Raw genomic sequence first — 69,552 nt, forward strand, 5'->3', positions numbered from 1 at the left:
TCACAATGTCACATTTCACCACACATTTTTTTGCAGAATTATAAATGTGACAATTCTTCAAAGAATACTATGTCCTTCAAATCTTTGAATCACCATGTTTCCATGAGATCTACACACATTTCTCCAGCATATGTCGCCAAAGTGGTGATTCGTATGTTTAAAAACACTGAACCCTTTTTTGAATCAATTGCTTCAACTGGTTCAAAGCTTTAAAAAGCCTCAATTCTCCCAGCACTAGACACTAAAATCAACAAACTAATAAACACTAATATTATTATTCTAGATGAAGCAACTGTCAGTACATAAAGCATTAAAATTTTTACCTGCTGCTTTTTCTGTTTCTTTTTAATCATTTGAATATATTTTTCAACTATTCTGGATTAAACTTGTACATGAATATGTTCTCAACAGTACCAAAGTCAGTAGTGTTTAAAATACAGTTGTTTTTTTTTATTTATTTTTTATTCATCAATAACTTAGAGAAGTTTTTGTTTTACTGGAATACTGCTTTTGAAGTTAAGGTACATTTTAGAGCAGAAGTGGCACTCTATTTGTAGCGGAGTACTTTGTTGTAGCTACGTAGTTAGAGTACTAAAGTTGTGTTTCTACAACCCCTGGAAGTGAAGGCAGAGTGAAATGTCATAATTTAGGCTTTAGTAATAGTAGCGGAGTGAGACATCATCTCAGTACTGTAACAACATATCTCCGCTACTGTTTAGACCCGCCCCCGTAAACGGAAATGTCAAAGCGCGCGGGAATTAACTTATAAGCAGCAGCTTGCGCTTAGTTGGTCGCTTTGCTTCCTTGTGGAAAATAAAGAGCGATATAAACTGATATCTGACTGCTCACAAAATGGCGACTCCTCCAAAGAGGCTGTGTCGTGTTCCCGCCAGTCCTCTGCTGAGCAGCAGCAGCAGCAGCTTCTCCCGCCGCTGGAAGAAGATATCCATTGAGGGAAACATCGGTGAGTTGTGTTCGATACCAAAGACTCTCCGGTTCTTTACCGGTGTGATTAACTTGTGAGAAATGCGGGGACATCGAGTCTCTGAGAGCCGGCACTCAAGCAACCGCGTCGTTAACCCGGTTCAGACCGTTTAAACCCGTCCCGCCTTTACAGAGCGGACTGGCGCCAAATTAAAGCGGAGACGTAAACAAAGGCGATCAGAAAAGTTTTTATGGGTTAGAAGGAAGTAATCAGTACAAGTAAAAGTACATCTCTATACTACAGCCTGTGTAGGTGCTGTCAAAGTGATCTAATCTGTAAGAATACTTTATATTGTGTTTATTGATGTTCCTGGCATTTAACAATAATCCAGAATTTCCCTCGAACTATACACCTACACATACTTCAAATATTTAAGTATTTGTATTTAAGTAAAAGTACTTTATGTTAATCGCCAGGTTCTTCCTAAAGTAACAGAGACTGAATTATTTGAGTGCACAGTCTACTACTTGCTGATGCAAAGAGTTTATACTTAAAGACAGCGAAAATAATAAAATCACCTATGTTAAACTGCAGTACTAATACTCACACTGTAGTGTTAAGGTGTACTTTGATAGTTTTTTGTTTCTTAGTTTTCTCTTAGAAAAAAACGGACCTGCCTGTGTGTAAATAAGAATATGTTACTACAAACACCAAAACAAGCTTTCATCTTGAGTGCAAGGTCACGTGGTTTACCACTTTTTTTTACCATTTTCTTGGTGCTTATGTGTAGTTTACTTGAGCGTGTGTTTCAGCCGCAGGAAAGTCCACATTTGTGCGTCTCCTACAGAGGACATCGGAGGACTGGGAGGTGATTCCTGAACCCATCGGGAAATGGTGCAATGTTCAGAACAAAAGCGATGATGTTTACCAGGTAAACACACCTTTGCATGACATTGAAACGTTAAACAATAAGGTCACTTTATGTTCTTTCAGAACAAAGTGCTAATATTTACCCGTTTGGGCAACTGTATTTACCTGCAGGAGCTGAGTTCATCTCAGAAAAGCGGAGGAAACCTCCTGCAGATGTTATATGATAAACCCTGCCGCTGGTCCTACACCTTCCAGGTAAATTCACCGACTCCAACTTCTGAGGTGGGGAAGAGCAGCAGATTTCGTCACAGCTCAACATTTACCTGTTTCTCTACCTGTGTGTCTCTTCTATCAGAGTTACGCATGTCTCAGCAGAGTTCGTTCTCAGCTTCAGTCTCCACCCATTAAACTTCAACAGGCTGAAAACCCTGTTCAGTTCTATGAACGCTCGGTGTACTCAGACAGGTAACAACTGACCCGAGACACTTGTGGACTGTATATATGTTGGATTACTTCAGTAACTCTGTGTAGATGTGTGCATTACTGCAGTACCTCTATACTGTGTGTGCAGGTATGTGTTTGCCTCCAACCTGTTTGAATGTGGGAACCTGTCAGAGACAGAGTGGAATGTGTACCAGGACTGGCACACCTGGTTACTGAACCAGTTTGAAACTGAGATTGCCCTTGATGCCATCATCTACCTGAGGGCCCCCCCACAAGTAAGACTGCTAGTACTACACTTGTCTATCCTCTACCTTAACGCGTAGTAGTAGTAGTAGTAGTAGTAGTAGTAGTAGTAGTACAAAAGTTTTTGAGTATTTTTAGTATTGCCTTCAGTGTCCTGTCTGTTTGGCTATATCTTTCAGCGGTGTATGCAGCGGCTGCTCCACCGTGGGAGGGAGGAGGAGCAGGGGATCCCTCTGGAGTATCTGGAGCAGCTTCACTTCAAACACGAATCGTGGCTCTACCACAGGAACCTCAGGTAACCACTGACCAGACTCAATTCACAGGGTGGATCCGATTGAAGGAAAGAGATGTTACATTCACCTGTGTCTCTGTGTTCAGGTTGGACTTTGATTACCTTAACAATTTACCTGTTCTGATCCTCGACGTCGACGATGACTTTAAGAATGACCGAATCAAACAGGGAGCCATCGTAGACAAGGTTCCTACTTTATCATAATTGCTGTGTTCTAATGTGTTGTATGTATCCACTGGGTCTGACCTGAGTCCGGTTCCTCCTGCAGGTTCAGGAGTTTCTCTCCACGCTCTGAATCTACCAATCACAGCTCAGGATGCAGCAGCTGGCCTCTCCTGACAAACCCTTTTTTTTTTTTTTCTCACATTTTTAAAGTCATGTCTATTTACTTGTACATTCATTTTTTTATATTTTTGTAGATACATGTTACAGTGAGTTAATCAAGTGTGTGTTTACCTAAAATACTTTAATATTTAAAAAATTATAAACTAAACCTTTTTTCTCTTTCATCAGTTTATAGTTGTTTTTTTGGTTTGTTTTTTGTTTTGGGCTTTCTTTGTTTTTGTTTTTTAATTTGGGGGGGGGATGTTCCTATGTTACCATGTTACCAAACTTGGCATGTTGCAGCTAAAACCAGAAAAGACATGTGCTTGAAACTGAATTAACCAGGTGCTTAGTCCACAATAAAGTGACAATAAGGACATTTGTCTCACCCTGCTCTTACAGTAAAACAAAACCAGCAAAATGACTTGACTGATCCATTTCTCTATATTAGTTTTCACTTTTGTCCCTCTCAGGATCCTTTGCGATTGATTATTTGGATTTGTCAGTGTTTGGGCTGTTGACAGGTTTTGATCAGGAGCTTAACTTTTAGAGTATTACTGACCATTTTTGTCACTAACTACCTGGCCTCGGTGCTGCCACCTGATTGGCTGGTTAGATAATAGTGACTAAAAGGGGTGCCTAATAAAGTGACCCTTGTGTGTTCACGCTTGTTTATTTAAGTTATACATTTATTCTTACATTTTGTGTTTAATGTGTGTTTCTCTCATCTGGGTCTGGACCTGCTCAGATGTTTGTTGAATGAAACTCTGTTGGACAAATTCCAGGAAGAGAAAATCAGCATGAAAATAAACTGAGACACAAGATGCTGTTAGATGGCCTGGAAAAGCCTGGAGAGATTCTAGCCCTGACCTGGAAGTATTGAGATAAGCTGTGGGAGGATAAAACTGATTCTGAGTTTGTTGTGTGTCTGTCGTTCAATTTCAGAATGAATCTCATGAGCGTGTTGTTAGTAGCAACACGCTAGCTCATAAAGCTTGAGCTTGGATCTGTGCAGAGATAAATGGAATGGAAATCACTGGACTGTGATCTGGCAACAAACAGCTTCACGCTGTTCGTAGTGCTTGTTCAGCTGCAGTTCAGAGTTTATATTTATATTGACCACAGACTGTCTAGATGACTATTAATAACAGCTAATAAGTACTTCAGTCAGTGGTCAGTGATTAAACTGAATTTTCAGAATAAAATGATCAGAAACATTAAATAAATTAAAATACAAGTTGTACACTTTCCAAAAGGACACTCTTTCTGCTAGGAGGTCATTTTGGGGTGAAGTCCCTTGCCAGATGTTACAAAGCCTTTAATGTAGGATCACAATACATAACATTACAAATAATGATAATATACCAATATATTCATAGAAACACTACAGTGGTTTTTACCAAACAAGGTTAAAAATAATGTCTCCAAGGCAGCAGGAGGGAACAGCTTCCCTCACAGGATTGGGGATCAAACAGGTTTTTTTTAGAATGAGATTTAAACATGATGGGTTTATTGTAATTAAGGAGGAATTGTTTTCTAATGTTATAATGTGTCACTCATCGAGTGAACAGAAACAGAGGGGGCCAGTGAGGTAGTGTCTCACTCACTGAGGACAACATAGTGGTGGGCGGTCTCTCACTTTAAAGTTACAGATTATCTTTCACTCATCTGTTTTTAGCTGCAACAGCTCTCTCTCCATCCAGCTGCAGACTGTAAGTACAGAGAAAATCTTCTTAAATTCACTGTAATCCTTTAAGAACTCTCACCAGTCTCCATGCAGATATTTATTGTTTTCAGAGTTTAGTGTGAAGTAACTGCTGCAGCACTAATTTTGGATTTAGAGAAATTAAGGGGAAACTCTGGGATTCATGGAGAAAACAAAATCTAGAACCTGCAGGGACATAACTGAGGTTTGGAGTCCTGGAGAAAGTTTATAAAGGATTGGAAGAGGTTTGGAATTAGTGTGGAGAAAGTTTGGATTTTAAATGGGTCTGGATAAAGTCTAAAGGTTTATAGGTTTGGTGAGTTCTGGAGAAAGTTTATGAAAGTTTGTGATGGTTCTTCTCTTTTACAGTTGGACCTTTGACCCAGTTATTTAAGGTTAGTTGCTTTTTTGTTTGTTTGTTTGTTTTCACACAAATTGTTAATAGAATGTATTGTTTTTGTGTTCTCAGGCTTATTAACCTCTTCTTGTTATAATATTACAATTGTTATTATTAGTGATATTTATATGTAAATGAAATGAAGCCATTTGTTCTGTGATAGTAAAACACAAACTGATTCTGAATCTGAATTAACAAGAAATAGAAAGATGGGGTTCTCCGACCTGCTGGAAGAGGTCAGTACTGAATTCCTATTGCTATCTGATTACTCTTGTGTAATTCCATACTGTTTAGTGTATTCTAATGCCTGTGATTTTATCAGTCATATTAGTGTTAATTTGAATGTGTAACTGATTACTGTGGCCTATTGTCTCATTATATTGTCATGTTATTTGATTGAAGTCATAATTTAAATTAATCTGATTATTGTGTCATGTGGTGCAGTGCCAGTCCAAGCCCGGAAGCCCAGAAAGGGAATCTAGTATAAAAACTGTGCCAAATCAACATGCGGACAATGATCCGCTGTGGTGACCCTGAACTCAGGGGATAAGCCAAAAGGACAAAAAAATTAAATTAATTGTATTATGTGGTCACAATAATCAGATTATTGTGTTTAGTCACCTTATTGTGCTGAATAATCTGATTAATGTATATTGTAATTATATTACATTGGCTATTAATTGACACCTGTGGTGGTAGACTGTGTTGGTAACTTTCGGTTTCTGTTACCATGGTTAGGTGGGTGGGTTTGGCAGGTACCAGTGGCTCCATGTGACCCTGATCAGCTTGCCTGGTTTGTTGATGGCGAGTCAGAACCTACTCAACAACTTTGTGTCTGGTGTCCCAGGCCACCACTGCAGCCTGCCAGCCAATCACAGCATCCACCACCTTCCTTACCAGTCTGAGCTCCAGGTAAACTGTTGGCTTGGCTTGTTGGTTTAATGACTGGATGTGATTAGTTCGTTAGTTTAATAGATGAATGTGAATGACTGGTTAGTTTAAGGGATGGATTGGTTGTTTCAGGTGGACGAGAAGCAGTTATTGAAAGTCTTCATCCCTATGGACTCTTCAGGCAATGGAATAGATCACTGCAGAAGGTAGCCTGACCTTCTTCAGTTTATTTCCTTTCTGGGTTGAATAAATAACTTCTGACATCACTTCCTGTTCCACCTCTTTAGGTATGTGGAGCCTCAGTGGCAGCTTCTAGCAGCTAACAGCTCAGCTAATGTTACCTACGTTCAGACTGAAGGATGTTTAAATGGTTGGACATTCGACCGCTCAGAGTTTCTTGCCACCACTGTGTCTGAGGTAACAACCAGAAAACACATTACATTAATGAGGCTCATTCACAAGCCTAATTAATGGGAGGCATCCTGTCCCTTGCTCAGTGGGACCTGGTCTGCTCTCGGCGGTCTCTGAAACAGATGATCCAGACCATCTATATGGGGGGAGTTTTAACAGGTGCCATCCTCTATGGTGGACTGTCTGACAGGTGAGACTCATCGGTCTGTACCTGGTGGTACCTGTGCTGTAAAATCCAAATAGAAGCTGTATCTCTCTATCTCTCTCTCTCAGGTTTGGGAGGCGGTCTGTCCTTATTTGGTCGTACCTGCAGCTGGGAGTGCTTGGCTGTAGCTCTGCTCTCTCTCCATCATACTCAGCCTACTGTGTTTTTAGGTTTCTAAGCGGGATGGCGGTGTCCGGGGTCATCCTCAACGGAGTCTCTTTGAGTACTTGTCCATCTGTCTACTTGTACCCTTTTATACCTTTATACCTGTCCACATGTCTGTCTCACTAAATACTTGTCCCCTGTTTATCTGTGTGTCTGCCCACCTATGCACTGTATACCTGTCCACGTGTTTACCTGTTTGTCTGTAGAGGTTGAGTGGATACCAACCAAAGCAAGGACGATAGTGGGCACACTGAGTTCCTTCTTCTTCACCCTCGGTCAGATGATCCTGGCAGGGCTTGCCTATTGGCTGAGAGACTGGAGGAAGCTGCAAGTGGTTGTCTGTGTTCCACAATTCCTGTTCTTCGCCTACAGCTGGTCAGACTTTAGAATAAATGTTTCATCTCTGTCTGCTCTGTGATTGGTCAGTTGGTTCTTATCTGCTCTGTGATTGGTCAGGTGGTACTCAGAGTCAGCCCGTTGGTTGATTCTGAATCGTCGGTCTGAGGAGGCATTAAAGAGTCTTCACCGAGTCGCTCGAATTAACAGAAAACCAGAGATGATCGACAAGTTGACGTTAGAGGTAACCTGTCTCTCCCCTTACCTGTGTCTTTCTACCTGTCAAATATTTAACAATGCATAATGTGACTAACAGGTGATGCACTCTCACATGACGAAAGAGATCGAGTCGAGTCGTTCATCTTTCACAGCATTTGACCTGCTGAGGACCAGAGGAATGAGACGCATCTCCACTTGTCTGATTGCTGTCTGGTCCGGAAACACACTTTTTCATTTACATTTACCTGTTCTCATTAACCTTCACCTCTATTCATTCCCCTTTTTCTCTACCTGCCCACCTGTCTGCAGGTTCTCCACCAGTTTTGCATATTATGGTTTGGCAATGGATCTGCAGAAGTTTGGGGTAAGTCACAAATTAGCATCTATACTACATGTTATCTGTTATCAAGGTGAGATTATTGTTTGGAGCCCTAAACCCCCCACACCTAAGCGCAGACACACTACCCCACACATTAATGGAAAACAGCTGTATGACAAACCTTTTGATCCAACACACCAACAAACAAACACACACTAAATTAACAATAAAATAACATAAACATAAAAAAATAATTAACTGAAGTGACATACATTAAACCAGAGTACCTGATCAGGTTTTGTGCAAACACTTAAAATGAGCCATGTTCAAACAATAAAAAACAGAGCAATATAATGTAAAAACAGAATACTAAAGTTGTGTTCTATGTTTAACTCAAAGTCAGTCCCAGTTACACAAATAATGTTACTCCACAAGTAGATTATCTTGTTAACAATTCTGCAGCTTCACTACGTACAATACGCGATATTGTTGCCTCTGAAAAGGAAGGCAGTAAACCAGAAGAGTAAATGGTCTGCACTTATATAGCGCTTTTCTACCTATTGGCACTCAAAGCGCTTTACACTGCTTCTTATTCACCCATTCGCACTCACAATCACACACACACATACACAGATGGGGGCCATGGAGGCGATCTCATGGTATAGTTCGCAAACACGCAACTTAAAACAAGCAACCGAAAGTTAGAAAGAAAGTGGCGTTCCAGAAATTTAGAAGAATCTCATTTAGCCTGGAAAAATAGTTTAAAAATGTACAAGAAAGCTCTCCGTGAAGCCAGAAAAGCATATTCTTCATCATTAATAGAAGAAAACAAGAAAAACCTGGTTTCTGTTCAGCACTGTAGCCAGGCTGACTAAGAACCATAGTTCTTTTGAGCCTAGTATTCCCTTAACTCTGAGCAGCAATGACTTCATGACTTTTTTATAAATAAAATTGTAGCTATTAGAGTAAGAATTCACCAGATCTTCCACCCAAATATTACAGATAGCTCTTCACGTACAGCAGTGCTAGAATCATCGATAAGGCCCCAATCCCTCTTAGGCTGCTTTTTACCTCTAAATCTCGCTGAGCTAACTTCAATTAGTACCTCATTCAAACCAACAACCTTTCTGCTAGATCTTATTCAAACTAGACTGCTCAAGGAAGCTTTACCCTTAATAGATACGTTCGTATTAGATATCATCAATCTATCTTTAGAAACAGGCTATGTACCTCGGGCCTATAAGGTAACTCTAATTAAACCACTACTTAAAAAACCCTGTCTTGACCCAGGTGTTTTAGCCAATTACAGACCAATATATAATCTCCCCTTTGTTTTCTAAAATAATTGAAAAAGTAGTTGCAAAACTATTATGTGACCTCGTTTACAGGAATAATTTGTATGAAGACTTTCAGTCAGGATTTAGAATTCATCATTGTACAGAAACAGCACCGGTAAAATTCACCAACAATCTTCTCATGGCCTCAGATAATGGACTAGTCTCTATACTTATTCTGTTAGATCTTAGTGCTGCATTGGATACCATTGATCACAACATTTTATTACAGAGACTGGAACATGAAATTGGGATTGAAGGAACTGCACTAAGTTGGTTTAAATCTTATCTATCTGATAGATTTCAATTTGTTCATGTTAATGATGAATCATCCATGCACACAAAGGTTAGCTATGGTGTTCCACAAGGCTCTGTGTTAGGACCAATACTTTTTACTTTATACACGTCTCCTTTAGGCAACATTATTAGAAAACACTAAATTTCCACTGCTATGCTGATGATACCCAGCTATATTTATCTATGGAACCAGATGAAAATAATCAGTTAATAAAGCTTCAAGCATGCCTACAAGACATAAAGGCCTGGATGTCCCACAATTTTTTACTTCTAAACTCAGACAAAACTGAAGTCATAGTATTTTACTCAAGATGGCATAAGTCTGGCCTCCAGTACTACTGCAAGGAACCTTGGAGTTATTTTTGACCAGGATTTGTCCTTTACATCACATATAAAACCAATCTCTAGAATAGCCTTCCTCCACATATGGAACATTGCCAAAATTAGGAGCATCTTGTCTCCAAGTGATTCCAAAAAACTAGTCCATGCATTTGTTACCTCTAGGTTGGACTACTGTAATTCCCTACTTTTAGGATGCCCCATTAACTCCCTAAAGAGCCAGCAATTAATCCAAAATGCTGCAGCAAGAGTGCTGACTGGAACTAGCAAGATAGATCATATTTCACCTTTACTAGCTTCTCTCCTTTGGCTTCCCATTTAATCTAGAATATAATTAAAAACCCTGCTTTATACATATAAAGCTCTGAATGGTCAGGCTCCATCATAAATAGAAGACCTCATAGCACCAAATCATCCCAGTAGACCACTTCTATCTCAGAATGTAGGCCTACTTGTGGTTCCCAGAATTTCCAAAGGTAGAATGGGAGGTGGAGCCTTTAGCTATCAAGCTCTTCTCCTGTGGAACCAGCTCCCAGTTCAGATTCAGGAAGCAGACACCCTCTCTACCTTTAAGTCTAGGCTTAAAACCTTCCTCTTTAATAAAGCATATAGTTAGTTATAGTTATGCTGCTATAGGCTTAGACTGCTGGGGGACCCACCCCCCGATGTACTGAACTCCTTTCCTCCTCTTGACCCTCTCTCCTCTCCTCTCACCCCGCAATTGTCAACAACTCTGTGTGTTTTCTCCCGTAGTTGTTTTTTTCCTTCTCTGTCCCCCTCTCTCTGTCCCTTTCTGCAGGTGTCCCCAGCTTTGAAGCTGTGTGTCTTCCAGCGTGCAGCTACTGGTCCTACCAACCTGCCAGATGTTTTGTTGTTCCTTTTTGTTGCTATTTTCGTTTTTCTCTTCACTTTCAACTTACCCCAACCAGTCAAGGCAGATGGCCGTCCACCCTGAGCCTGGTTTTGCTGGAGGTTTCTTCTGTTAAAGGGAGTTTTTCCTCTCCACTGTTGCCTATGGCTTGCTCCAGGGGGAATTGTTGGGTTCTCTCTATACATCTTTAAAATATTGACTTTATTTTCTAAAGAGATGACTTTGTTGTGAATTGGTGCTATATAAATAAAGTTGAATTGAATTGAAATAAATGGTCTGTACATAGCACTTTTCTACCTATTGGTACTTTGCACTGCTTCTCATTTACCCATTAACCTCTCCTCATGTTGGTGGTTGTCTTTTCCAGGTGAGTATCTATCTGATGCAGATCATCTTTGGAGCTGTTGATTTTCCAGCCAAACTGTTAGCTCTGGGCATGCTCAGCTACCTGGGAAGGAGGGTAACTCAGGCCACCTGCCTCTTTCTGTCAGCAGTCATCATCTTTGGCAACATTTTTGTCCCAACAGGTAAGAGGTACACAAATAAACACAAAATATACAAACACAGGTACAAACATAAAATGAAATACTACTCAGAAGTACACAAATGTATATGAAATGTTACACATACGGTAGCATGTTCACAATGCACACAAAATAATATCTTGTAAAAACTAGGCCTGTCAAAGAAGTTTTTAATCATGAATAATCACACTGTCTATTGTTAATCGCTTTAAATCACAAAATAATTACAAATGTTTAATATGATCAGACTTTATTACAAAGAAACTTCTTTCAAGTGTGTGTTTTTTCAACACCCATCAAAAAAGGAGTGGACACATGGTATGGATGGTACTGATTAGGTGAAACTAATGAACTGAGGCCTAATGTATTAATTCAGCAGCAAAGCCATACACACCTAATATCAATCCTTTACCCATAACCACTTATACTGTTTAGGGTCTCACAGGGCTGGAGACTATCCCAGGTGGGAGAGAGGTGTGGTCCGCCCTGGACAGGTTTATAGTTTGTCTTAGGGCCAACATAGAGAGACATACACAAACAGACAAACATTCACACCTACAGAAAGGCTGCAGCCGGTCATTTAGACATCTGCAAGACACTTGGTTTTAGTTACATTTTATGTCTGACTTTATATATATTTTATTTGTAACATGAGGCAGCATCTCCCAGTTAATGATCTCTCCTTTTATTCAGCCTTTCATTAACCCTGCTTTCTGTCAGTCTTGTTGCCAGATCATCTCTCTCTGCTTCTCGTGAACCTTCTAGCCAGCCTTTACTAGATTGACCAGTGCTTGACTTTTGCCTGCCTGCCTTTGGTCGGTTTTCCTGTCTGCTGCTGCCTTTCTTGCTTCCCTGAATCCCTGTCTATTTGTCAGCACTGTAAGTCAGAATATTATTATTATCATTATTAGATTTTAGATTGTTGATTTCTGACCTGTTTATTCTCACTATCTGTTTACTCCAGTCTGTTGCCAACCACTGAATAAATTGCTCTGAAAGAGTTTTGCTGTTTTGGACTGAAATTCACCTGTGTTTTGAGTGTCCTAATTCCTACCATAGTTCCTCTCTCCCTTTTAAAAATGCTCTACCTACAAGTAAGCTCCTACATTTGTATTTACCTGATCTCTCCTGCACATATTTGCAGTTACTTTCCTGTTCTCCAGTTCCTAGAGACACAAAACACTCCTCTTGACGTCTTGGTCGTTCAGACAGAAGGCAATACTTTCTTTCCCATGGGTTTTCTCTTCATCTGACCCCCTCCCCCCAAAAAAATTAGTGGTGGTAAAAGGAATTTGCATTAAGACATTTCTATCGCTGTAACAATGACAGCAATTTCAGCCTCTAATATTTTGTTTCTCAGTAATTACATTCTGCATAATGGGAAAGACTTTCTTGAAACACTCCATCTGTACCTACTCACAGAAATGCAGAGTGTCAGGACCACGTTGGCTTGTCTTGGTAAAGGTTTCACTTCAGCATCCTTCACCACTGTATACCTGTTTACTGGAGAGCTCTACCCCACCATCATCAGGTGAGACTGACCAAAAGAAAACTTCCCTGCAGCAAGCTACATCATAGCTATTAGTCAGCTACCCTCTAATATGCTGTATATTGATCACATGGTGTGTTCTTGTGTTTTCAGGCAGACAGGAATGGGCTTTGTCTCCACCATGGCGAGAGTTGGCAGCATGGCAGCCCCTGCAGTCCTCATCCTTGATGAGGTCACTAACACAGACTTAACCTGAGTTTAGTTAGTGAAAGCTGCAGTTCATAAAAATAACAATCTAATAAATATTGTATCAACATTTATCTCTATTTACATAAGAATTTATATTTTAACAAAGTTCTTATTCTCCAAAATCTGAAAAAATATTCTTCAACTCCTTGTCATTACACATTTTTACACGATATAAGTAAGTGTTTAGTTTCACCAATTTAACTTGTGCTTTTGTGTGTTTTGTCAATAATAATTAAATGATGTTTAGTGAAGAATGTGATACAAAAGCTAAGCTCAGGGCTAATTTGCCTGAGTATAAAAAAAAAATCTTTATTAGGTCATATTGTCAGCATAGAGAAATCCTATAATCTTATAATTGTTATATGTTCATCAAAACCTTTGCTGCTGTTTTTTTCTGATAAACCTGCTAACCAGTTCTAACACAGGTGTAGTGGTAAGTACTTATGGACTACTTTTCCCAGGTGTTCCCTGCTCTGCCCAGTTTGGTGTATGGTGGGGCAGCAGTTCTAGCCGGCTGCTTTGCCTGTTTCCTGCCAGAAACCCTTAACGTTGCGCTGCCCGACACCATTGAAGAGGTGGAGGAGAAATGGTGAGCTAATATTTATGGTTAACTTCATAAGAAGCTGCAACAAGCTGCTCTATTGGTTCAGCAGACTAATCAACACCTGTTTTTTCAGGTCTGGTAGAAGCCTGGTCTCCCAACAGAAAGAGGGCATATCTTTAAACAAAGGCATGGTTGCTGTTGATATCATGGTCAATAATGAGGGCCCGGTCTCGCAGGAAGGTGTGACTTTAAAAGCCATGAAGTAAAAAGCTGGGACTGGTCTTGACGCCCTATAAATGGTCAGGCGCTGTCACTTTACACAGTCAGAGAGAGCCAATAGAATTTAGAGAAATGTCAGATTTTATGTCCTTCTTAGCTAATCCACAAATACAACACCCTTGATCCATCCAGCTGCTGTTAACATCATCCTGTGGCCTGGGCTCATTTTGTGTGTTTTAAAAAGCCCAGTATATGTAACTGAATTAATGTATAAAATCTTACAAATATTTATAATGAAAAATGTTTGACAATCATTGATTACAATAGAATTAGTTTGCAAGGCTGTACAGGTCATCAAAAGTAGTTCCTTTCCACTAAATCCTGCTTTTCTAAACAGACAACAACGGTACTAAATCACCTTCTACTAATCAAAGTTACACTTGTTACCCACAATCGTTATAGACCCCTCACTGAGGAAAATCCTCTAAATTTAACATTTACATTTAGTCATTTAGCAGACACTTTTATCCAAAAGCGAACTCCACGTGAGGTACGAGGCAAGCAAAAATCTAAGTCAAGGAGAAAAACATCAAAGCAAATTCCTATCAGAAAAGTGTTTACATTTCATGAGATGCAAGTGCAAGAAAGAACAGAAAGGAAGGTTTTTTTTTGTTTTTGTTTTTTAGATTTAAGTGCATAGGAAGATGTGGAAGAGTTCTGTTTTTGCAGTTTTTGCAATATTGGGAGTGAGTTTGCTGAGCGTGCAGAGTTTGGTAGCTCGTTCCACCATCGTGGGATAATTGCGCTGAATAGTTTTGCTTGATGTCTTCTATGTGGTGCTGGGACACCAGACGTCATTCGTTGGCAGACAGCAGTGGACGGGAAGGATTGTAGACCTGAATGAGGGATTTAAGGTAAACGGGAGCTGTTGAGGTGATCACCCTGTAGGCAAGAGACAGAGCTTTGAACATGATGCGAGTAGCTACAGGAAGCCAGTGTAGAGATCTAAATAGTGGTGTGACATGAGTCCTTTTTGGCTGATTAAAAATTAGGCGTGCTGCCGCATTTTGGATCATCTGCAAGGGTTTGATTGTGGATACTGGTAACCCCAAGCGTTGCAGTAATCAAGACGAGATACGACCAGCGCCTGTAAAATAAGTTGGGTTGTATATTCAGTGAGGTAGGGTCTGATCTTCTTAATGTTGTAGAGGGCAAATCTTCTAGAGACTAAGGAGATGTGGTCCCTAAAGCTCAGTTTATCGTCAATGATGACCACAAGATTTTTGGCCAACTTAGTGGGGACAATCACTGTAGATCCAATGTTGATGCTGATGTGTTGCATCAAAGGTCTGGCTGGGAAGACAAGGACATCCGTCTTGGAGAGGTGGAACTGATAGGTAAGACCGAAGCCAGGCTAGAGCTGATGCAGAGATGCCTAGGTCAGAGAGTGTGGACAAGAGGATCTGATGGTTCACAGTGTCAAAGGCTTATGTAAATACCAGATTGAAAAATTACAGTTTATAGCGTTTGATGATTTATTTATTTTTTTTTAATTCACATGGTTAAGTAAGATCTTTTATTATTGGATAACTGAACCCATATACGTAATTGTAACACTAGTAAAACTAATATTAGATTGTTGGCTTTTTCCAAACGTTCTCAATTTCAGTGTAAGGAGTTCAAACTTCAAGAGATAAATTTGCCTAAACCCTCGAGAACACCAGAACAGAATTACTCATGTTGATTTTTAGAGCAGGTATAATGTCTTTAAAGTACATTTTACTAATAAGTACATAATAAGTAATAGGTTTCTTTATGTTTACATAACATTACCTGGAAATTTTCTTGTTGTTCAATTCAATTCAATTCAATTCAACTTTATTTATATAGCGCCAATTTACAACAAAGTCATCTCAAGGCACTTTACAGAATAAAGTCCAGACTACACAAGTATGTAGAAGCAACCCAACAAATCCCCCTTGAGCAAGCCATAGGCAACAGTGGAGAGGAAAAACTCCCTTTAATGGGAGAAACCTCCAGCAGAACCAGGCTCAGGGTGGGTGGCCATCTGCCTTGACCGGTTGGGGTGAGTGGAAAGTTGAGAAAGAAAAGAAAAGAGCAACGAAAGCAACAAAACAACAACAAAAAGCAACAACAAAACAACAAGAAAAGCAACAACAAAGCATCGTACAGGTTGTAGGACATAGAATTAATGGTATACAGTGGTGACAAGTAAATGTATAGAGAAAAGCTAGTTCAGGTTGAGTGAGCAGTTTAACTATAAGCTTTATCAAAAAGGAAGGTTTTAAGCCTAGTCTTAAAAGTAGAGAGGGTGTCTGCTCCCCGAATTTGGATTGGAAGCTGGTTCCACAGGAGAGGAGCTTGATAGCTAAAGGCTCTGCCTCCCATTCTACTTTTGCAAACTCTGGGAACCACAAGTAGGCCTGTATTTTGGGATCGAAGTGGTCTAATCGGGCGATACAGAACTATGAGATCTTTTAAATATGATGGAGCTTGACCATTAAGAGCTTTGTATGTAAGGAGGAGGGTTTTGAACTCTATCCTAGATTTTATGGGAAGCCAATGAAGAGAAGCTAGTGAAGGTGAAATATGATCTCTCTTTCCTAATCCAGTCAGCACTCTTGCTGCAGCATTTTGGATTAATTGAAGGCTTTTTAGGGAGTTATTAGGACACCCCAGAAGTAGGGAATTACAGTAGTCCAACCTAGAAGTAACAAATGCATGGACCAGTTTTTCGGCATCACTTTGAGACAGGATGCTTCTAATTTTAGCAATGTTCCGTAGGTGGAAGAAGGCTGTTCTAGAGATTTGTCTTATATGTGATGTAAATGCCAAATCCTGGTCAAAAATAACTCCAAGGTTCCTCACCGTAGTACTGGAGGCCAAAGTTATGTCATCTAAAGTAAATATATTGTTAGACAGCATATTTCTCATGTTTTTAGGCCCAAAGAGGATGATTTCAGTTTTGTCTGAATTTAGAAGTAGGAAATTGTAGGACATCCAGGTCTTTATGTCTTTTAGACATGCTTCAAGTTTGACTTATTGGTTAGTATCTTCTGGTTTCACAGATAAATAGAGCTGGGTATCATCTGCATAGCAGTGGAAGTTTATGGAATGTTTCCTAATAATTTTGCCTAAAGGTGACATGTACAGATTAAAAAGTATTGGTCCTAACACAGAGCCCTGTGGAACTCCATAGCTAACTTTGGTGCATAAAGAAGAGTCATCATTAACATGAACAAGTTGGAATCTGTCTGAAAGATAAGATTTAAACCAATGTAATGTGGTTCCTTTAATCCCAAATCCATGTTCTAGTCTCTGTAATAAAATGTTGTGGTCAATGGTGTCAAATGCGGCACTAAGGTCTATTAAGACGAGTACGGACACAAGTCCATTATCTGAAGCGAGGAGAAGATCATTGGAGACTTTTACCAGTGCTGTTTCTGTACTGTGATGAAGTCTAAATCCTGACTGAAAGTCTTCATACAAATTATTCCTGTAAAGGTGATCACATAATCGTTTTGCAACTACTTTTTCAAGGATTTTAGAAATAAACGGGAGATTTGATATTGGTCTATAGTTGGCTAAATCACCTGGATCAAGACAGGGTTTTTTAAGTAATGGTTTGATTACAGCAACTTTATAAGCCTTTGGTACATAGCCAGTTTCTAAAGATAGGTTAATCAAATCTAATATGAATGTGTCTATTAAAGGTAGAACATCTTTAAGCAATTTGGTTGGAACAGGGTCTAAAAGACATGTTGTTAGTTTTGAGGAGGTGATAGTTGAACTTAGCTCAGTGAGATCTATGGGTGAAAAACAGTCTAAGATGGATTGGGGCCTTATTGAGGATTCTAGAGCTGTTGTACATGAAGATCTATCTGTAATATTTGTAGGGAGGATCTGGTGAATCTTTTCCCTAATGGCTGCAATTTTATCAGTAAAGAAAGTCATAAAGTCATTGCTGCTCAAAGTTAAGGGTATACTAGGCTCAACAGAACTATGGCTCTTAGTCAGCCTGGCTACAGTGCTGAATAAAAACCGGGGGTTGTTCTTGTTTTCCTCTATTAGTGCGGAATAATATGCTTGTTCTTTCATATTCCTGCACCAATTTTAGGGTCTCTCCCCAAAGGTTGCAGCATTATTTCGTTGAAGATTCTCACTTATCTAGGTTTGCACTCCTTTCTTCTTGGGTAACAAAACATTTCTAACCAAGAAGAAATAAATCCATTTGACATGATTTAATCTTCAGATTACCTAGAAATGTCTATTTAAAAAGTAAATGCAAATTTTTTGTTTTACAAAACAAAAAGCCAGAAATTCATAGGATTGCTGCTCTTAAACACCGCTTTATTCACAAACACATCAAATTGTCCACTTCCTTATAAACATGAACATGTTCAGACACCCACTGGTCACTCAGTATTAATATACACTATTTCCCAGCCTTTGATTGTAATAACTGGTCAACATAGTAATAGATTTTCCCCACAGTACATTTCCTACCCTTCCCTTTTTTAATTACCCTCTCCTCTGTGGTAGAGCACAATACAGTGAACTTGGTGTGGACTAATCTAAAATTAGAAAACAACAGTTTGATTATATCCAAGTGCAGTATACTGCAGTATAAGGTTAGGTGTCATTAACATTACAGTGTGCAACAGCAAAGCTGTGGTGGCACTAGCAGTGGTGCAGTGAGATCCACTTCTGAAAATGCTTAAGATAGGATGGCGCTTCTGACCAATCAGTAAAAAGCAACAAATTGTGCTCATTAGTAAGTGTATTAGCATTTGTATTTATTTTAAATTAATACGACAACCCTAAGGCCAGTGCAGAGAGTGTTTAAGTGTGAAAAGTGAAGCAGAGGTGTTTTAGAAGAGGGAAAGAAAGGACTGGACAGAGAGGAGTGATTCAGAGTTTCATGTTGGCGCTAGCTTAAGATGTACACTGCAGCTTTAATGTAACTTACCCAGTTACCGGCAGTCACTTCTCTTCAATCCAAAACTCCAGTTTTCAGAGACTAACATTATTTTTCATAATCGTTGTTTGTTCCAGTGTCTTTCATGCAGAGAAGGCTAATATGACTAAATGACTAAATGTAATATTAATAAAGCCATGGTCCATCAGATGGATGTAAACATACATTTGTAATGCAGAAACAAGCACTGTTATCAAATTTTTCAGTTCTTAAAACTGGCTCCCTTGACTGCTCTCACCTGCTCTTCACAGCCTAATTATCTTTTTCAATGTTGTGAAAATCCAGTTTCTACATCATTTACTACATGCTGTACTAAGAATTCAGTATGGTCCAGTTTCAACATGAAGTTTCAACATGAAGCACAAAATAAACATCAACAACACAATGAACAAAAATACTACAACAATAATAATAAAGTAATGAACATAACCATAAACAATTTATATTGTATAAGGCTAATTACCTTCTGTGTAGTGGGAGACATGTTGAAGGTGTGACTTTCAAAGAGCAATATCTAGTAATGTGAGGAGACCTGCAATACGCACTTTAGGCACAGAATTTTTACAACTGTCTGAGAGGTAAAATATCTCTGCAGATGAAGCGTTTTTAGAACTCTATTTAAAGACTGTTTAAATGTGATGCAAACTCCTCTGTTTTCTACCTAAACCATAAAACAGCTTTATTTTATTCAATTCTCTGTTTAGTTTAATTGTATGAAACTTTGTTTTTAACTGCAGAAATATGAAGTAGAAAGTACTAACTGTGCAGATTTGTATTGGATTATACTTGAATACATGTATTGAGTTACTTTCCATAGCTCTTTGGGCATTTACATGATTTCAAAACTAGAGATCCTGCCCTCAATAACTGACAATGATCAAATGGCTTCATCAGGTCTTCAACAGATCATCACTGTAATTGTTTCAGCACAGATCACGTTTTGGGAAGCTTCTGATTTTATTTCATTTACTGAATGTTAATGATTTACGTAGCCAAACTTACAAATACCATCTTAAATATTCTGCTCTAAATATTCTGTTGTAGTGTGAATTTGATTCCACAGCTAAATAAAACTATGCAAGTTCCCTTTACTGTTGTTGTTTTTTTTTTTTTACTCTAGTTAAATCCTCTAATGTTCTAACCCGTATCTTCACATTTGAAACATATGTAACACATTATTTATTGTAATGAACTAATAAAGCAGCTCTTTACTAATCTTAATTGTAATTTACTTAAACGCCCCCTAGTGGCGTTCTGATGCGTCACATACTTTGACCGAAGCAGCCAATCAGAGAGGACGCTGAGGCACGTTCTTAGTGATTGACAACGGCTTCCTCCAATAACAATGCGCTTGCGCAGCTGGCAGCGCTACGGGAGGGAGGGGCGAGGCGCCGCTCAGCAGTACAGCGGAAGAAAATGGCGGCCGTGGCTGCAGATGCTGGAGCTGCGGTGGTTCCGACAACAACAACAACTGCGGCGGCGGACGATGAGAGCCCGCCAGAATCGGGCCCGCCTGGCTCGGAACTACAAGCAGGCACGCTGGAACACGATGGGACGGGGGAGTCCGGGCCCGTTGTGGATCTTGTGGCCCTTCAGTTGGAAGACGGTGGGGACGGGGAGGAGCGCCGCCATGTCAGGTCGGAGCTGGAGCCCGCGGCGGGAACGGCGCTCTGTGAAACCGCCGTTACCGATGAATTGATCGTTAACTTTCCGGTGGACCGAGGGAGTACGGATCGGTTCTCTCCCGGACTACCGGGGGACCCAGAGGGCGGCGGTAACGTGTACTGCAGCATCTTGCCTGACCAGCAGCCCTCCGCCGTCTTCCTTCACTCCTTCCCCGCTCCGCCGCCCGCAACTGAGGCCGGATTATCTCTTGCAGAACCAGCAGAACCCACCACCAACGTGACCACAGACCGGGCCGAAACTGGGGGCCAAGACATGAGCTACACGGCTCTGGTCAAACCGGAGCTGAGGCCCGAGCCACCAGGGGAAGCCATGTTGGATAGTAAGGCGGACCGGCTGTCGGTCCCAGTCAGCATGGACAGTTTAGATAGGCACGACCAGGAGACTGATGAGCTAACGGGACGGAGCCAGCGGGACTCTTCCTCGCCCTGCCGGTCCCCGAAGAGGCGGTTGGTGACAGACAAACCGACCGCAGAGGAATCCTTCCGGCCGGATGCTGTTCCTGAGCCCCTTTTCGGGCCTCCCCCCGTCTCCTCTGTTCAGGATCTGAGTCCCGGGTCCGAGGTCCGGGTTTCCCTGGACCACGTCATAGACGACGCGCTGGTGGTGTCTTTCCGGGTCGGGGAGAAGGTTTTCTCCGGAGTCCTGATGGACGTGTCCAGACGGTAAGACACTTATTCTGTTATTCTGCTGAGCTACAGAATAATTTTGCAGCAGATAAAGCTGGAGCTGATTTAACCACTTTATGTACTGACGGCTGCTTCATCTATAATAACTTTATTATAGGGTTTTTCCTGGCTTAAATAGAGGCTCACCTAATCATGTGTTCGCATACACCCACGTCTACTGTGCCTTCTGCAGGCTCAAGCAAACCGTTTTTACACACAGAGGAAAATTAAAGGTTCCAACTCATATTCACTGTTTTACTGTTGGGGTTTTTAAAAAACTTAGTGTGTTATCTGTGCAGGGGTGGTGTAGGTCAGCATAATACCGTTTTTAGTCCAGATCTAATTAAACTTGCTCATCACAATATAAGGAATCCTAAATTAACAACGATTCATAAAAGAATGTTACATCACACACCAAAATACACCTGGATGATCAGCAAACTAAATAATACAAGTGTGTAAAATAGGGATGTCCTGATGCTGATACCATATTTAGATATCGGATTCCATTTTGCCTTTGCTTAATTGTACTTGTACTTGTAAAACTTGTTTAATACTGTGCCTAATGCCATGATAACTTCTGGAGGTAGGCAGATAAAAATGTCTGAAGCTTATAGTTAACTGATATAGTTAACAGGCTTATGGTTAACAATTATAGATAACTGATAACGACAAAAGTAAAGTTACGGAGATTATCCGGACTTTATCCTGCAAGCCCCCTAGTACAAAGTATGTGTAATGTGTGTGACCCCGTGCATAGAGCAAGCTTCTCTGTTCTGGAGTGTTGGGACAATTTCAAGCGAGTAAATGTAGGCGTTGAAATTTCTGTCAGCCAGCTGTCACAGCATCTGTTTATTTTATTTATTTATATTTTTTAAGATGCGTGGCACCGATGTGCTGTAAACAACTCTGGGTTCTGCATCCTGGTTTTTCTGTCATGCGTGCACACTGACCCATCACTGAAATAAGGTTTCTCCTGTGAAGACGATTTTGACAGTGTTCCGCTTTCTGTTACAAGTGGGAAAATCCAAACAATGTTAAGTTCATATGTGAAATAGGCTGAACTCTTCAATCTTAAGGATCATACTCATGTTTCTCGAGAATATCTTAAAATCCTTTAATACTGCCATTGGTGACTAGAACTTAATTCATGTTGTCCACGCCTTTCCATCCAGGATCTCACCTGAAATCTGTACTTTTTTTTTTTCTCCGCTTGTTCTTTTCAGCAAAAGTTCCTCCTTTTAATAAACACAGATCATCATCATATTTGTTGTGTCATAAAAATATGCAAGGATTTCCATTCTTGTGGGGTTTACCTAACATTGGATTGACTTAGTTAGACTTAGAGCAGCTTGTAGTACAAGCAAAATGGTTTGGTACTTGTATCAGTGTTCTATATTGGCAAGTAATCAAATGTAAGTACATGTACTTGTTCTCAGTCTGGGAAAAAGACATTTTGGAACATCCCTACTTTTTTGAGTTGTGAGTGGCATTGTAATGATGTTCACACTCTGCACCTACAATCTAAAAATGAGATTAGATGCAATTCATCCTCAAAGATGCTTAGTAAACTCAGTAAAAGTAAATACACTGTATAGAGTAGGCTAAGTAGCTGGAGGATATAACATGTTGATTAAACATATATTTACACACTAATAAACTACAGATTTTGGGGATTTTTAAAAAGACTGATTTTAACACACTGTACTGTTCAACACAATCTAGATGCTCCACATATTGGTGATCCTGGTTCAGAACAAAAAGTTGATCTGAATGATCGTGAAACTTATTTGACATCAGCTTATGGTTTTACTACAAATGAGAGCTAGAGGTGCCACAAAGTTTAAATGAAGCTGTCCCCTCCAAATTCTCTACAGATGAAAAGCTCTTGTATTAAATGCCAGGATCAATATTTGAATGTTGAAAATAGGACAACAATAAGAAGTCTTTTTTCAGCAATAAGACTTGCTGAAAAACGTTAAAATGACTGCTCATTAGATGGAAGAGAAACAAACTGCAGCAACCTGATAGTTAATTGATTGATAAATTAATTAGTGGTGAGGTGACATGTGAACATTATCAACTTAATCAACATAATCAATTACGATTTACATAACTCGTCGATGCACCACAGGCAAGGGTCAAAATTAACAGTGTCCTGTTGTCCTGGGGACAGTAAAAACTGCGCTTGTGACACAAAGATTTGGGATCTGGGACAATAAAGATAATTAACTCGGTGTGCACATTTAATTGTTAAAGGTTAACCAAAGCACGGAAATATAAATATTTGTGTTCTGACATCACTGGATATGAATTCTTCAACAAACCATTGAGATTAGCGAATATGAAAATAAACTTTTTGAGCAGCTTCTTCTCTTTAAGTCTCAGCCAAGTGTCCTTGTCCGCAACCGAGAGGGAGCTAAGAGTCCCTATCAGCAGCAGACAGAAGAGGACAGGAATCAGTGATAGGAACTGACTTCATGTTCATTCTTCTTAAAATTCACCCAGTTTCCATTTGATTATGGAGATATCATTGAGTGTTTTTGGTGATTTTGCTGTTGGTGATCTGGATGAATACATTTCTACTCAGTGTTAAGTTTATTGGGCTCAAACTAAGTTCGTCTAATCCTGATAATGTTCAGTTTGATTTCAGACTCAGAGGAGTTGACTCAGTTTTAGAGGCTGTTTTTTTTGTGCTGCTGATTACTGCAGGCAGGAGAGATTTTGTTATGTAGCTAGTTGTAGAGGCAGACTTACTTGTGTCCAGTGGTTCAAGAACTATCCACTCCAGAGGTCGTTAAATGAGAAACAAAACATTTAAGCTGGGGTGACTGTGACACAGGAGTGAGAGCAGTTGTCCACCAATCCCCCAATTTTTGGTTAAATCCCAGGCTCCTCTGATCACATGTCGATGTGAGCAAGACACTGAACCCCAACTTAGTTGCTCCCGGGTAGTGTAGGTCAGCTGAATATGCAGCTCCCCCATCGACGTGTGAATGGGTGAATGAGAAGGGGTGTAAAGTGCTTTGGGTACCAATAGGTAGACAAGCGAGATATAAAGTGTAGACCATTTATCATTTACCTCATAACAAAGTATTTCCTCAGAAATTGCTGGTATGATAACCAAGAATTTCCAAAGAACACGTTCCACAAATTAATCCTACAGAACACTGTAACAAACCATGTATCTCCACAGCTGCAAACTTCAAAGGCAGTTATGTGTTGTCATTCACGATGCTATTGATACACTTATACATACACTTATTAATTTCAATGACCTTTCAAGACACAGTGACTGTAGGAAAAATTAAGTTAAAACAAAGACAGAGAAAACTCCCTTTGGCTCATAACTAGACCTCACTGATATACTCACTGATATAAAGTTTTTAAATATAAAATAAAGGATTGATGAATTTAATTTTTTTTGAGTAAACTAGTTGTAATATAAAAATTAAAAAGTTCTAAATGGGAAAATAATGGAAAGATAATCTATAGATTAATCAAAAGGATCATTTTTAGGTGTAGCCCTATAATTAATTATTAATTAATTATAATTAAGTCCAGGGCCAATTATTAAAAGCCACATTTGTAAAGAGCTGCAGTGAAATAAAACTAAGATCTAATACCTGGGAGAAACTGATGTAACAGCAGAAATTTTAAGGACCAGACTCGACTAAGAACCTGGTCTTAGTTCCTTGGAACCAAGCGATAAAGACATGACAGCCGGGATCTGCTCCTGCACCCCTGGGACTCCTACAGGGTCTGGTGGATAACATAATGGATGGGCCAAACGAACCAAACGATAACTCTGTGAGGACAAATATTTTACTTCTGATGTAAATGATCAGTTTTTGCATTTTATTAATCTGACATTTTATTAATAGTTGTACCAACAACAAGCAGGCCTCTAACTCCGAACCCCTAACCCTAAAAGTTCAGTAGTGAGAACTTCAGATCTGTTAAATTTTTTTCAGTACTAATTATTTTAATTAGTTTGTTATAGTGAAATAATAACTGAAGAAAAAGCTGATACTCATCGCAGATTGGACCAGTCTATGTGGTTCTGGTCCCAGCTCAGCCTTGAGTCTCTTTTCTATACGTTGGTGTTTGAGACTCTAAACTTCTGGTTGTGTGTGTTTTAGATTCGGACCATATGGGATCCCCATCACTGTGTTTCCCAGACGGGATGATCTGACTCCCCAGATGTCTCTGCAGCCGCAGACAACCAGCAACCTGTCTACCAAACGGGAAGAGAATCCCATGGGCTCCCCAGCCCCTGCTCAGACATGGACCTCCAAACCACCGCCGCTGTTCCATGAGGGGGCTCCTTATCCCCCCCCCCTCTTCATCAGGGACACCTACAACCAGACCTTACCTCAGCCCCCTCCACGAAAGATTAAACGGCTAAAACGGCGCTACCGTTGCGAGGAGCCAACATCCATAATGAATGCCATCAAGCTCCGCCCTCGCCAGGTGCTCTGTGACAAATGCAAAGGTGTGGTGACATCAGGGGGGCACCGGGAGGCAAGGAGGGGCCCACTGGACCTAAGGGGTGAGGATGCATCCCGGAGACGCAGGCCACCTGAGGGACCGATGTCCTTGGAGCTGAAACGACTGAGGAATGATGACAAGGGGGCAAGAGCCGAGCGGCGCTCATCATCAGGGATACGGGCAACATCATCACCTTCTTCTTCTCGCCTCAGGACTGTGGCTCCATCATCATCCTCATCTTCATCCTCTTCCAGCCGCTTGCATCTGAAGCTAAATTCTAAGAAGGTTTTGGCCAAAGGTTCTGCTGACCGCTCCAAAGCTCGGCAGGTTCTCAAGAATCTGACCCGGAGCTCTCAGCCCCCCCGGTCCAAAGACCAGAACCAGCGTCAGAGTGAGAACCAGGACTGCAGCAAGACCATGACCCGAGCTGCTGCCCTGCAAAATCACAACCAGAAGGTCCACTTCACACGGCGACTGCAGCACCTGAGTGGTACCGCTAGTCCCCAAACGGCACTGCCCCCCAGGATGCGCCTCAAACCCCAAAGGTACCGTACAGATGAGGCCCCCTGCCCCCCGAATAAACACAGCCCCCGCTCATCACCACCCAAACCGCCTCCAAGCCCCTCCCCTACACATGACTTGGGTCTGACCACAGAGGTCCAACCCCCATCACCTCCCTCCCTTTTTGCTGTCAGTGTTTCCATGCAGAAACAAGAGGTCTGCCCCCCTGATGAGGAGCATCTAGAACCACAGGCAGGAGGGGGCGAGGAGCAAGTGGTAGAGCCTCCTCCCCCTTCCTCCTCCGTTCTGGATTCCTCCACCCCCTCAGAGTGCAGCTCTATAGAGACCTTTGACCTTCCCCCTTCTGGAGACCTGACCTCCTCTCTTCCCCCTCCTGCCCCTCTTGCTACCCCTTCCTTCCGAGCTGAGGAGGAGGAGGAGGAGGAGGGTAGCGACCTAAAGAGGCGCCGTAAGTCCTCCTCATCCCCCTCCTCCTCAGTGTTCTCAAAGTCTGTGTCAAAAGTCCTGCTTCCTGATGGTCGAACCGTGTGTGTCGGCGACATCGTCTGGGCAAAGATCTATGGCTTCCCATGGTGGCCGGCACGCGTGCTTGCTATTACTGTGTCCCGCCGCGGTGACACAGGGCTAGCCGTGCAGCAGGAGGCACGGGTTTCCTGGTTTGGCTCCCCTACCACCTCCTTCCTGCCGCTAGCCCAGCTTTCCCCTTTCCTGGAGACCTTCCAGTCCCGCTTTGACCGTAAAAGGAAGGGGCCGTACAGACGCGCCATTGCTGAGGCTGCTAGTGCCGCCAAGCAGCTGACCCCTGAAGTCCGGGCACTGCTCACGCAGTTTGAGACGTAGCATTTGCTAATGCTAATGCTAATGCTCCCTCCACGCATGCCCGGCCCCCTACACACTGCCCCCTCCCCTACAGGAAATGGGAGGAGCCTCCCCTCAGACTGATAATGTCTGTCAGAGACTGGCACAGACAAACGGACTGTTTGATTCCTGCTTTTCCTGTTAGAGAGGAGAGGGTGGGGCTTCAGGTTGCCTGTCAGTGATGGTGATTGGTGGCGGGGATCTATGAGTCTCCTCCCCCTGTCTTCACTAAAGTTCTCAGTTTCAGCAGTTCTTGAGTTTCAGGTGTCCATCAGTGGCAGCATTTTTGCTAGCATTACATAATCTGTGGGTTGGCCTGATGGTGTTATGGTGACGTTACCAGTCATTGCCAGTGGCCCTGTAGTGTAATATGGGAAGTGTAGAATCCAATGATTCCGGACACCGAACAGCCTGCTGATTGGCTGATATTATCATGATGACATCGTTCAGTCAGTCATTTAGAAAACACTAATTAAGAGCTATGCTAACGAATGCTAAGTTAGGAGCTGATTGATCAATAGAGTTATTGATCAAAATATCTGCATCAGGTTTTTCTTGAAAATTGAAATTGAGTTCAGCGGTGGAAAACGCTGAAGTGCTGACATGTCACTTCCTGTATAAGTTCAGACTGAAAACGTATAGTTAAAAACTGTGAAACACAAATTGTTGTCCAAACTGAGGCTGGGTGTCCCAAACAGTCAGGTGCGTCTGCTGAAATTTTGGAATAGGGTGGCCAATCATTTTTGTCAGTTCCTAAAAATAAAAAACATGAATTATGTCATCATTTTGATTAACCATTAATATTATATTTTATTACGCCAAACCTTTTTTTCCTTTTACTGGCGGAAATAATCTTTATTTTTTTTCCATGATGCAGCTTAGAAATCAGAACTGCAGTACAGTCTTTTCTGTCTTACACAGTTCTTAAAATGATGGATGTTTCAAGGTCAAGCTTTTTGCAGTCTCCCTAATGAAATTGGTGTACAACTAAAATACAACAAATTATTTCAACGTAAAATAGAAAGCAACTATACTAGGCAAATAAATATAAAATCATTTGACATAGTAAACTAACAGAAACTTCACAGTTCACTACTGACTAGTAACTTAACCTGATATAATTGGATTTACAGCAGAGTGCTTATGGTAGTTGGCATCACACTGCAGTGCTATTTTTAGTGGGAAATGCACAGCGTTGGGGTGGCAAGAAGTTTTCCGCACATAGTCTCTATGATATTTATTTGAAGACTTTGAGGTTAAAGTTCATATGCTTTATTGAGACAAAACATATATTTATTTAGGGGCTTATAATTTGAATCTCAGATCTTCTATGGAGAAGGAGTTGCTGAAATTTTACTCTCTCAGTTTTTGAGACCCTGAGCCTCAGTTTGCCATCAGACAGACGGACAGGTAGGACACACTGACTGTTTGAAAGGACAGTTGCTCTCTGGTAATAATGATGATCGTGGATTTTCCCTCTCTGCTGTTTGTATTTTCAGCTGTTAGACTCTTTTTACCGTCTGTTTGCAGATCAGAGATTCTGAGTCCGTCTGAGTCGACCTGTATATGTTTTTTTTCTCATGTTTTAAATCTGTTAATAAACTGTCCAACTTCTCTTTGAATCGTCGTCATCATTTAAAAATTTCTTCTTTTCTGGTGGTTTTACTTTGGGAGTGAAGGTGCCTTGTTCAGTGGCATGCGTTCAGCAGACCTCACACTCAGATTTTCTCACCTGCAAACAGATGTTCAGTTAAATGGGTCCTCAGAGCTGCTTTTACCATAAATATCTGCAACAATTGGATAAAAAAATACAACTATCTTTGTTTAATCATTTTTAACAATTTTAGACAAAAATACTCAAACCAAGAACATTTAGAAGATTATATAAGTAAATCCTTTGATTCAACCCCAAAAAAAGCCTTCATCCAATTTTTATCTGACAGTACACTCATGATTGTTGCTGATTTAAGGTAAAAACACCTCTGACAACCAGAGTGGGAAAATACCAGCAGGTCTTGAATAAATACTGCAAAGTGTTATGAGGTACAGACTAATAACTGAGTAATATAATCAGGTACTTACTCACAAGATGTTGGTGAGATGTGAATTGGATTCAGACTATGTACTAGAAAAAACAAATGGCAGCAGGTCACTGTTTATGCCTATGCAGGGCTCAATTTATTAGGAACACTTGTCTTGAGTAAGTTCTCCTTCAGGACTATGATATTGTTAAAGCGTTATAGAGTGAAGCTGATTGACTTGTAGGATCAGTGTGGAGGTTGTAGCTGAACTGTTACATATTTATCCACAGTTCAAAATGATATATTTATCAGACATGAAACACTAACTTGATGAAATTATGAAGACGCTATATTAGAAGTTGTAAAAAAAAAAGAAACATGTTAGGTGAAGAGTTTAAAAACTGAGGATCCTGCAGGACCTAGGTTTCTAAACAATACAGTAATAGTTAAATCTTGACAGTATGAGCAGCAGTTTACATCAGAATCAGTACCATTTTGTGCAGACTCGGGCTGGTGTGACAATAATTTTAGTAAATGCTTAATTCAACAGTTCAACAGGAACCACCAACCTGAACCAGAGTCAGTTTATTGGACAAGTATATCCATGCATACAAGAAATCTGGCTTCAGTTTTTATTGGCTCTCACCGTTCTTACATGTAGTAACAGTACTAAAGGAAGATTCACATTGATACTAACAAACATAGACAAAGCTGCTCAAGGATCATTACAACATGGTGAATATGTGCAAGCATGTAGGTAGACAAGATGATTGTGTCAACCACATCACTGCTGAGGGTCTTAACAATGTCATAGGACAAGAGTCAGGATGGCCACTACAGCTACATAGCCCCTTACTCAGCTAAATGTAAAAGTGTACAGAGGTGGTGGAAAGATACAAACTCAACACCCAAGTAAAACTGCAGTAATGGCCTAATAATTCCTACACTACAAATACCTCTTGAAATCTTTTACTCAAGTAAAAGTACTAAGCAGGTTATCTACATTTTACTTAAATTACAGAGGTTTAAGTACTCCACAAATCTGTATTTGAATACTGATTATGGCCAATTTAAAAAGTGTTGGTAAAGGTGAAGCCGATTTTACCATCTTTATGTGCAGACCCCTAATTATAGGTAAGCATTTAATAGTTCATCATATTTTTATGAAAAACATAGTTTTAAATTCAAACAGTGTAAGGTTTTAGCATTTATATGTACAGATATGAGTTGTTCAGCTTGTATTTGTATAGATCTTTATCTTTATAGTTGTGGTAGTTAGAGTTCAGTACTATATGAATATGACTTAGAGCACAGTAGTTATGTTATTGTCCTAATGTTAATGCACATAGAGAAAATATGTGATAAACTGGCAATGTATTTGTTAATTTGAGTGATGGCATGTGGGAAGAAACTTTTTTCGTGTTTGGTTACCTGTAGTACTCCTCAAAGAAAAAGAGGTGGAAAGGGTTGTGTTCAGTAATTTTGCCCATTTTCTAACTGGAGTTGTACATGGCCTGGGTAGTGGGCAAGTCAGCACCAATGAACATTTATGCAGAGCTGATTGTCTACTTTTGTCTCTGCTTGTTTTGTTTGGTGGTTAAACTGAGCCATGCAATGATTGTTTTGCAGAAAACAGTCTCGATGGTTGATGATTAGAACTGGATCTACAGAACTTCAGTTCTTGAGGCAAATTAAACTTCTTAAGCTGACGTAGGAAGCACATCCTCTGTTGGGATTTTTGATGGTTATGTTCACATTGGATAACCATTTTAGATTATGGGATATAAAAGATCCCAAAAGCCAGAAGAACTCCACAGCCGAACCAGTGCTTTCATAATTCATGAGGTGGGGCAGAGTTGAGGGTAGGTCTTTCTGAAGTCCACAATCATCTCCACTGTCTTGAGCATTTTCAGCTGTGAGGACAGATGAAGGATGCAGAAACTGCAACCACCTAGCAAAAGGTGGATACTTCACAGCCCATCATAATGCACAATCTCTTGCGTATGTTAATTTGCATGATGTTGCTGCAGGGGGAGAGACAGAGAGAGCAGACAGATGCGGCTGATACAGTCGACTGAAAAACATCTGCAGGAAAGCAACTTATTTAGACTCCTAGAAGGCACTTTCTGTTTGTTTAATTTTTTAGATAAACTTGGATGGATTTTTATTAAAAAGCAAAGCTGTTAATCATCAGTTAATAATCTCCTTTCATTCAGCCTTTCAGCCGGCTGCTTGCACTGACTGCAGACTTTTCTCATGTGCTGTTAGAAAAACTGATTAGAAATCTCAGTATGCATAGCAGAGAAAACAGCATTGTAAAGCATTGTTTATCGACCTGTGGAAACCAGGTTTTCTCCAATCCCCTACCCCAAGTAAAAAAAAACAGCTTTCTGTTCACATGACAGTTAAGAATCGGTTTCTGTAGAAATCTACAAAAGGACCTCTATTTTGGGTTCTCACACTCAATAACTAAACCAACAGGAGGACATCAGCAAGCTGGCCGATTTGAACAAAGTGGGCTAAGGGGGAGGTGACCAGGCTTTAGCCCCATGGATAGAACCATAGTAAGCCTGAGATTGGGCAGAAAGTCAAGGGATCTTCAAGAACAGTTTTCTCACTACAACATTGCAAGCAAATGAGATTGCATTCCTGGAGAAAGTTCTTTTCAGGTTATAGCTTCTGAAAAACCATGTTTTTAGCCACACTTGAATCAGATCACAACTTTTACACCACAGCTTACTGGACTGTGGTAATTGGTCTGTGTCAGTATGTCATGATCTTATCTATTTGTTAACACACCAGCATCAGTTCAGGCAGGTGCCCTACTGAAAGTAACATGTTACGCGGTCCTGACCAGGTACTGGTCTAGTCTGAAAGCCGACACATTCAGATGGCATCAGCGTAAAAGTAAATGTATTTCTAAAAGGGGCTAAAAGTTTATCTGATGATGACTGATCATGTGGCAACCTGTTGATCATGTCACCAATAACACATGTCTCTCTAACTCTCTCTCTCTCTCTCTCTCTCTCTCTCTCTCTCTCTCTCTCTCTCTCTCTCTCTCTCACTGCAGTACAACTCTGAAGAGCTGCTGATGCTGAAGATCCTGGGCTGTTTATGGCTGAGAGGGCAGAGACATATGGACAGAGATAATAATTATTTATGTGAAGAGTTTATATTTATATTGAGAGAAAACCTGCTGATTACTGACCACTTCCATGGAGCCCAGGTGTAGCGTCCTCCAATCAGCAATCAGATTTTTAATAATACTGTGCAGATGTGCATTGGTCTCTGTGGAAAAAGGAGCATTGTGACATCCCTTACTTGTACCAGATCGGAACTTTACACATTTTACTGTGCACATAAATGCACCATAGCACAAACATCTCTGCAGGCAATTTCTGACCACACCTATGGAATAACAGAATCAGATGTGAGATAATCTTCACAGTTTCATCTGCACCAGACTTCATTCAATATAAGCTTACTTTATTTTTAAAAAAATACACCACAAAAATTATATTAATCAAAATTATTTTAAAGACTTCTCAGGGTTTCCAAAGTCCTGGTTCAGGATGAACTTCAGAGACCTGGACTCACATTAAATCTGATACATAATCCAAGAGTCAGATTGAGAGTAATCTATCTAGTAAGAAAACAGATAATAGATTAGGAACCAGGTCCCTCAGAGTCGAGGTCCCAGAGCTCTCAGAATTTTCATTCTCTTAATGCACCTGAGAATCACTACGCAGATCCAAAGTCTGATCTGGTTCCAGCTGGTCTAACTGGTCTGAAGTGTTTTTAAAATTGGGGATAATCTGTTCTCAGAAATTATTTCTCTCAGAAAATATTGAAATATGTGAAAACTGTTATTTTATTATTTTAATAAAATGTAAAGCTGCAGATTATAATGCAATAAAAAGCCGCATGAGTGAATGCTTGGTAAATACTCTGCTTATATTGCACTTTTAGTCAAATTTCTTTTCAGTGTCATTCACACATTCTCTCACACACTGACACACCGATGGCCCCAAATACAATTCAGCATGTACCCAGAAGGAACCAGGAGTCAAACCACTTATCCGGTGGTCCATAGAGTCACGACTAGTATAAAGTTAGGACTATACAGATATGTGGATAAAACCCAGCAAATTCCTCTTGAGCAGCACTAGGCATGATATTAATGCAATATAACTTTCTGAGAACTTTTACTTTTGGTACTTTATATTTTGAAGCTGATTTATACTCAGGTCACAATTCTAATACAATGCTTTCACTGTAATGTGATATTGGTATGTTTATTGAAATTTGAAGCTCTGGTTAAGCATAACACCTGACTTGTTGGACTATGTCATTATAAAAATTGAACACTCTTCCCCTGCCTTCATCCAACCAACTGAACATCCTAGTGGTGTAACTGTTTCATTGTTGTAGCATTGTCTCTTTGCTCAAACAATCCAGGACTGACAGTAGGGACTTTGAATGTTGGGTCTGACAGGGAAGGCTAGAGAGTTGGTTGACATGATGCAGAGAAGGAGGTGGAAACTGTGTGTCCAGGAGACCAGGTGGAAAGGTAGCAAGACTAGAAGCTTAGGAGTAGAAGGAGTGATGTTCAATGTTGTGAGTGGTTATGCCCCACAGGTAGGATGTCAGTTAGAAGAGAGGGAGAAATTCTGGAGTGAGTTAGATGAAGTGATTCAGAGTATCCCCAGAGGTGAGAGAGTGGTGATTGTTGCAGATTTCAATGGACATGTAGGTGAAGGGAACAGAGGTGATGAGAATGTGATGGGCAGGTTTGGTCTTCAGGACAGGAACGTAGAAGGACAGATGGTGGTAGACTTTGTAAAGACGATGAAAATGGCTACAGTGAACACTTTCTTCCAAAAGAGGCAGGAACATAGGGTGACATATAAGAGCGGCGGTAGAAGTACTCAGGTGGACAACGTCCTGTGTCAATGTTATAATCTTAGAGAGAGATCAGTGACTGCAAAGTATTGGTAGGGGAGAGTGTAGCCAGACAACACCAGATGGTGGTGTGTGAAATGATTCTGGTGGTGAGGGAGAGGAAGCGGACAAAGGCAAAGCAGAGGACGAAGTGGTGCAAGTTGAAAAAGGAAGAATTTTGTGTAGTTTTCTGGGAGGAACTGAGACAGACTCTGTGTGGTTTGGAGGTGCTTCCAGATGACTGGACCACTACAGCTAATGTGATCAGGGAGAGAGGTAGGAGGGTACTTGGTTTGTCATTCGGGAAAGAGGAAAGTAGACAAGGGGACTTGGTGGTGGAACGAGGAACTTCAGGAGTGTATACAGAGAAAGAGGTTAGCTAAGAAGAAGTGGGACACTGAGAGGACTGAAGAGAGTAGACAGGAGTACAGGGAAATGCAGCGTAAGGTGAAGGGAGAGGTGGCAAAGGCCAAACAAAAGGGAATATGAGGACTTGTATGCTAGGTTGGACACTAAAGAGCAAGATGTTGATTTGTACAGGTTGGCGAGACAAAGAGATAGAGATGGGAAGGATGTGCGGCAGGTTAGCGTGATTAAAGATAAGAATGGAAATATATTGACAGGTGCCAGGAGTGTGATGGGAAGATGGAAGGAGTATTTTGAAGAGTTAATGAATGAGTGTGGTCTGGTGGTGTCTGGTGTGGAGCAGGAAGTAGCAAAGATTAGTAGGAGTGAACTAAGTAGGACTTTGAAGCAGATGAAGTGTGGAAAGGCAGTTGGTCCTGATGACATACCTGTGAAGGTACAAGGGAGATGTGCAGAGCTGTGGCAACTACAGAGAAATAAAGCTGATGAGCCACACAATGAAGTTGTGGGAAAGAGTAATGGAAGCTAGGCTAAGGGCAGAGGTGAATATTTGTGAGCAGCAATAGCTATAGAAAGAGTGCAACAGATGCGGTATTTGCTTTGAGGATGCTGATGGAGAAGTACAGAGAAGGTCATAGGGAGTTGCATTGTGTCTTTGTAGATTTAGAGAAAGCGTATGACAGGGTGCCGAGAGATGAGCTGTGGTATTGTATGAGGAAGTCTGGAGTGGCAGAGAAGTATGTGACAGTGGTGCAGGACATATATGAGAGCTGTATGACCGTGGTGAGGTGTGCTGTAGGTGTGACAGAGGAGTTGAAGGTGGAGGTGGGTCTGCATCAAGGATCGGCTCTGAGCCCCTTCTTGTCACCCCTTCTCTGGTGATGGACAGGCTGACATATGAGGTTAGACAAGAATCTCCGTGGACTATGATGTTGCAGATGACATTGTGATTTGTAGTGACAGCAGGGAGCAGGTGGAGGAAAATCTAGAGAGATGGAGGTCTGCTCTGGAAATCAGAGGAATGAAGGTTAGCTGCAGCAAGACAGAATACATGTTTGTCAATGAGAGGGACCCAGGTGGAACGGAAAGGTTACAGGGAGCAGAGGTGAAGAAGGTGCAGGACTTTAAGTACTTAGAGTCAATGGTTCAGAGCAATGGAGAGTGTGGAAAAGAGGCGAAGAGGTGAGTGCAGGCAGGTTGGAACGGGTGGAGAAGAGTGTATCAGCAAGAATGAAAGGAAAGGTGTTCAAGACGGTGGTGAGGCGATGAAGGTGAAGACGGTGAGCGATGACAGTGGCACTGAAGAAAAGACAGGAGGCAGAGCTGGAGGCAGCAGAGCTTAAGATGTTGAGGTTCTCTTTGGGAGTGACGAGGATGGATAGGATCAGGAATTCAATTCAATTCAATTCAATTCAATTCAACTTTATTTATATAGGTAGGACCAGTAGCTGCACGCTGGAAGACACACAGCTTCAAAGCCGGGGGACACCTGCAGAAAGGGACAGAGAGAGGGGGACAGAGGTCAAGAGGAGGAAAGGAGCTCAGTGCATTGGGGGGTGGGTCACCCAGCAGTCTAAGCCTATGGCAGCATAACTATAACTAATTATATGCTTTATTAAAGAGGAAGGTTTTAAGCATAGACTTAAAAGTAGAGAGGGTGTCTGCTTCCCAAATCTGAACTGGGAGCTGGTTCCACAAGAGAGGAGCTTGATAGCTAAAGGCTCTACCTCCCATTCTACCTTTGGAAATTCTGGGAACCACAAGTAGGCCTGCATTCTGAGAGCGAAGTGGTCTCCTGGGATGATATGGTGCTATGAGATCTTCTATATATGATGGAGCCTGACCATTCAGAGCTTTATATGTAATAAGCAGGGTTTTAAATTCTATTCTAAATTTAATGGGAGGCCAATGGAGAGAAGCTAGTGAAGGTGAAATATGATCTCTCTTGCTAGTTCCAGTCAGCACTCTTCAAGTCAGATATGTTAAATTCGTTTTCCATTTCAAGTCAATAAATGGAAAATGATATAAGATATTCGTAAGGACCTTTTGACAAGTCAGAAGGTCCTTACGAATATCTTTAATTAAAATATTGACCAGTTAAATTGTAGTTTCAGATGTCTTAAATTACAGTTTTGTTTAGTCATAAATATATTGCAGATATCTCAAATGCAAATCTTGTCTACCTGGTAAATGTTAAAAAAATTATAAAAAAAAAAATAAAATAAATGAAACATTATCCACCCCAGAGGTCGTTTTATGACAATCACTGAACATTTATCGAATTCCACGTTCCACATTTGAGCTGATTACAAAGTAATTTCACAGAAAACGTTGAGATGATAACCAATAAATTCCTCACAACACGTTCCACAAATTAATTCCACAGAACAAGGTAAGAAACCGTGTACCTACACAGCTACACACTCGCTACACTTTCCACGACTACCTTGTAGCTCAAATTTCTGTAAACAAAACATCGTTAACCTGACAACTGACTAGGTAAAGTTCAAAGGAAAACACCTCAAAGGCAGTCAGGTGATGTCGTTAATGACACCATCGGTAGACTTATACATAGACTTATACATACACCTTCCAATCATCCAACCCCCCAAAGCAGAGCGACACAGAAAAAACAAAGCAAAACAAAAAAGTATGTTCATATAATAATTGTAGAGGCGGCTAAGAGGAGGGGCAACTCCATACAAGTTGTGTTAAACACCATGCGTGATAAATACGTTTAGCGCGACCGGACACTTTGTGGCGCTGTTGTAGTTCTACTTTTGTCAAGTTCGATGTTAAACGAGGAAGACAGTGCTCATGCGCTGATCATCTGTGAAAATGGCGGCGCCCATAGACTTAGAGTTGAAAAAGGTAAGATTATATTCTACATTTTCTTTTTCACGACATTTCAGCTCTCCACCGGGTTAGGATCCATCCATGTGGTCGCTGGCTATAACAGGCAGCTGTGGTGCGTAAATAAATACCTGTTCGTTAAAGAGAAAGGTACTATCCATTAGCATAAGGAGGTAATGCCGCTTTTGTCTCACATTGAAGGTTTGAAATTGCTCGCAGATATTAAATAGAACGACTCTGGAATTAATGTATTAGCAAGACTCCGTACTGAGGTACTCGGACTAATTTAATTTGTTCAAACCGCGTTTCGGACGTTGTGGAGACTACATAAACTTCCAATTCAGAATTTGTCAAGTTTTAATACGCAATGAAAGCAGCATTAGCATAAGCTGCTAAAAGTTAGAACAAGGCGCTAACCATTATTTGTTTTCAGTTGCAAAACAAACATGCTTATAACTGTAGTTAGAATGAAAATAATTAACGTATGTCGTTTTATTGTGTGAATAAATTCATTGATTTTTTGTTTTAATAAAATAAGTGTTCGCCGATGGATTTATTGGAGGGTAACTACAAGTAAACTTGCTAAGGTTACGAACCTAGTGAGAGCTGAAGTTTATATGTTTTTTTAATAACTGATTATATGTTTTAGCATTTTATTGTCATTGTTTAAAAACCGAGTCGTTGTTTGACATTGTTATAACAGAAAGATTTGCTACGTTATAGCTTTTTGATAGGACATTCGACATGATCTTTATAGTTCATTGCATGTTTTTGTTTGTCAATATTAAGTTATTAATTGTTTCTATTAGATATTAGAGAAAAATTAGAGACTGGGTATGTATGAGCCAAGGAAGTTTGCCTAATCATCTTTCAGGGAAACAATGTTGTGTTTTTTATAGCTATTGGAGCTAACAGATGGACGTGGGCTACAAGGTATTGGGAGAGAGTAACACAGTTGAGTTGGAAAGTTGAGTTTGTAGCTGTGCAGGTACACAGTTTCTTACCGTCTTCTGTGGAATTAATTGGTTATCATCTCAACATTTTAAGTGGAATTACTTTATCAGCTCAATCGTTGTCATAAAACAACCTCTGGGGTGGATAATTGTTGGACCTCCGGACATGAGTAAGTCTGCCTCTACAGTTAATGTCACTTTATAATGAGACAGCTGTTAATAATAAGTCATAATAAAACATGTGTTACAAAAACAATTGAACTGTCAACACAGTGGTCATAACAAGCTCCTGGGGAGATCTGTCAAATAATGTCCATTTTCCTCCCGGTAAAAAACAGACAGAATACATTTCAGTAGGATTCCACCACCCATTATGGCCTCAATAATAAACAAATCATAGAATTATCACCTTTCTGATAGTTTCATCTTAAAATCTCATAAATTGTAACCTTGTAGAACTCATAGTACAGATTCTGTGTTGGACTGCATTGCACTGCAATACTGTTATGTTGGTGCGACTTTGCCTTGAGAGGTAGAGCAGTTGTCGACCCATTCCAAGATTCTTGGTTCAGTTCCCAGCTCCTACTGCCCCATTGGTGTGTGACTGTGAGTAGAAAAGGGCTATATAAGTGGAGACCAGGGTGCATATTTTTCGCCTGCTGTTATGAAGACAGAACAAAGAATATGATCAATACTGAACTGGACTGTCTATAGGGAGTTGCAGGCTAATTGGAATACTTTTTGTTTGTAGGCATTCTCAGAGCTGCAGGTGAAGATGATCGACACACAGCAGAAAGTCAAGATGGCCGACCTACAGATCGATCAGCTGACCCGTGTTCAGAAACACGCTAAGCTTACACATGCAGAGATCACCATGCTGCCTGACAACACACGACTCTATGAGGGAGTGGGACGAATGTGAGTCTCCATTACAACCAACACCTTAGTTCACTTGCCCAGGTGACATCACAGTGATGTCATAGAGATGTTATATCTCGGTTTGGGTTTATTCAAACCAAACTCCATTAGAGTTGTTTTTTGTTTGTTTTATTCTGAATTTTAATTTATAATCTGTTTTATTTTTAAGTGATGGTTGTGCTTTAGACTAATTATTTTCTGTTCGTGAACCTGTAGAAAGTCTAGGTTCATAGTACTGCTATTAGACATATGACATTATAACCTGAAAAGCAACTTCATTAAAGTAACACTCCAAATAGGTGAGTAAGTATTCTGCAACGCTGCATGATATGAGGGAAATCTGTGATGTGTGATAAGGTTTAATATTGATGATTTAATATAATATTGATTATGTGACTTAATAAAAATTAAAGTGTGCGTGTTACATGCATACAGTCAACTATTAGCATCTACAGAGCAGTTTGTGATAAGCAAACAAACTTGCATATACAAATGGTGGATTAGACACCATGGGAAAAGCTGATATTATGTTTTTTTTTAAACCGATGTACAATGTAAAACAATGCAAATGTTGTAAACTCCAGTAATTTTGGACAGACCGACAGAGTTGTTGCTAGCTGGGTACTCTCGTTTCCCCTCACACTGTAAAGACATACATGTTACGCCTCTAACTTGGCCATAGGTATTGATGTGAGTTTGAATAGTTTTCGGCCTGTGTATGTCTCGCTGTTGCCACTGAGACAGACTGAAAAACCCTTATAATTATGGTTGAATTGAAAAATGAATTGAATGGATACCATTCCAGGGTGGACCCTGCCTCTTTCCCAATGACAGCTGGGATAGACTCTGAACAGGACAGGTGATCGATGGATACATTCATCACAATTCAGGCACTCATTTCTATTGCACCTTTTCATATCACGTTGACAATGAAAATAACATTTGTAGTTCAGTACTAGTTCCTGCTTAATGAATTAGTCACAGAGTAGCTTCGTTTTTGATTTCAGAAAATAAACTGCAGATATCTGAATTATTGATCAGAAAGTCTGTTATTGAACACAAGATTACTGTATTTTTTTTTTATTCTTCTATATTCTTTATTTTTTATTCCTGACAGTTCTCGCTATGAAGCTCATGTGATGTGACTGACGGTCCTTAAACAGCAGCTCTGTGTATTTCAGGTTCATTCTGCAGTCAAAGAAGGAGATCAACAATCAGCTGATGGACAAACAGAAAACGGCGAATGAGAAAATCAAGGAGCTCGAGGTACAAATACACAGAGCACATGGCAGGAGTTCATAGTAAAATTGCAGCCGCTTAAAGTCTAAACTACATCAGATATATGTGGGCGACTGTGGCACAGGAAGGTAGAGCGGTTGTCTACCAATCTCACAGTTGTTGGTTCAATCCCCGGCTCCTCCGGTCACATGTCGAAGTGTCCTTGAGCAAGACACTGAACCCCAACTTAGTTGCTCCCGGTGAGTGTTGGCCAGCTGCATAGCAGCTCCCCCATCGGTGTATGAGTGTGTTTGTGATTGTGAGTGTGAATGGGTAAAAAAGAAGCAGTGTAAAGCGCTTTGAGTGCCAATAGGTAGAAAAGCGCTATATAAGTGCAGACCATTTACCATATTACTGAGACATCTCTACGACTCACATCTTACAAAGGTGATTCAACACCAAAGTAGAATCTGGACAGGAGGGTCTGGGCTGTTGATCACAAACATTTACTGTTGTTTCATTATGCTTCCGTCAGTGAGCAGAGTTGAACAGTTTATTATAATTTACTTCTCATTAAAACTGCTGACCAACAATTTGTAACCTCAACAAAGTCGTTATTAGATTGTGAGGTTTCTGTTAGATTTCGGCATCAGATGTTGAAACTAAGACATTTTACCATTGAATATAAAATGGTTCATTTTGAATTTGATAACAGCAACACATCTCAAAAAAGTTGGAACAGGAAACAAAAGGCTGGACAATTGATTGCTGCAAATAAAAATCAAATGGAGGAGCACTTGACAATTAATTAGATTCATTGGCAATAGGTCAGTAACATGATTGGGTATAAAAGGACCATTTCAGAGAGACAGAGCCTCTTGAATGTAAAGACGGTCAGAGGTTCACAAATCTGCGTCTAAAAATTGGGAAAATTTCAGAAAAATGGACTTTGAAGATTCCCACATCTACAGTATGAAATATCAAAAGCTTCAGAGAATCAGGTGGAATCTGTGCACAAGGGACAAGCCCAAAGGTCAAAACTGGATATGTGTGATCTTCTGGCAGCACTGCATTAGAAACAGGCATGATTACTGGACATCAGTGCATGGGCTCAGGAACACTTCCAGATATCATTTGTGTGTGAACATAGTTAACTGTATAATCCACAAATGTAATTTAAAGCTGTATCATGCAAAGAAGAAGCCATATGTGAACACGATCCAGAAAAGCTCTCTGTGCCAAAGTTCATTTAAAATGGTCTGAGGCAAAATAGAAAACTGTTCTGTGGTCAGATTAATCCAAATTTGAAATTCTTTTTGGAAACCATGGATGCCCTGTAATGCAGACTAAAGAGGAGGAGGGACCATCCAGCTTGTTATCAGCAGACAGTACAAAAGCCTGCGTCTCTGATGGTGTGGGGGTGCATTAGTGCCTATGGCGTGGGCAACTTAGACATCTGGAAAGGCAGCATCAATGCTGAAAAGTACATAGTTTTAGAGCAACATATGCTTCCAGACAAGGTCTTTTTCAGGGAAGGCCTTGCATATGTCAGCAAGACAATGCTAAACCACATACTGAATTTATCAGAAAATCATGGCTTTGCAGAAAAAGGGTACTGAAATGACCTGTCTGCAGTCCAGACCTTTCACCAACAGAAAATATTGGCACAACAGAAAACAAAAAATCCGACAATAAAGGCCCAGGACTGTTGAGCTGCTAGAATCCTGCGTCAGACTAGAATGGGACAACATTCCTCTCCTAAAGCTCCAGCAACTGGTCTCCTCACTTTCCAGACATTTACAGAAAGTTATTAAAAGAAGAGGGGAGGCTACACTTTGGTAAACATCACCCTGTTCCAACTTTTTTGAAATGTGTTAATTCCATCGTTTTATTTTTTTACATTTTTAATTGGGGTTGTATTTCCAGCAGCAATAAATAAATTTAAGTCATTGTAACAGACAATATGATCCCAGCTTTTTATCAGCTATTAAGAATGCCATATTCTGTTTTTAGTACATGTTGTTGTAATTTAACTGCAGTTGATTCTCTCCATATTAAACAACACCAACTTTCCAGTCACAAGTCCAGTACAAGTTAGTCGGCCCTTAGTTTTGGGAAAGTGCATCTCAGTGCTCTCATATTATGTACATCCTTGGCTCACTGCTCCATCTGGCCCATCATATAATAAGTATGAATAATATGGAGAAAAAAAAGGTTAATTTATTGACTGATTTGACTGTTAGACTATTTACTGCATTTATTTTCGTATGTAACACTGCTGAGTATTACACACGTAAATAATTGCATCTAAGTCTTTAAATATACACTAGATTGCCAAAAGTATTCGCTCACCCATCCAAATAAATGAATTCAGGTGCACAAAGCAAGGTCCATAAAGACATGGATGAGTGAGTTTGGTGTGAAAGAACTTGACTGGCCTGCACAGAGTCCTAACCTCAACCCAATAGAACACCTTTGGGATGAATTAGAGCCAAGACTGCGAGCACTGTGTATTATGTATTTCATAAACGCACTCCTAAAGCTCGTGGAAAGCCTTCCCAGATGAGTTGAAGCTGTTATAGCTGCAAAGGGTGGGCCGACATCATATTTAACCCTATGGATTACTTGCCAAAAGCGAATACTTTTGGCAATATAGTGTAGCTCATCTGGGTTACAACGCTCTGCTTTTTATGTTTCTGTTACCATTTTCATTGTTTGTATTGTTAAGAGTCAGAACATGATGTAACATGAGGAATGAAAGTACAAAAACAAAGGTAAAAATACATGAGATTCATACTGGTAAATCAGTTACCCTGGTTCATACTGGGATGGTTTCTGACGTGTGTGTGTGTGTGTACCTAATATACCTGTCACATTATCAAAAATTAGCTAATCGAACGACTGTTCATCATGATTTCCACCTTGTAAAGGTTTGTGTCCAAGTTCTAAATAGAGTGTTTCTGATTTCCAGCAGAAGAAAGTGTACCTTGAACGCAGCGTGAAAGAAGCCGAAGACAATATCAGGGAGATGCTGCTATCGAGGAGGGCTCAGTAATCAATAAAAGTAACTCTGTTATAAAAAGTTTTAATGTGTCTGTTAACAATAATTAAACTTAAATGAAAATAATTTGAGATTCCTGATTTAAAGTGAAACGTTTTTTCAAATTAGAACAGACTGTTTAAAAATACATTCTCTTATCTAGGTTAACTCCAGTTTGGGGAATACATTGTGGCAGAGTCAACAACCTCTGGTCACAGATGCCTTGAATGTAATCAATAAAATAAGTCAACACCCAGGATGTCTTTTAAGGTTTTATTTACTTCCAAGGGAGTACACCAACAAAGTTCCATGCCTCCGTCCAACACAGTTCTAAAGGCTTCATAAGTCACTTTTTATATCCTTCTGTTGCTGGACAGAACATTCTGCACCCCCAACCCTTTTCTCCTTTTATGGTAACCTTTTCCATATTCTGCACTATGATAAACATGTGAATATGGACTGACTGGGTCACTACACTGGGGGATAGTCTGCGGTTAGACAATAACTGAACTTGGAGCATTTCTGCGAACACTTAAGACAAAGCATGTATGAGACAAAGTTCTTAACAAGCATAAAATACCATTACGTAACTAGACAAAACACAAGCATTCAAATTTTATCGTAATTGAGTTAATATCAGTGTCAGCATCAATGTGAATTTTTCACTAAATATGTATTTTTGTTTTTACTTCAGCAAAGTACCAATACCACAGAGTCTAAATATTTTTTCAAGAGAAATACTACATTAGAAGTACAGCAGTGGAAATTTCAGTAAAGACTTTTTAGAACCACAACAGTAGAGAGGTGTTAAATACCTTAAAATTGCATTTGTGTACTGGCTACTTTTTCACAAGGATTTTTCTTTTAAGTACATTTCCAGTTCTGAATCACAAAAAATATTTGTAGTTATAATTTTAACTTAACAGCTGAATAAATCAATATAGATTTTCAGAATTATTCTAAAAATTAGTTTAAATTCATTTAAACCTTTTTGAGACGAGCAGTTAAACTTGAGCAGTTTAACAGAAACAAGAGATGTCATTTAAAAAACATAAGTTTATCTAATTTGTTTCCTCATTGTTGCAGGATCACAAACAACTGGTTGTGATTAAAAACAAACAAACAGGAAATAATTCAAACTTTATTTTCGTTTAAACAAACACTTTTTTCCACATGATAATGTAATGTCACCATTATCTGCTGTTTTGTCATCTGTTGTTGGGGTTCTGCACAAAGTTGATGGAATAGGACCCAGTTTCCTGATCCTGGTTAACCTGGAAATTGTTTGTTGAAAGTCCGAACGGCCTCAGGACCATGTTCCCCAGATCCTTCAGCTTACCTTCAGATCAGAGGTCAAAGGTCAACAAATCAAAAAAAGAATTACGATGACACATTGTGAATTCAGATCCCATACGTACTGATCATCTCCTCCTTCAGCTTCTCGTTTCTCTCCTGAATCTGCTGAGGTAACCTCTAAGTGAGGGACAGATAAATACTCTGTTAAATACATTTCTGTTTCCCATTATTACAACAGTGCAAAGAACAAACTGACACTAAAGTGAATTTCTGCAAAATAAATCTGCAAAATGTTTCATTTCTTTAATGAAACCAAAATCTAATGTGAACTGTGTATCTGATCCATATATTTAACACTGATACACACCTTCTTTTAGTGTCACTTTATTTTACATTAACTAGATATTAAAATGATGCTTATTGGTCGAAACTGAAAAATTATTTGCTGCTTGTTTGCTTCTGTTCTCATAAAGTAGATTCTACTGAACCTGCTGCAATATCAACATTAATATTTCTGTTGCTTGAAATGTTTACAATTTAATAACAGTCTAATGAGATAAGGCTAAAGAACCAGTGTTGAATGGTAACATGGTCTGCAGTCTCTGATTCATTCTGGATCTGTATCAGCAACATGGCCAGACCACTGAACCATGGGAAGGGGGTTGTACCAGCAGTTAGTGAACTCACCATGCAGGCCTGCCTAGCACTGGTCTGGTTTGGATCGTGGTCCAGAACTTTTTTGTAGTCCTCCAGAGCCTCATCCAGCTTCTCTGTCTGCTCATAAAGCTCTGCCCTCCTAAGTAGTGCCCGCAGGTAGTCTGGATCCAACTCTATTGCTACAGCAACCACAGGTATCCATCAGTACATAGCTTTATCACTATGGCAACCAACTATCCGCATGCAGCCATATCACTAAGAAAGCCTCAGGGACCAGTCAGTACATGTTTCTATTGCCATGGCAACTACAGCTAGACATGATGCCATAACTCACCTCGGGTGCAGTCTGAGATTGCCTGATCCTTTAGGTCCTGAAAACAGGAATACACTGTTAGCATATGGCTAATGCTATGTTGGCATCTTGCTAATTAAAGTCAGAATCAGATACAAGTAGAAATACCTTTGATAATCTAATGTTAGCCTGTTAGCACAGTGTTAGCATACTGTTAGCATGTGATTACCAGATGCAGTCTTGCAGCAGCTCTATTTGAGAATAGCACAGCTCGCTCTCTGGTGAAACAAACTGGACATAAACCCAACGCCTCTGTGTAGCTGCGTTCTGCCACTGACCAATCTGCAAGAACATGCCGGTTTACATACTGGTTTTTAAACTGGTCTATGAACTGTATTAAAATGTCAAAAACAGACGTCCATACTGACCTCCAGCTTTAAACAGATTGTTTGCTTTTTCCTTCAGAGTTAAACTCTGTTGCCGTTGACTCTGAAACAGAACAAGAAATTAAACCGGAATCCAGAAACCTGCAGTACTGACACAACGAGCACTAATTTACTGTAGCATGGCTAACACCCAAAGGCATCTTTACACACAGAATGAAAATTGCTCTGGTTTTTAAATACATGTAACAAACAGCAGGAAAATGCTGGAACATTTTTCAGATACTAATGTTTCACCCCTACAGATACAGTTAAATCGATATGTTATACAGTTCAACCTCCTATCCATGTGTTACCTCCTTTTCCTCATCTGTCAGCTCCTTCTCAACTTCCCTCAGGTAGTCATCGTCAAACTCAACTCCTCGACTGTCATCCTCCTTCAGACCTGAATCTGAATCCTCCTCGAGCCTGTCACCCTGCTCCTCCAGATGTAGCTCCCTTTCTGCTGTTTCACTCTCAGTACAGTCTCTTTTGTCTATTAATGTCTCAGTTTTATTGTGAAAGTCCTGTGAACCCCCTCCTGCCTGTTGGGGCACTGGAGGGCCCAGAGTCTCCTGACAGTCGTAGAAGTCCTCCTCCTCCTCCCGTTCTCTGGGTTTTCCTGCTGCTGTACCTCCTCGGCTGCTCATCCTCAAGCTGCAACACAAATCATGTTTGACATGAGACGCTTGAAAGGCAGAGTGGTCTGGTCTCTGTATTACTTAGCCTTACTGATAAAATCTAGTGGATTAACTCTAACACAAGACAGATCAATTCCTTTAAAAATGACAGCACAGGAAAATCAGTTCCTCTTGTTCAGTCAGATCATTCTTAGGTCATTCTAAGGTCAAAAAATGAGATGGTGGTGTTTAGTAAACAAGCATGTCACAGTAAACTGAATCTCTCTGGGATCTGCTGATGTTGTATTTGGATCCGTCTAAATAAAGAAATGATTTTATTAATGTAATAATGAACATTTAAAAAATGTTGCACTTTACTATTTTAATTCATTCAAAGTATTTGTATCATAAAGTCTGACCATTTAGTTTTATCACCTCCGCTTCTGATTTAGATTCAAGTATTTAACACACGCTGAAGGTGAACGTCTTGCTCTCAAAAGATTTAATGTAGAAAGAGAAAAATTATTTTACAAAGAGTGTCAAAGTTTAAAATTTTTAAAATATGTGGCAGCAGCCTGAAAGTGTTTCGTGCAGGTAAATACTTCATGATTAACGTTATAAACTGAATATTCTGACGTCCTCAGTCTAGGGTTTTGTCTGTTTTCCCAATGGAACAACAGTTCGAGAATGTTCCAGTTTTGGTGTAATAAGAGCACATTTATAAAGTGAATTTTGAATGAGGGGGTCGACGAAAACAACAACCAGGCCCTCTTAAAAACGAATTACCTCCTTATTTAGATGTGAAAAGTTTAAGTTGCAGTTTTCATGTTAGTGAACGTGGATGCGGCTAATTGCTAACGCTGCTAACATCTAACATAGTGCGGACCGTCACCGTGAAGTCAACCGCCTGACAATTCATAAATTAGAGTGACGTAATTGAAGTGACAGTTTGATAGGAGATAAAACAATGAAAAGGTTTTTTTTTTAAAAAAGAATTATCTACTCACCTGTAAACACCAGATAGAAAGCCGAAGACACCCCGTGACGACACGTCCGGTAACATGATGCGCTCATTCTTCTGGTGGAATAATTGGCGGTAGACAGGTCAGCTCCAAGTGAATTACCGCCACCTACCGGATTCGACTTCGGATCTGGACTCGACCTGCGTAAGTAAATGAAACCACTGCGTCACCGTGTATTTAAAATGTATTTAGAGGGTAATTTGTTAATCTTAGCAGTTTTCTTCCCTGGTCTCTGCAGATAGGAACGTCAGTGAGGAATGTCAGCATTGACTCCTCCCCCCCAAAGTTATGGAGTTTGTTCTCCACAGAAACAGAACAAGACCTTTATCTAAGCTTTGTAAAATATTACATATCTCATTTTTTGGACAGTATATCACAACATGCTCTCAAATTACATCTTTTGAATTTTCACAGCCTGCAGTTTAATATTATATCATTTTACTGAAAATATCCCACTGTTACAAGTGTAATCTCCTCTTTCCTGCTTCTTATAAAACCTTTTTCCACTTTTCCTTTTAGCTCTGTTCTTTTTGTTTCTGCCTCATTTACAAGCTACTTCTACTTCAGCTACTAGTTATACAAAAGACGGTGCATAATTGGGCCTTTTACACATTTAAATGTCAATTTAGGAACTATGAACACATTTTTTTGTCTGAGTTTTTCGAAGCATCCGTGAAAGATATTTTCGGATAAAACTGAGATGTTGGTCACTGACCCAGCTCAACTCAGACAACAGCTTAAACAATTAACAATAACTTTCAGATTTAAAAAAGTCAACTGGCTAAAGGGCCTTTTCCTATCATCCCCCTTTCCTTTAAAAATAAATCCAAACTTAAAACTCATTTATTTACCTTAACCTTCAATAAGTGGTTGACTTACAGGGGTTGTACCTGTTACCATTTTCTGGGTTGTGATTGACTTAATTAGTAAGCTTAGCATGTACAGTATAGTCCATGTAATACTGCCCACCAAACAAGATTCCTATACTTTACTGAAAGTCATTCAATTTTCTAACCATCTGTTTTTTTCCGTCAAGCACCTCACCCGTTCCTGAATACAGGGTCATCCCAGCATGTCTCCTCGTCCTGGTGCTCAGCTAAAACAAGAAGGTGCAGCCACCTTCTTATTTGGACCACAGATAGTGTGGAGATGTTCTGCTCAGCACTAATCAGCTCCTCTCTAACCTCTCAGACTGCTAAAACATTGTCAGGACCACCACAAACAATTTGCCATTTTTTGTACACCAGTAAAACCTTTTTTTTAAGCTTTAGTCCAATAAAATTATCAGTGTCTAAATTGTGTTGGTGATAATCAATAATCAATAACCAGTGATCTTTAACTGCTGAATCAGGAACAGACACACCTGAGCAGGTTCTGTGTTTAGGTGAAAGTCCAACAGACACCAACAGATCATTAACCACCCCTCCGTGTATGTGAACCTCACTCTTTCATCCAGGACTCACACAGCTGCAGGAGAAATGGACGACGATTGTAAGGTATGCTGATTATTGAGTACTGATCCATTATTGGATCTGAAATTGTGAATTGCAGTCTACTTTTGAGGACAGTTAGACTGTAGGATAGGATTTTAGTTAATTTGTTCCTTTTAATCATGGTCAATAAATTAAACACATCAAAGTAGAATCAGTTTTCTGTTTAAAATCTCACTATGAAGAAAAAAGAACATTCCAATCAAGTCTTTAAAGAAGTTATTAAAAACCAGAAGTCACGGGATGAATACAAAAACATGTTCTAGTCCTAAAATATCTGTGAGTACATGTTAAATTCAAAGTTAGAAATCAGTATAAAAATACATAGCAATTCTATATAAATCCAAAGATATAATAAATGCTTGTATATTATGTCGTATTGTGTAGAATTCTGAGGATGAACTTTTAAAACAGTTATTAATTCAATAATGATCGTACAAAAACGAGATATTTGTCTCATAAATAACACTGGTTATTATGGCCATACAAACCCATTTCGCATGAAGTCACATATTTTAAAAAATCAGTGATTTGGTTTATTATAAAATAATTGACAGGTTATAAACTCATGTGTGATTCATTAAATAATGGTTGTTTAAACTTTTTCAATATAGTCACAGTTGAGGTAAATGAGTACAAATAAGAAATAGTACTACCAATTATCTATCCATCAATTACATTAAACCCCTTATCCTATTAAGGGACATGGTGTCACACTTACGAAGTGCAGTCTATGTTAGTGAACTCAGGAAGACAGACGGAACCAGGTTGTTAGGAAGGTTAGAATGGTTTATTTGGGGGGTAGGTGGCACGGATAGAGACGGGGGAAAGGGGAGTGCTGACGGAGAGCGATGTCCGGGGAAGGAGAGCCTGGTCAGAGGAGCTTGAAACCCGGTGTGGGGAAGACGCGATAGAGCAGCGAGTCGCGGGAGAAAGACGAATGGTGACCGTGGAATTAGGTGCTGTGGAGACGAGGAGTTAAGGGGATTGTTTGGATGCAGCAGGGCGGCCGGAGGTTATGGGGGCAGGGAGACACAGAGCAGGTTAGTAAAACTATACAGATTTGTTTTTAAGAGCCTAGTGCACTCGAGTACCATGGCAGTTACTGGGATGATCTGGCGACTTGTGGTGTGAAGGACACTGGTATAAGAGCTGCTGTCATTAGGGCGGATGATTGCATGCAGGTGTGGCCACTGCCGCTGTCCAGGTGCACTGGTGGGAAACAAGCACAAAACAGAGAGAGAGAGAGAGAGAGAGAGAGAGGAGGATGGGAGAGCAGGTGCTGTGACACATGGTAGGCATTCAATTAAATTCAAATTTATATAGCACAATTCACAACATAGTCATCCCCATCAATTCAATTGAATTGAATTCAACTTTATTTATATAGTGCAAATTCACAACAAAGTCATCTCAAGCCACTTTAGAGAATGAAGTCAAGACTATAAATATGTATAGAGAGAACCCAACAAGTTCCCCCTGGAGCAAGCCCTAGGCAACAGTGGAGGGGAAAAACTCCCTTTGACGGAAGAAACCTCCCGCAGAACCAGGCTCAGGGTGGGCAGCCATCTACCTTGACTGGTTGGGGTAAGTGGAAAGTGAAGAGAGAAAAGAAAATAGCAACAAAAGCAACAACAAAACGTCGGGCAGGTTAGTAGGACCAGTGGCTGCAAACTGGAAAACACACAGCTCCAAAGCCAGGGACACATGCAGAAAGGGACAGAGAGAGGGAGACAGAGAAGGAGAAGGACAACTATGGGAGAAAACACAGAGTTAATGTCATATAGTGATGACAATTGCTTTGAGCCTAGATTTAAAAGTAGAGAGGTTGTCTGCTTCCCGAATGTGAACTGGGAGCTGGTTACACAGGAGAGGAGCTTGATAGCTAAAGGCTCTGCCTCCCATTCTACCTTTTGAAATTCTGGGCACCACAAGTAGGCTTGCCTTCTGAGATCGAAGTGGTCTACTGGGATGATATGATACTATGAGGTCTTCTATATATAATGGAGCCTGACCATTCAGAGCTTTACATGTATAAAGCAGGGTTTTAACTTCTATTCTAGATTTTATGGGAAGCCAATGGAGAGAAGCTAGTGAAGGTGAAATATATTCTCTCTTGCTAGTTCAAGTGAGCACTCTTGCTGCAGCATTTTGGATTAATTGCTGGCTCTTTAGGGAGTTACTGGGGCATCCTGAAAGTAGGGAATGACAGTAGTCCAAACTAGAAGTAACAAATGTATGGACTAGTTTTTTTGGCATCACTTTTAAACAGGATGCTCCTAATTTTGGCAATGTTCTGTGTTCTCTTTTATATGTGAGGTAAAGGACAAATCTTGGTCAAAAAAAATCTTGCAGGATTCCTTGCAGTAGTACTGAAGGTCAAACTTATGCCATCTAGAGTAACAATATGGTTGGACATCATATTTCTGAGATTTTTGGGCCCAAATACTATGTCCTCAGTTTTGTCTGAGTTAAGAAGTAAAAAATCAGTGGAGAGAGAAAAGAAAAGAGATAAACAAAGCACCAACAAATCATCAGGTCGGTTGGTAGGACCAGCAGCTGCACCCTGGAAAACACAAAGCTCCAAAGCCGGGGACACTTGCAGAAAGGGTCAGAAAGGAAGCCAGAGAAGGAGACAGACATCTACGGAAGAAAGAAGACACAAAATTAATGTCATACAGTGTTCACAATTGTGGGGTGAGAGGAGAGGAGAGAGACAAGAGGAGGAAAGAGCTCAGGGCATTGGGGGGCGGGTCCCCCAGCAGTCTAAGCCTATAGCAGCATAACTATAACTAACTACAAGCTCTATCAAAAAAAGGAGGTTTTAAGTCTAGACTTAAAATATCACACTCACTTTCACACCTACAGGCAGTTTAGAGTTACCAATTAACCTAACATGCATGACTTTGGAAAGTGGGAGGACACTGGAGAAACCCCACACAAGCATAGGGACAACATACAAACTCCACACAGAAAAGCTGCAGCTTGCAGGTGGATTTGTACCAGGGACCTTCTAGCTTTGAGGCAGCACTAACCTCTCCACCACCATGCTCCCTACTACTAATTATTTTTAAAAACAATTAAAAACAAATTAAACATTAAGGCAGGGGCAAATGTGGCTTAACTGGTAAAGGGAGTTGTCCACTAAAGGCAGGATCAGATATTGAATCCACAGCTCCTTCTGTCAAATTATCTTTGAGATGCTGTATCACAGCTTGCTCATAGTAAATTACAAGAGTGATAGTGCAGTCCATTTAAAGGAAAAATAAAAGCAAAAATATCAGGTGTGACTAAAGTTAGGATTTGTACAATTTCAAGATATTTTAATCTTTTTTAAGTTTTTTTATCATATTCGATTTAACTTCAGATTTGAGCATTTATATTAAAAGTTAAAAATAACTAAAACCTTTTTATTTTTTGATTGAGAATGCAGAAATACTACAGCATTGTTGTGAAGCATAAACACTGACCACAGCCTGTGATAAAACCAGAAAATAAGATAAAAAGCATAAAAAAAATAAAATGCTGATTAAAACTCAAAACAATTTGCTTATTTTTCCTTGTAAAATTTTACCTGTGTCTTGGGTGGTTATTAATAGTAAACTAGCCTACTACATAGTAAGGCTATAACAGTCATATGGTCTTCAGCTTACTGCTGATAATGTTAATATCACCTAATTTATGGATGTCATTAATGGTCTTTTTGAGTTTTAAGTTGAGGTGAAATGACAGATCTTGTTTTAGAGTTCTTTTTTCTGCTTTGGTCATTAATTCTCCTCATATTATCCTCACAAATCATCTAGTTTATCAGTATTGTGACATTTAGAATCCTTTTAACTTGGTTGTGTTTTATTAATGGCCAGAAAAAAGTGTTAACTGCTTCTTAATGTTAACCATGGCAAAGCAATCTTGGTGCTGCTGTAACATTTTAATATGTAATACCTCAGGAAAATGTTCAGGCAGCTTCTACCAACTGCAGAAAGGTTTTGTTCTTTCAGAGGGGGGGTGTTCAAAGACATGGTGAGGGACTGACACACGCCTTTCTGTCCTGCTGGTGGAGTGATCCTGTTTGATTCACTGCACATAATTATATGTCACAAGTTTTTATCCGTGAGCAATGCACCACACTCATGAGGGCTGAGAGGAAGTGTCGCAAATCCAAGCTCTAAAGCTGCTCTTGCTGAGTATCAGGATATGTTTGGATCTTTTGCTCACAGTGTCACCAGGGCAAAGACTGAATACTACCAAGAGAAGCTCAGCAGTACCTCGGACACCAGAAAGTTGTTCTCCACTTTCAAATCACTCATCTACCCAGCTCCAGCTCCTTCATCCACCTTTCTCACTGCTGACAACTTTGTTGGCTTCTTTACTAATAAGGTGGTAGCCATCAGGTCACAGTTCTCGCCTCCAGATGAAGACATCATGCTAACTTCTTCCAACACTGCATCGCTCTCATCATTTTCAACTCTAACTGAGGATGGTGTATCCACCCTCCTTCTCTCTAACCATCCAACCACCTGCTCTCTGGATCCGATTCCTTCCACTGTCCTTCAAGCAGTTGCACTCGGACTAATGCCAGCTATTACACAAATCATCAACACATCTCTCACAGCAGGAACCTTTCCAACCTCATTCAAGCAGGCCCAGATTACCCCACTGCTTAAGATGTCTTCTATAGATCCCTCCCTTGTGGAGAACTAATGACCCGTCTTTCTTCTTCGATTTCTGGGCAAGACAATGGAACGGGCAGTCTTTCAATCAACTCTAAGACTTTCTTAGGAAGAACAACTTCCTTGATGTCAACCAGTCTGGCTTCAAGACAGGTCACTCCACAGAAACTGCACTCCTAACTGTCGTGGAATCTTTCTGAGCTGCAAAAGCCGCAGGTAAGTCTTCTGTCTTAATCCTACTCGAGCTATCAGCAGCCTTGAAACTGTGAACCATCATATCCTCTTGTCCACATTCTCTGCCTGCGGCATCTCTGGATCAGCTCCAGCCTGGCTTCAGTCTTACCAATTGGGACAAAGCTTCAATGTACCCTTGTGGGGGCATGTTTCTCACTCTCATAGCCTCTCTACTGGTGTGCCGCAGGGTTCCGTTCTTGATCCTTTTCTTTTTTATGTCGATATTAAATCACTGGGTTCTATCATCTGCTCACATGGCCTTTCCTATCACTGCTATGCTGATGACACACAGCTCTTCCTGTCCTTTCCACCTTTGACTCCACTGTCTCATCACACATTTCTGCCTGTCTCTGCGACATCTCTGCCTGGATGAGAGAGAGACATCTTCAGCTCAACCTCTCCAAGACCAACGTCCACTGGTTTCCTGTAGCTGCTCGCATTATGTTAAAAGCTCTGTCTCTCACCCACAGGGTGATCCCCTTAACAGCTCCTGCTTACCTCAACTGCCTCATTCAGGTCTGCAATCCTTCCTTTCCACTGCAGTCTGCCAACAAACAACTGTCTGTTGGTCCCAAACAGCACAGAAGACATCAAGCAAAACTATTCAGCGCAATGATCCCATGATGGTGGAACGAGCTAGCAAATTTTGCACGCTCAGCAAACTCATTCCCAATATTACAAAAAATGCTGAAAACATAACTTTTCCGCACCTTCCTATGCACTTAAATCTATAAAAAATGAAATAAATAATAATAATTCTTTCTGCATCCCATGAAATGTAAACACTTTTCTGATAGGACTTTGCTTTGATGTTTTCTCCTTGATTTCTGCTGCCTTGTACCTCATTTGTAAATCCCTTTGGATAAAAGTCTGCTAAATGGATAAATGTAAATGTATTATGTTTGGGCAGAGAGGAGAGCAGTCATAGGGCTAAAGTCCAAGTGAAGTCACGAGTCTGGGATTCTAAAGTCTATGTTGAGTTGAAGTCTTTTATGATTTTATCAAGTCAAGTCTAAAGTCATCAAATTACTGACTGACTGAGGTCTCACTCGAGTCCAAGTGACTCAAGTCCCTACATCTATGATGTAGAATTGTACTTAATTTCCCTGATTTTTCATCACTTTTTCATTTGTGTATTCTGGTACTCATTAAACTGCATGCTTTCTTCAGAATGAGGGCTGAATTGAGTGGTTATCATGTCTAACAGTGCAGTTGTGTTTTAAGTGAAACATTCAAAGAAAGCGTGGAAAGCTGAAAAAGTTGGCAACAGAATTCTGTGTGGAGGTTTCTCTGTAGCAGGGCCTGGAAGACTTGCAGAGGTAGAAGGTAAAATGTTTCTTGGAGGAAAACCTGATTTCAGTTTCAATTCAATTTCAATTCAACTTTATTTATATAGCACCAATTCACAACAAAGTCATCTCAGGGCACTTTACAGAATAAAGTCAAGATTATAAAGATGTATAGAGAGAACCCAACAATTCCCCCTGGAGCAAGACATAGGCAACAGTGGAAAGGAAAAACTCACTTTAACGGAAGAAACCTCCAGCAGAACCAGGCTCAGGGAGGACGGCCATCTGCCTTGACCAGTGGGGGTGAGTGGAAAGGGGAGAGAGAAAATAACGGAGCAACAAAAAGCAACAACCAAACATCGGGCAGATTGGTAGGACCAGTCGCTGCACGCTGGAAGACACACAGCTTCAAAGCCGGGGACACTTCAGAAAGGGACAGAGAGGGGGGACAGAGGACTGATGCAGGCTGCAAAATATTTAAGACTTGTGAGACCAAGCATACAGCCAAAGCTCCACAGAAATGGTTTAAAGGCACTCAGGTTTATTTTGTGGAGTGGACAGTTCAGAGCCCAGACCTCAATCCTACTGAAAATCTGTGGCTAGAATGAATACAGGCCATTTACTTGCAACTCTGATATAACCTGGCAGAGTTGCAGCAGTTTACAAAGAAGAATGTAGAAATATTGTTCAGATATTCAAATCTGATTGAGACTTATAAACACATCCTCAAGGCTAAAACTTCTGCCAAAGCTGGATCTGCCAAAATCTGACTTGGAAGAGGGGTATGACTATGTAACTGCTTGTGTTAAGTTTCATAATAATTATTAATTAAGATTAATTTGTAGTTTTCTGTTTTCAGTTTAACATAAATATTTCGGTTGATCGTCCAACAAATCAAATTTAATTAAGCATGTTCAGATTAAAGAAAATAAAAAGTGAAACTTTACCTACAGTAGAGAACAGGTTAAAGATGCCTCTCCACTCCTGTACATTAAAATCCAGGCCTGTGGGGGGACATTGGACTAAGTCTGGTCCCAAGCATCCATTGGAATGGGGTTTTTCCTGAAAACATTTTGACCCAATGAGCAGAAATTCTATTTTACTCTGATTAATCATTAAATGTTCACAGAAACTGCTCTCTGATCTGTTCCAAATTAAAACCTTTGTGTCCACACCTACCCTCAGCTCAGTGTGGACACAGTTATGGACACGGCTTTGGGCAGGTGTGGACAGGTATGGACAGGTATGGACAGGTGTACCACCTGTGGTGTTTCTACAATGCAGACTAACCCCTTAGTGTATTTTACATACACCCATAATGCACCAATTTAGATGGCACAAGATGTTGTCCCCAAATAGGTGTCTCAGCATTTTTCTTAACTCCTGCTGCATTTTTATTTTTCAGAACCTGTGACTGCTCAGTTTGGGACCTCTGATCATCTATTTCAATGATGATTTAATATAGTTTAACAGCAAGATGGCTGAGTCCTCAGTGTGCACAAAAAGTAATATGATTGTAGTTTGGTATTCCACAGTGAAAGAGAACAAGATACGAAAGCTACAGAAATAGAGAAGATTCAGAAGAAGTTTTATGTTGCAGCTTCTTTATATGACCTTTATCCTCCACATGTAAAAAAACAGTTCAACTGGTACAAACAGGTGTTCTGAGGGAAATCTAAGAGGGTCCAACTGCTGACCTCAATTCTGAGACCCCAGATTCTGCCAGCCAATCAGAGCACACTAGGGTCCCAGTTTTGAGGTGTTTCACTTCCTTTTCAGACAAAACTAGAAAATAAAACACACCACTTTTTCTGTTATTTTAAGAGGGTAACTGTACCTTTTTGTGTGTAACTAAGACACACAGCAGTGAAAGGTTTAGTAAAGACAGAAGTAGAACTTGGTATATGCTAGGGGTAATGGCTGATAAGAGCTGGGTGAGAGGAGGGCCTTGGCATAGTGCAGTAGAGGGAAACAAGAATCTCAGAAAGCACAGAGGACAACATAAGGTGAGTACACAGAAAGTGGAGAATTAAACAATTACAATTAATATACATAGTCACTAGAGAACCCTAATAGCCAAATGGTTACAGCATATGCCATGTAAATGCTGCATCTTGGGTTTGAGTCCAACTATGGACCTTTTTTGTTTTTCATGGGCTACTGTGATGCAGGAAGGTAGAGCGGTCGTCCACCAATCTCGCAGTTGTTGGTTCGATCCCCGGCTCCTCCGATCACGTGCCAAAGTGTCCTTGAGCAAGACACTGAACCCCAACTTAGTTGCAGTTGGTGAGTGTTGGCCAGCTGCATAGCAGCTCCCCCATTGAGGTGTGTGTGATTGTGAGTGCGAATGGGTGAATCAGAAGCAAAGTAAAGAAAAGCGCTATATAAGTGCAGACCATACCTTTTCCAACCTCATGTTTTCTGGGAGACTGAGGATCTCTTAGCCTTCTTAACTGTTCCTATGACTGCACTCTTCTGGACAGAGATCTCAGATGTTGCTCCTGGAATCTGCTGGAGCCACTCTCCCAGTTTGGGGAGGTCACAGCCCCCAATTCTTCTATTACCACAGTGACCTTTTGTTTTCCTTACTGATATTTCTATCACTTAGGATTGCTTCATCTATCACTATTGCCTTCTACCACATTGCTTTGCTTATGTCTGGGTGTTTTATCTTTCAGGTGGTATTGGAGTTTCTCAGATAATCTGGCAACATTTGGATAGAAAATGTATTTCTGTTTGCTGACAGAGGTTCTTCCTCTTTGTTGTGGGCATACTCCTAATAGTTATTTTTGTATCTTTGACAAAGGCCCAGTGTAGGTAGCTGCAGGCTGTGAGTGCTTCCTTCCACTCCTATAACTTAGTGCAGTCCACTCTCTGCCCAGTATTGTAGGGTTCTGATTAGTCCCAGTTTGTGCTCCAGAGGGTGTTGCGAAACAAAGAGTAAATATTGATCTGTATGTGCGGGTTTCTTGGATTGTGCATAATCTAAGAAGGCCAGATTATTGCTTGACATTCACATGGTTGGATGTGAAAGGGCCTTCTCTAGCCAGTTGATCAAAACCGACAAAGTCTTTCAGATGAGAATTGAAACATTTTCTCAAACTAAAAGCAAGTCCAATGGCCACTGTGCAGTATTTTCTGGATGATCCTCTTTAATTTTATTATTTTCTGGAAGTTTAACAAACAGTTATTGTTTTTACTGTTGTTTTTTTATAATGTGACCAAATGTCATGTCATTTTAGCCTCTATCAACAGGTGTGTTCTGTCTCTTTCCACTCAGAGGCAGGCTCATGTGGAGAAAGTGTGGGACCACAAGGCAGTTCGGACTAAACTGCCAATGGTAGAAAACAAAATTAACAAACAGCCAACGGTAATGCAGAGGGCAGAATCAGACATGATCTACACCATTGAAGATGTCCCCCCCTGGTACTTGTGCATCCTACTGGGACTACAGGTATGACTGTGGATCTGTGATTAGACTTAGGCTACAGATAAGACTGGGACTGGGATATACAGGTATAACTGGGATTAAGACTAGACTGGACTTACATTCTGTTTAAATGGATTGTTTTAGACTGGGACTAGATTAATTACTGGGTATAGACTGTGTTTAGCCCGGTCTCATTATCAGAAGCACTCATCAATGACACACCAGTGAGTTCTGTTTTTGTACATGTGGGTGAAGGCATGATGTCACCTGTCCTGTTCTATCCTCAGCATTACTTGACGTGTTTCAGCGGGACTGTCGCTGTCCCATTTCTCCTGGCTGAGGCCATGTGTGTTGGCCAAGACCAGAACACCATCAGTCAGCTGATAGGAACTATTTTTACAACTGTTGGAATCACAACCCTAATCCAGACTACTGTGGGGATCAGGTGAGTCTGAAGGGAGTCAGGTGAGACCGGGAGAAGTTATTTGAGATTTAAGGAGTCATGCAAGTATGAAGCAGTCAAGTGGGTGTTACATCTGTGTGTGTGTGTGTGTGTGTGTGTGTGTGTGTGTGTGTGTGTGTGTGTGTGTGTTTTATGTATGTGTAGACTTCCTCTATTTCAGGCCAGTGCATTTGCTTTCCTTATTCCTGCTCAGGCAATCCTAAATCTGGACCGGTGGAAGTGTCCTAGTGATGGTGAATCAATCATATAATGTTTTTTTTAATAAATAACTACATGACAACAACGATTGTAAATTGGCTTTTTTTCCTGGTTTTTGTTCCTGTGCAGAGGAAATTTATGGGAACTGGAGTCTTACCCTGAACACTTCACACATCTGGCAGCCGCGCATCAGAGAGGTATGTGATCGTTAACTGAACAGGTATGGTAGATTCAGATCAGTAGTATCAGTAGGTACCTGTGAACTGACAGACTGGATTTCAAATGGGTACCAGAACTCCAACTATAGGGGTGTCACATGGCTTACCTTCCTGGTACAGGCTCTCTTTAAATACTGGATGAAACATCTGGCTGACTGTGCAACCTTAGATTGAGGAGTTTGTTCATCCACTTTACATGTGTGTTATGGACTTATATTATATATTATTATAACTTTTTCTTCAGGGTACTTTCTCTGTGGTAAGAGGGCTGATACATTGAGTACTTCAGTTCTTGTACAATACAGAGTTGAACGTGGTCTCAGAGGATATTGGACTCCATCAGGGTTGTTTCTGTCACAGATTTAATCAATTAATCCCCTTTATGACCAACATCTGAACCAGAATTATTCTAATTACACATACAAAGTATCTGACTAATAATGCGCAAGGTAAACAAAATATTTCTGATTTCCTCACCTAATCTTTTTCCCACCCATGATTAGATGATGAAACGATTAGAGGTGGCTTAGTATGACACATTTTATTGGCAGGGCGTCTCAACTCAATCTCAAAAAGGGACTTCCAGAGGAGAACTATAGCAATCAATATTGCTTAAGGATCAGGTTTAGTTAAAGTGGTGTGGACTTGCTTTTGCATGCCAAGCAGCTAGTCAGAGAACCAGAGCATACCCTCAACACACCAAAGAGATAATATATCCAGTCTGACCTAAGAAAGTCTCAAACCAGGACCACAAAGGGTCAAACAGTTATTCCTCAGAGTCCTAGTGGGATCAGATTTTGATTGTTTCTATCCCTGTGTATCAGATTCAGGGGGCCATCATTGTGTCCAGTTTGGTAGAGCTGCTGATTGGAATCTGTGGACTGCCAGGTTTGCTTCTGGATTACATTGGTCCTCTAACCATCACTCCCACTGTGTCACTGATTGGTCTCTCAGTCTTCAGCACCGCTGGAGACAGAGCTGGGTCACACTGGGGCCTTTCAGCACTGTGAGACACCTGTTTACCTGTGTGTTTTCCTGTCTCTCCACCTATCTGTCCACCATTCTTTTTAGCTATCTGTCCACCTGTTGATTTACCTGTTGACCAGTTACCTGACAGACACTTGCCTCTCTGTCTCTTCAGGTGTATTTTGCTCATTGTGCTGTTTGCTCAGTACCTGAGGATGACATCAATTCCTGTACCTGTGTACAGCAGGAAGAAAGGACTGAGAACCACCAGAGTCCAGATCTTCAAGATGTTTCCTGTGAATAAAACTTTAAATCTTTAAATAGATCTTAAGAACCAGAAACCAAACTCTGTCTCTAATGTGGTTCTTCTCTCAGATCATCCTTGCCATAATGCTCGTCTGGCTTGTCTGTTACATCCTAACTCTGACGCACCTGTTGCCTAGTGATCCCAGTCGCTATGGATACAAGGCTCGCACCGATGCCCGTGGTGACATAATGACCTCATCACCTTGGTTCAGGGTACCGTACCCCTGTAAGTCTGCCAATCGCAGGCCTCGAAACTCCAACTAATACCCAACAACAGGGGAAAACACTCACTAACATCTGCTCTTTGTGTGCTTATGCTCTCTGATAGGTCAGTGGGGGTTGCCAGTAGTAACAGTTGCTGGGGTCCTGGGAATGCTCAGTGCAACTCTGGCGGGAATTGTGGAATCAATTGGGGACTACTATGCCTGCGCTCGTCTGTCAGGAGCTACACCCCCTCCAGTACATGCCATCAACAGGTGAGAAGCTAAATGAATAGAAATTGATATCACCTTAACTTCCAAATGTTTGACACTTGTTCCATTTTAGGGGGATCTTCACCGAGGGTGTCTGCTGCATTATTGCTGGTCTGTTGGGAACTGGAAATGGATCCACTTCCTCCAGTCCAAATATAGGTGTCCTGGGCATCACTAAGGTAACAGAGGCCACACCCACCTCTAAGTGTCATTGCTTTGCTAGATTCTGGTCTGGGACTGGCCTTGTTCCCATTGGTGTTGGACTAGTACTAAATTGGTCCTCAACTGACTAGTTCTGGACTATCCCTGGATCACTGATTCTGGTCCATTATTCATTAGTTCAAATTAACTGACTGATTATTTTATGAGTATTTTGATTCCAAGGTCTCTATAATTAATCTTCAGACCTTAATGTCCTTAATGACTAAGTCTTAACCTTAATGACTAATGCCTGCAATCCAGATGAGTCTAGGTTTGTATAAAAATTTGTGTTGCATTTGTTTTAATTTTATACCTTGTGTGCAGGTGGGGAGCAGGCGGGTGGTGCAGTATGGAGCGGGGATCATGTTTCTGTTGGGATCAGTTGGGAAGTTTACGGCTCTGTTTGCCTCCCTGCCAGATCCAATTCTCGGAGGAATGTTTTGCACACTGTTTGGTGAGTCATAGATAACACACCCGATCTTACCTGACAACTGGCAACAAGTGTTGTAACGAGTGTTTCATTGATGTCACAGTAATCCAGATGTGTTTCTCAGGTATGATCACCGCTGTCGGTCTGTCAAACCTGCAGCTGATAGATCTCAACTCATCCAGAAACCTTTTTGTTCTTGGGTTCTCAATGTTCTTTGGTCTGACGCTACCAACATACCTGGACACACACCCTAACTCCATTCAGACAGGTGAGTTTCCCTGTGCAGATCTGATAAATGTATACCAGTTTTCAGTAGAGGTCTCATAAATGTACCTCATTTATTACATTTAAATGTACTAATTTGACAGACATTTTTATCTAAAGAGACTTACAAGTGAGGTAAAAAGTAGCCACAATGTACTGTAAGTCAAGGAGAAAACATTAGAACAAAGTACTATGAGAAGAAATGTTTCTGTTTCATGAGACACATGTGCCATATAGGACCAATTGGAAAAGCTTTTTGTTTATTTCGAGTGCATAGGAGGTTGCAGAGGAAGTCTGTCTTCAACAAGTCTTTTAATAATGGGAGTAAGGCTGCTCATTGTGCAGAGTTTGTTAGTTTGTTCCAAAATCATGGGACCACTGAGCTAAAGAGATTTGCTTGGGATCTTTTGCTGTGTGGTGAAAGGACCACCAGATAGAGTTTTCAGAACACACTAGGCATAATGTATTGTAGACATGGATGAGGTCCCTTCGGGAAGGAAAATGTTGCTGAGTTGACACCTACATAGGCAAGAGTGAGAGCTTTGGACCTGATGCAGTAATATTTAGATTTTCATATAGACCTACTCTTACAGATCATTTCTGTGTGTTCAGGTCTTGTGGAGCTGGATCAGATCCTTACAGTTCTTCTTTCTACTGAGATGTTTGTTGGAGGTTTTCTCGCATTTTGCCTTGACAACACAATACCAGGTAACACACACACACACACACACACACACACACACACAGATTCATTCAGCTGTTGCCTGTGTTGAGTAACATGAGCACAGACAGGGACTCTGATGTCTGTTTTCATGGGTCCTATTTAAAGATGTTAGAAATAATTTATAAATTAATCTGGTTTTAAATGTCAAATAATTTGAAGATGAATTTGATTTCTAAATTAATAAATTTGATCAAATGTATACTTATAAATGGTAAATCATATGAAAATTAATTTTTAAATGATATTTCATTTATAAAGGTTTCTTAAATGTTAAATATCGTATTAATTCATAGGTTTTTTTTAAGATGTTGATGTTTGTTCTTATCTTTAGGATCCAGACAAGAGCGAGGTTTGGTTGAATGGAGGGCTTCCTCTTCCTCCCCCTCCTCATCATCTTCCTATGATTTTCCTGTGGGGATGTCAATCATTAGAAGGACTCGCTGGCTGCAATGGTTTCCCATCAGCCCCTCCTTCACAGGGTTCAGGTCATCTGATGACTCCCCCACACCTATGGAGGAGGAGGAACCAGAGAGAGGTGGAGGAGAAGATGTTGCTGACATCCATCTGACATATAGCACAAAGGTGTGATTGGATTACCATTGTTGTCACACTTGTGATGTCACACCCATTTTTTTGCTGTTGTCTGTTATGTCACAGCAGCATATGAAACCATCAGAACACTGATGTTTAATTCTTTTATTTTTAAATCAAATTAATCTAGCAGTTGACAGTTTACTGATAAGCTGCAGAATGAAAGTAAATCTCTTTAAAACTCTTTAATTGTTGTTTGGTGAAATGTCAGACTGGCTATAAAGTTTCAGCAGAGATTTAAAGAGAGTAGTCGTTTTAGTAAAAGCCTCTAAACAATGTCAAACACAAAGATCAACATAAACTCTTTCTTCAATTGCTAGATAAAAAATGTTATTAACTGTTAAATATTTTATACAATAAGCTGCTCAGTTTTTGTGAGTTAGTTTAACAATAACTACCTTCACTGTCTTCCATTCTCCTGCAGGACCTGAGTGTAACATTTTCCTTTAAGAATTATTCTGTTGACTTAAGCTCTTCACAACTAAAAACATTTAATTAAATCAATATACTCAAAGTATGAATTGTTCTTTTAATGCCTATTTTTGGTGTCTTTTTATATTCAAATGGTGACAAACCATTCTACATCACTGTAATTGTTATTTTATATTTTATATTTATTGTAATGTTTACATTTTCATATAAACAACAAATTGGTTACAGAAAATCTGAAGCTCTGTTTTCTTAAAAGTAATTTAATAATTTTAATAAACCCTGTAGGACACCACATAAACGGATTCTGCAGATCGTTTAGCTCCTTTATTTATTTTTTTATTTAGTAGTAAGTCCATTTTCATGTTTTCATTCAGTGCATCAAATATTGGCATATAATTTTTTTTTTCAGAAGAAGTTGAATTTAGTGTTTTTGAACAATTAGTAGTTTTTCAGTCAGATAACTGGTAATGACTTTGTTTTTCCCTTGTACATTATTTGCTTAAAATAAACCAAATCACTCAATTTCAAAATATGTGACTATGATCATAATAATCAGCCTTAGTTATGAGACAAATGGTTCCTTTGTGTTACAAAAAATATTGGGAGCAAACCAACACAAGTGCAAGGAGAACATGCAAACTCCATGCAGAAACGCTACAGCCAGCCAGGGCACAAACCAGCAACCTTCTAGCTGTGAGGTGGCAGTGCTAACTACTGCCCAATTACAATATACACTATTCACAAAAAGTTAGGAATATTTGTCTTTCGGGTGACATTTTAAAATGCACAGAAAATGGATTATAACCTTTACAGGTGAACTAAATCTGACCTTCTTTAAAACTTTGAATGCAAATGTCCATCTGTTAAATGTTTCAGTACTTATTGCATAGCAGGCTATTCTCTAACAAGGTGATTAACAGCAAAATTAATTGATCATAATTGACCCCTAAATGTTCTGGTTCAATGACAATTTGTATTTAAATAGTCTTCTCTCATCATGTTGTTCATATACTCTGACATCATGAGACCAAGATGACAACTACCAATTGACAAGGTATTAACCCATTGACATTTTTTGTTGTGGTATGCCCAACCAACAATGTTGTTAGCTTTTGTTTCATAAAAGTGTTTGAGATGAAGAAATGACCATTGCATGCTTCTACTTAAATGCCCTACTTTAATAATATAATATCACTGTAGCATGATCTTTTTGCGAGTAGTGTATAAGGAAGAATAAGTGAACTATAAATAATATACAAGCATTTCTAATTTAGTATATCCTTGAATTTATATAAACTTTCTATAGATTTTGATATTTTACCTTTTATATTGTCAATATGTTGTCTCCATGTTAATTTATCATCCACCAGTACCCTAAGGAACTAAATCTCAAAAACTCTTTCAATTTTATCATTACATATCATATATACCTATCTCTTTTTATTTTTTTCCAAAAACCATACATTTAGTTTTCTTTATTTTGTGGAACAGTTTATTTGCATCAAAACAACATTTTAAAGTCCCTTCTCTACACCAAAAAAAATATTTCTTTACAGCAAACAAAAGTTCAGCAAATATTACAGATTTTAAAACAACTGAAAACAACTAAAACATTTTTGGAAATTGAAATTTTGGATCAATCTCTGAACCCTGTGGTACCCCACAAATATTGTTTTCTGCTTTCTAAATAACGTTGTAACCAAAAATGAGGAGTGCCTCTAATTCCATAATAGTCAACTTTCTCAGTAATTTATTGTGATCAGTTGTGTCAAAACCCTTCTGTAGATCAATCAAAATACCCATAGAAAATCTATAATTTTCAACTGCCTCTGTTAAATCCTCAACATTTCCATTACTTCATAAGTTGTAGTCCTATTTGTAAATGACATTCCATTGTCGTAACTGAATATCTTGTCTTGTTCACTAACAATAATAATTCCCATACACATGCTGCCATGCAAGGTGCATAGAGAAACTTGGGGTTCAGTGTCTTGCCCAAGAACTCTTTGACACATAGCCAGAACCAGGGATTGAACCACTGGCCCTGAAGTCTGTGAACAACTGAGTTTGGAAACAGGATTACTTCTAGGCATATATCTAGGGAAAGATCCAAAAACTTTTTCTGCAGTCCAGGTTCCCTAGAGTACAGTGGACACCAAAATTCTCAAAGAGAATTACTTTTGCACAACCAGAACTCTTTGAAGAGCTGGTGGCCCGACCGAACGGGGCAATCATCGAAAAATAACCTTGGTAACACAGGTGAACAAGGACTAAAAATAACTTTGTCTGAAAGAGTGGCTGGGTGAAAGCCTCACCTAAGTGCAAAACATAGAAAAGCTCAATTGGAGTCCTCTCATCATCTTGGCAGATCTGAACACACAACCTGGACAGACCTCAGATGGCTGACAAGTTTGCTCTTCTAAATACATTTGACCTGAGACTGGTCTCCACTCACCCGACCTACAAAGCTGGCAACAACCTGGATCTCATACTCACCCGGAACTGAATCATTAACACATCTCTCAAAAGTGCCATTTTTCTGAAACCTGAAAAAGGGTAACCCACAAAACAATAAAACAAAGATTATACAAATAACAAAAAAATAATGCATCACATTCTTCAAGAAAAACTGTGGAAAAATGACAATCCATACTTTTCAGTTCATAACACAAATCCAACATAGTTTTTCCCCACAACCCTACTCAGTTAAGTTCGTTCTACTTTGTGGAATCTTGTATCAAGCAGTTAACACAAAACATCTTGTTCTGACTAACTGAATAAGGAAAACAAAAGCAAACTCATAGCATGTATGATCAATTTCAGAGTACTTAAAATTAGCGTATTTACAATATTCACAGACTACTCACGGTACAGAGTTAGAGAAAAGCAGGTAACTGCTGTGAATCCAATGTTGTCTTCAGCACAGACGATCCCATGCCAACACGACACATAACAACGCGATTGACTATGTGGCAAACAAATTTATAAACAAGAATAATATTTGAGATGACCAGTATGGATTTCTTAACAAAATACATCAACTTCACAAGCAGTACTTGATTTTACAAAAATTGATCCTACGGTTGTTGGTTCAATTCACAGCTCCTCCTGTCACAAGACGGTAAGTGTAGGCCAGCTGTGTAGCCATCTCTGTGTTTGTGTGTGTGTGTGAATGGGTGAATAAGAAGCATTGTACCAAAAAGGTAGTAAAGTGCTATTTAAGTGCAGCCTACCATTTAACAAATGAATGTAGATTATGTTGGCGCTATTTATTGATCTTAAAGAAAAACATTTAAAGAAAAAACATGATTGTCACTAGAAAAGTTAGAGAGATGCGGTATAAGAGGGATTGCATACTGTTAGGTTAAAACATGTTCTGTCATATAACTATTCCTCAAAAACATTGAAAATAACATCTTGGGTCCCATGAGGCTCATTTTTGGGCCTTTTGTTATTTACCTTGTATATAAATGAAACTTGTAAAGTTTCCAGAGTGATTGATTGTGTTTTCTTTTTTTTTTTTGTTATTACACATTCTTTTATGGGAGAGGGAGTTGGCAGCTGTAAAGAAATTGTTTAATTTTAATTTATATTTTTTAATATTAAAAAATAAGAAAACTTTTTAAAAAGAGATTTATAGATGTATATGACATACTTTACTTTCGCTTTACTCAAAAGAAACAAGTTACAAAGGAAAGAACAAGGAAAAGCAATAATGCAGGGAAAAGGCATGAGCATGTTAGAGCTGCAGCTCCACCTCCAACCAACAGGTAGCGCGCAGTTAGTAGAAGTGGCAGAAGGAAAAAAAGAAGACGCAAACAAAGCAGCAGCCGCTTTTGGATTCCACTGGATTGCACTCTGCTGGTTTATAATCTGCCTGTCTGTGTGGTTGTCCTGGATCAGATGCCAGGTTTGGGGCTCAGAGTTTCTAAGGTAAATCTGTAGTCGCTCTATAGTGTTCTGATAGAATCAGTGTATTAGTTAACCCAGGTTCAGATTTGTTTAGGTTTTCCTTCAGTTCGAGTTTTGTCAAGTGTATAAAATAAGCAAGTTTTTTATTAAACCCAAATTAGTTTCAATTAAACAATCGGTCGTGATAAAATCCGCCTTTGTGTTAAACCAGGTCACGAACTATTTTGACCAGGTTCATCGTCTTTAAGTTTGTTTCAAACAAATCTTAGTTATTATAATTTTAATTCCGTTTCTTCTGTTAGCTCCCATGCTAACATTCTGCATCACCGCGACAGCTGCTTTACGGCAAACAGTTGATCAGACCGGAAAAGGAAGACAGAAGTAGAAAGTGCGCATCAGAACAGCAAAGACAGAGATCGATACTTGTCAGTAACTAAACTAATAACTGAATCGTCGAGATTTGATTGGAGCAGATATGAGTTGCGGAGCTGCAGAACTTAGGATCACATTCAGCCCTGGCCGCGTACAGCTGGTTCAGGTAAACACTTGCCTGTAAACAAACTAGCGATGCTAAGGCAGTTAGCCGCAAAGGGCAAAGGAGGGTGTCTTGGAAAGTTTTTAAACACCCACCCCCCCACCTATCTCACTGTCTCTCGCTCTCACTCACACTCACACTCACACACACACACACTCACACAATCAGGACTAGTCTTTGTTCAGTTCCTGTTGAGTTTCTCAACAACAGGTGAATTTTTACCTCAGAATCTCACCTGGAAGCATCAAAATGAGTTTATGCTGCACAAACCAAACCTAACCATAACCTTATAATACAGAAAAAAGTACCAATTTAGGTGTTAGATCTGAATTTGAAACCTGAACCAGGTTGTGCCTCCTGCGTATATTCCATTCTCAACATGGCGACTCTAAATCTTTATCCATTTAATAATATGCACCCAAATCCTGAATTGTCATAGACTGTTCTGGGGATTTAGATTCAGAAATATTTTGGTTTAGGCCTGAAAAGATGTGAGATGCCCTTCTTCCTGAAAACAAATACGGCAATATGGCTACAAGAAGTGACATCTTGCTTTTGCACTATCCTTGTTTCTGAAGGTAATTAAGGCATTTGCTGCATAAAGATAAAAGTAAAACCCATAAAGATGCAGGTAAATGATTTAAATAAGTTCCTCATTGAACAACAAGGTAACTAAGTAATTGTAATTAAGTAATTTCCTGCCCTGCTTAGCTCTAGCTGCTTGACGTGCATCACTTACTATAGCCCTGATATTATAGTTACTGTTGTATGGATGTTTTCTTCAGGAGGAGGAGGTGGTCCCAGGGGGTCCAAGGGTCCTTGTCACAGGGGCAACAGGACTCCTGGGTCGAGCAGTGTGCGCAGAGTTTCTGAGCATCGGTTGGTCTGTCATTGGAACTGGGTACCGGAGAGCCAGGCCCCGCCTCCTCCGCTGTGACCTCACAGACGAGGATGCTGTCAGAGGACTACTGCATGAGTATCAGGTAATGATGCTCATGTAATGAAGGCTGAGGACAGAACTAGAGTGCAGGATTATATATTGTACTACACACTGTGTAGTATATGATGTATACCTATATCATGTGACAATAGATAAACATCCATTGTTTCATATTGTACTTTTATTCTTTTTATGGTTGTGTTGTACAGTCACAGCACAATCTTTTTGGGAGTACGAAGCTTTCTTTGACATGAAGTGGATGCAGCAGTTTAGCTGCACAACCCAAAAACACACAAAGGCAGTTAAAGCTAACACAGAATAGGGTATTTTAGAA

The 69,552-nt window shown here is 40.0% G+C and overlaps 7 protein-coding genes across 20 annotated transcripts in view; 6 read left to right on the forward strand and 1 right to left on the reverse strand.

Moving 5' to 3' along the window:
• The first annotated feature begins 735 nt into the window (after positions 1-735).
• On the forward strand, positions 736-3,477 carry zgc:110540 (deoxynucleoside kinase). The gene is made up of 8 exons (XM_067491429.1): positions 736-964; positions 1,738-1,856; positions 1,967-2,050; positions 2,151-2,260; positions 2,367-2,514; positions 2,662-2,777; positions 2,861-2,960; positions 3,043-3,477. Exons 1-8 carry the CDS (start codon positions 853-855, stop codon positions 3,067-3,069), a joined length of 816 nt encoding a protein of 271 aa, XP_067347530.1. The 5' UTR covers positions 736-852; the 3' UTR covers positions 3,070-3,477.
• Positions 3,478-3,619: 142 nt separating this feature from the next.
• Positions 3,620-19,702, forward strand: oatx (organic anion transporter X). Of its 4 annotated transcripts, none has more exons than XM_067491425.1 (17): positions 3,620-4,810; positions 5,173-5,198; positions 5,364-5,436; positions 5,939-6,112; positions 6,224-6,297; positions 6,379-6,508; positions 6,589-6,692; positions 6,776-6,930; positions 7,079-7,247; positions 7,329-7,452; positions 7,525-7,640; positions 7,737-7,791; positions 10,955-11,114; positions 12,534-12,642; positions 12,754-12,832; positions 13,311-13,438; positions 13,527-19,702. In XM_067491425.1, exons 3-17 carry the CDS (start codon positions 5,410-5,412, stop codon positions 13,657-13,659), a joined length of 1,737 nt encoding a protein of 578 aa, XP_067347526.1. In that variant the 5' UTR covers positions 3,620-4,810; positions 5,173-5,198; positions 5,364-5,409; the 3' UTR covers positions 13,660-19,702. The 4 variants fall into 4 exon arrangements, with proteins under 4 accessions (XP_067347526.1, XP_067347528.1, XP_067347527.1 ...); XM_067491427.1 differs by having other exon boundaries at positions 5,400-5,436; XM_067491426.1 differs by lacking the exon at positions 3,620-4,810 and having other exon boundaries at positions 4,817-5,198.
• A 325-nt stretch (positions 19,703-20,027) lies between these two features.
• On the forward strand, positions 20,028-28,455 carry pwwp2a (PWWP domain containing 2A). The gene is made up of 2 exons (XM_067491424.1): positions 20,028-20,959; positions 25,105-28,455. The coding sequence occupies exons 1-2, from the start codon at positions 20,028-20,030 to the stop codon at positions 26,813-26,815; spliced, it is 2,643 nt and encodes an 880-aa protein (XP_067347525.1). The 3' UTR covers positions 26,816-28,455.
• Positions 28,456-36,874: 8,419 nt separating this feature from the next.
• On the forward strand, positions 36,875-43,399 carry pfdn1 (prefoldin subunit 1). 6 transcript variants are annotated; one of them, XM_067491666.1, is made up of 5 exons: positions 36,875-37,032; positions 38,719-38,885; positions 40,067-40,151; positions 43,078-43,167; positions 43,307-43,399. In XM_067491666.1, the coding sequence occupies exons 1-4, from the start codon at positions 37,000-37,002 to the stop codon at positions 43,156-43,158; spliced, it is 366 nt and encodes a 121-aa protein (XP_067347767.1). In that variant the 5' UTR covers positions 36,875-36,999; the 3' UTR covers positions 43,159-43,167; positions 43,307-43,399. The 6 variants fall into 6 exon arrangements, with proteins under 6 accessions (XP_067347767.1, XP_067347766.1, XP_067347765.1 ...); XM_067491664.1 differs by having other exon boundaries at positions 36,876-37,032; positions 43,075-43,167; XM_067491665.1 differs by having other exon boundaries at positions 43,078-43,399.
• Positions 43,400-44,271: 872 nt separating this feature from the next.
• Positions 44,272-47,597, reverse strand: ttc1 (tetratricopeptide repeat domain 1). The gene is made up of 8 exons (XM_067491662.1): positions 47,438-47,597; positions 46,128-46,467; positions 45,817-45,877; positions 45,618-45,730; positions 45,431-45,467; positions 45,127-45,275; positions 44,562-44,616; positions 44,272-44,482 (listed from the first exon to the last, which is right to left on the reverse strand). Exons 1-8 carry the CDS (start codon positions 47,491-47,493, stop codon positions 44,352-44,354), a joined length of 942 nt encoding a protein of 313 aa, XP_067347763.1. The 5' UTR covers positions 47,494-47,597; the 3' UTR covers positions 44,272-44,351.
• A 1,232-nt stretch (positions 47,598-48,829) lies between these two features.
• On the forward strand, positions 48,830-63,996 carry slc23a1 (solute carrier family 23 member 1). Of its 4 annotated transcripts, XM_067491656.1 has the most exons (16): positions 48,856-48,948; positions 56,541-57,141; positions 57,307-57,421; positions 58,416-58,589; positions 58,853-59,010; positions 59,173-59,261; positions 59,356-59,423; positions 60,269-60,450; positions 60,586-60,706; positions 60,786-60,942; positions 61,045-61,192; positions 61,263-61,368; positions 61,715-61,844; positions 61,945-62,088; positions 62,697-62,792; positions 63,140-63,996. In XM_067491656.1, the coding sequence occupies exons 4-16, from the start codon at positions 58,473-58,475 to the stop codon at positions 63,394-63,396; spliced, it is 1,773 nt and encodes a 590-aa protein (XP_067347757.1). In that variant the 5' UTR covers positions 48,856-48,948; positions 56,541-57,141; positions 57,307-57,421; positions 58,416-58,472; the 3' UTR covers positions 63,397-63,996. The 4 variants fall into 4 exon arrangements, with proteins under 4 accessions (XP_067347756.1, XP_067347757.1, XP_067347755.1 ...); XM_067491654.1 differs by lacking the exon at positions 57,307-57,421; XM_067491655.1 differs by lacking the exons at positions 56,541-57,141; positions 57,307-57,421 and having other exon boundaries at positions 48,830-48,948; positions 63,140-63,995.
• Positions 63,997-67,615: 3,619 nt separating this feature from the next.
• Positions 67,616-69,552, forward strand: part of mat2b (methionine adenosyltransferase 2 non-catalytic beta subunit methionine) — a 7,407-nt gene continuing 5,470 nt past the window's right edge. Inside the window, exons 1-2 of one of the 3 annotated variants that reach the window (XM_067491659.1) lie at positions 67,616-67,764; positions 69,064-69,261. In XM_067491659.1, coding sequence (XP_067347760.1) covers positions 67,735-67,764; positions 69,064-69,261 — 228 coding nt within the window. In that variant the 5' untranslated portion in view covers positions 67,616-67,734. Of the gene's footprint in view, positions 67,765-67,839; positions 68,282-69,063; positions 69,262-69,552 lie in introns of those variants that run through there. The other 2 variants (XM_067491658.1, XM_067491661.1) reach the window with 2 other exon arrangements.

This window comes from Channa argus, chromosome 22, assembly GCF_033026475.1.
Source record: "Channa argus isolate prfri chromosome 22, Channa argus male v1.0, whole genome shotgun sequence".
NCBI lineage: Eukaryota > Metazoa > Chordata > Actinopteri > Anabantiformes > Channidae > Channa > Channa argus.

Coding starts and splice junctions, on each gene's coding strand:
- slc23a1 (XM_067491654.1), top strand. CDS start 57,040: ATGCTAGGGGTAATGGCTGATAAGAGCTGGGTGAGAGGAGGGCCTTGG. Junction 58,590..58,852: donor GCATCCTACTGGGACTACAG/GTATGACTGTGG, acceptor TTCTATCCTCAG/CATTACTTGACGTGTTTCAG. Junction 62,793..63,139: donor CCTTGACAACACAATACCAG/GTAACACACACA, acceptor TCTTATCTTTAG/GATCCAGACAAGAGCGAGGT.
- ttc1 (XM_067491662.1), bottom strand. CDS start 47,493: ATGTTACCGGACGTGTCGTCACGGGGTGTCTTCGGCTTTCTATCTGGT. Junction 46,468..47,437: donor TTTCTATCTGGTGTTTACAG/GTGAGTAGATAA, acceptor TTTGTGTTGCAG/CTTGAGGATGAGCAGCCGAG. Junction 44,483..44,561: donor GCTGAAGGAGGAGATGATCA/GTACGTATGGGA, acceptor TCTGATCTGAAG/GTAAGCTGAAGGATCTGGGG.
- pfdn1 (XM_067491663.1), top strand. CDS start 37,000: ATGGCGGCGCCCATAGACTTAGAGTTGAAAAAG. Junction 38,886..40,066: donor TATGAGGGAGTGGGACGAAT/GTGAGTCTCCAT, acceptor TGTGTATTTCAG/GTTCATTCTGCAGTCAAAGA. Junction 40,152..43,074: donor AGAAAATCAAGGAGCTCGAG/GTACAAATACAC, acceptor TCTGATTTCCAG/CAGAAGAAAGTGTACCTTGA.
- zgc:110540 (XM_067491429.1), top strand. CDS start 853: ATGGCGACTCCTCCAAAGAGGCTGTGTCGTGTTCCCGCCAGTCCTCTG. Junction 965..1,737: donor ATCCATTGAGGGAAACATCG/GTGAGTTGTGTT, acceptor CGTGTGTTTCAG/CCGCAGGAAAGTCCACATTT. Junction 2,261..2,366: donor CGCTCGGTGTACTCAGACAG/GTAACAACTGAC, acceptor CTGTGTGTGCAG/GTATGTGTTTGCCTCCAACC.
- oatx (XM_067491425.1), top strand. CDS start 5,410: ATGGGGTTCTCCGACCTGCTGGAAGAG. Junction 6,113..6,223: donor CTTACCAGTCTGAGCTCCAG/GTAAACTGTTGG, acceptor TGGTTGTTTCAG/GTGGACGAGAAGCAGTTATT. Junction 6,509..6,588: donor TTGCCACCACTGTGTCTGAG/GTAACAACCAGA, acceptor TCCCTTGCTCAG/TGGGACCTGGTCTGCTCTCG.
- pwwp2a (XM_067491424.1), top strand. CDS start 20,028: ATGGCGGCCGTGGCTGCAGATGCTGGAGCTGCGGTGGTTCCGACAACA. Junction 20,960..25,104: donor CTGATGGACGTGTCCAGACG/GTAAGACACTTA, acceptor TGTGTGTTTTAG/ATTCGGACCATATGGGATCC.